Source organism: Tachypleus tridentatus, chromosome 7 (assembly GCF_004210375.1).
Source record: "Tachypleus tridentatus isolate NWPU-2018 chromosome 7, ASM421037v1, whole genome shotgun sequence".
In the NCBI taxonomy this organism is placed as follows: Eukaryota; Metazoa; Arthropoda; class Merostomata; order Xiphosura; family Limulidae; genus Tachypleus; species Tachypleus tridentatus.
Window position 1 is genome coordinate 13,831,567 of NC_134831.1, and position 72,089 is coordinate 13,903,655.

General features: G+C 33.6%; 3 protein-coding genes across 3 annotated transcripts; 2 read left to right on the plus strand and 1 right to left on the minus strand.

Annotated features, from left to right (window-relative positions):
- Positions 1-15,708: 15,708 nt before the first annotated feature.
- On the plus strand, positions 15,709-45,951 carry LOC143255154 (uncharacterized). Its single transcript, XM_076510393.1, has 13 exons — positions 15,709-15,828; positions 16,767-16,985; positions 18,669-18,923; positions 24,040-24,200; positions 27,757-27,885; positions 29,909-30,023; positions 32,284-32,450; positions 36,013-36,123; positions 39,120-39,185; positions 41,168-41,333; positions 42,624-42,754; positions 43,415-43,588; positions 44,795-45,951. Exons 2-13 carry the CDS (start codon positions 16,775-16,777, stop codon positions 45,221-45,223), a joined length of 2,115 nt encoding a protein of 704 aa, XP_076366508.1. The 5' UTR covers positions 15,709-15,828; positions 16,767-16,774; the 3' UTR covers positions 45,224-45,951.
- Positions 45,952-51,055: 5,104 nt separating this feature from the next.
- LOC143255155 (uncharacterized) lies at positions 51,056-57,755 on the plus strand. Its single transcript, XM_076510394.1, has 2 exons — positions 51,056-52,158; positions 52,542-57,755. The coding sequence occupies exons 1-2, from the start codon at positions 52,123-52,125 to the stop codon at positions 52,962-52,964; spliced, it is 459 nt and encodes a 152-aa protein (XP_076366509.1). The 5' UTR covers positions 51,056-52,122; the 3' UTR covers positions 52,965-57,755.
- A 743-nt stretch (positions 57,756-58,498) lies between these two features.
- Positions 58,499-68,648, minus strand: LOC143255157 (dynein axonemal heavy chain 6-like). Its single transcript, XM_076510395.1, has 3 exons — positions 68,412-68,648; positions 60,723-60,850; positions 58,499-59,688 (listed from the first exon to the last, which is right to left on the minus strand). Exons 2-3 carry the CDS (start codon positions 60,729-60,731, stop codon positions 59,470-59,472), a joined length of 228 nt encoding a protein of 75 aa, XP_076366510.1. The 5' UTR covers positions 60,732-60,850; positions 68,412-68,648; the 3' UTR covers positions 58,499-59,469.
- Between the last annotated feature and the right edge of the window lie 3,441 nt (positions 68,649-72,089).

Consider the following 72,089-nt stretch of genomic DNA (forward strand, 5'->3'; position numbering starts at 1 on the left):
TTACATCTGTATCAAAATATTTAGAAACACGCATGTGTCAGTAGCTCGACCTAACTTAATCAACGGTCACGTGCACTTTTCAGGTAAGACTAATTTCGCTTGCGAACTGTCGTAATGTATTAGATATAGGTGATTGTTTCACTTGTACAAAACACAATTGTCATTTCTGTCTGCTCTCGTAATGCTTAGACATGAGAAAAAGGAGGCATGATAACGTTACTAGACGCTGACAGCATTGTATCATAGATATTTCTAACATAATCTTAACCAAACTATTGTTTACTTTACATTGAAAGTTTCTTTCTTTAAATACAGCTTTTACAAAAGCAAGAAAAGTCTGAGATCTTTCTGTTATGATTATCTGTTTTAATTGTTTGTTTCATACAATATATTTCACGGTATCAAAAAGAAACATTATCTTTATTGAAACAATTGTTAAAATATTATAAAAGAGTTAAGAGCAAACTTTCTACATGTATCCAATAACTTAGTTTGTATTTTATGGCTGTGCAGAAAAATTAATTCAAATGTTCAGTAGTTATATTATAATTTTATATTTCATTAACATAACATCAGTGTATATTGAGAGTACGAAAAAACCCACTTATTTCAGCACAATAAAAGATAAACTATTAAGTTTCTACTTATAAAGATTAGAATGCATTCTTTCTACACTTGGCTACCCTCGCTGTTGACGTTATTTTCGGGTTTAATGTTTAGAAATCAATACATTTTAGTAAGGCTTGGAGTTGTTTGTTTTAGCGATTAAATATAACTAGTCCAAGAAGAGAGCCGTGAGAAGTTAAAGTCCGAAGCGCTTTCCTTTAACTTCTTTTTTAAAGAATCGTTGTTTCAACGATTAGAAATATTTAAAAGCAAACTTCATAGTTATTTCAATAGAATAAACAAAAATGGATAAATTTAAAATATATAAACACAGTAAGTCCAATTCCTAATAAGCTATATTATGCTACTCTACAGTAAGGTTAAAAAAAAACCCTATGTTTTTTGACCCATTGAGAATGATAAAAAGAATTCTTCGTGAGTAACAAATAACTATATTCCTGGATTTCAAATATCTAATCGCCGGGTGGACATCAGTAAGTCTACGCACTTACAACGCTAAAATTCGGAGATCGATTCCACAGCAGATAGCCCAAAGTGGTTTTGCTTGACATTTATCAATCAAACAAATATACACGACTTTCTTCTAAAATATATCTATGTATATATAGACTACGTAATAAGTACACGTCCTTTTTATTTTATTCTACTATTGTGTCGCCCCCCCCCCCCAGAGGCTCAGCGGAAAATTTCAAATCTTATAACGCTAGAACGCCCGGCATGGTCAGGAGGTTAAAGCACTGGACTGTCAATCCGTGGGTCGCTAGTTCGAATCCCCGTCACACCAAACATGCTCGCCCTTTCAGCCGTGGGGACGTTATAAAGTTACGGTCAACCCCACTATTCGTTGGTAAAAAAAAGTAGCCCAAGAGTTGGCGGTGGGTGGTGATGATTATCTGCCTTCTCTCTAGTCTTACATTGCTAAATTAGGGACAGTTAGCGCAGGTAGACCTCGTGTAGTTTTACGCGAAATTAAAAAACAAACAAAACAAAAACTAGAAAATCGGGTTTTGATATCCGTGGTGGGCAGAGCACAGATAGCCCATTGTGTAGTTTTTCTCCAAATAACAACCGACAAACTAACTATTCTTTTAATTACCAGGCAATTAAAGCTTTTTTTTTTCTGTACATTAAGCGAACTGATTCAGCGCAATCCATAAGTTAGGACAGACGACATTGTTTGTGTAATTAATAGCACACCAAATACTTGTTTTATCTTTGTAAATACAACTGGAAAATTACACGCACTTTATTGTGTGATTCTCGCAAAGGTGACATTACTGTTGCAGATATTTGCGTGTATGACCAATAGAATCGCTTTTGATTGAAAACGTAATGGTGGCCCTAGAATTAATTGCTGGGTTACTTTCACAGTGACAAAACAACAAATATTTCTTTATTATATCACATGGCACAATAAAAATGGAGTAGGAAGATGTTAAATATTCAGATGGGGTTAGAGGGAGGGGTAACAGTAACTGTATGTAACAAGTTAGTCTTGTCTGTTAAAGTATTTAGCAATGTGAATACTTATTTCACAAAACTAATTTTTGCTAAGCCCAGTTTTCTTTTATATTCAAGTTACATGAAAGTTATGTTTTGTTTCTTGAGCAAAATTGCGTTGTTTCTATGTTATTTGACGCAAAAACAAAAATATTCATCTCCCATCACTTTAGAATGTTTAGACAGAGGAGTCCGTGGCTTATTTAGAATGTGAGGGGGGCGTTCTCTTGTCATCACGTTAAGCTACCAAAAATATTATGAGTGAAAAGTGCTGTTATTCTTTCACGACTGAGTTTGATTTTAAAAACATATACATTGAAGATTTAAAGCAACAACTACTATAAAAAACATATTGAAAACGTAATACACTACCTATGTACATTGAAAGTACATAGGTGCTCATAACATACTTGTTGAATAGTTATGTAGTAATAGCGACACGTGCAAAACAGATTAATTTGCCAATTATGTCTTCATAAAGTCTCATAAAGAGAACTGATTTAAAGTCTGTCTACATATCTAGTTAGAGTGTGTAATAAAGGCTATGAAACTATGCAGTAATAAATGTGGAATAATATCACGGTGTAGAGAAAACCTGGTCGACTATTGTTTATGATAATCTTGGTTTGAAACCATTTTTGTAATTAAAAAACACAACCATAATTTGTGACATACAAAAAGGAAATTCACTCGAGGAATCCATTTGTATAAATTTTTTTAGAAAACTTACTGACAACATACCTATGTAAATGAGTGTTGTTCAAGTTAAAAACATGACATAGGAAGGTCGAAATGTTGTTCTCTCCTTATCAATAAAATTGTTAATACCCATACCAGTCATTCTGAGATACATTTTTATTTCAAGTGGGTTTCTCGTCATCAAGAATGAGTGTTGTTATGAATGTTGTTCTGCAAGATCCGAGAAAAAAATGGATAAATGAGATTAAATAATTAATCGACTCGTCTAAATGAAAACGCTTTCTAGTTATTTTGTGCCACCTATCGAGCAGACGTCCTTCATTAAGTAATAAAGGTCGTGTCAATTAAATTTATAATAATTGTATAAATGTTTAGACTAAGGATTGTGTAAAATATTTATTTCTAAGTTGTTTTTCGGATATTCGCTTGAAGCCATTTGTTCTAACCGTCTCTAATCTTTTACAGACAGACTAAAAAAGGCAGTTAGTGGGCAGCAAAAACTACCAACTCTTGAGCTGTTCTTCTGTGACCGGATAGTGGGATTCGACCGTTACCCTTATAACGCACTGACGATCCAAAAGTGCGGAGTTTGATTATTCGTATTTGGGGGACGGTAACGGGGCGTTAACGATGTGATAATGTTTCAGCTTTACAATCTTTCAGTTTTTGACAACAGTTTTAAAGTACAATTCTGTAAAAAAATTGCGGTGTGTTTCATCTTTCCTGCTGGTAAAAGATACGTTTATAATAACAATTTAGTATTATATAACTGTATCAATGTTTTCGTTTCTTTTAAATAAAATTTTCAGTCACGTTTCTTTATAAAGTGTCAAATGATTAATGTAGAATCACACTGATGTTAAACGAAAACAGATAATCAAAGAATACTTGGCCATTTTTGTCTTTGTTTCTTGAATTTTGCGCAATGCTACACAAGGACTATCTGCACTAGCCGTCCCTAATTTTTGCAGTGTAAGACTACAGGGAAGGTAGCTAGTCATCACTACCCACTCTTTTACCAACGAATTGACCATCACATTATAACGCCCCTACAGCAGAAAGGGCCAGCACGTTTGGTGTGACGGAGATTCGAACTCGCGACCTCAGATTACGGGTCAAGTGCCTTAACCACCTAGCCATGCCGGGCCTGCCTGGTCTTTACTTACGTGGTAATTGTGACATACAAATAAGGTAATAACAAACGTGGTCATTAGTCTCGTGGTAATAGTGGCATGTAGAGGTGTTCATAACAAGCTTGACCATTAGTTACGTGGTAATAATGACATGCGCAGAACAGTTTTATTTATGAACTAGGTCGTCCTAAATTCTGATAAAGAGAACGATACATTTAAACTCTGTCTACGTATGTAGTTAGAGTGTATAGTAAAACCTGTGAAGTAAAAATTGTGGAATACGAATCCAGTAAGGTGCTGTTCTTACACATGTAATTTTAAACATAAACCAGCCATTAAGCGAGAATTATCGCTATGGTAATTTAGATATTCTGAGATAAAATATCTCCTCTAGTAAGCTGCGCACCATGTAGTCGTCACCAAGATTACTACACACAAGTGGAAATCAAGGCTTCCTTTTCAAGTTTGAAAGTCCGCTAGTTTTGTGAACTGTTTCTTTAAATTGTATTTGTGATAAATTTACACATGGCTACAAGCAGGCTATCTGTAGTTAGCCGCCCCTAATTTAAGAGCGAAAGACTAGGAGGAAGGCAGCTCTCTCACCGCCAACTAATAGTAGGATTGACTGTTACATTATAACGTTCCCGCAGCTGAAAGGGAAAGCATGTTTGGTGGGACGAGGATTCGAACCCTCAATTCGCAAATTGCGAGTCAGACACCCTGGCAACCTGGTTTATTTTTTTAATCTCGAACGTTCCTAAATAGACAATGCATTGTGGAGAAAGATAAAGGGTAGTTGATACAGCAGTATTATCTTACTAGAGACTTTGGTGCATTTTAGGGGTGGATATGAAGTTAGTCCACGTTTTGTACATTCAGGTAGCAACACCTGAGGTTATAGAGAGCCGGAGTTAGTCCGCTGTTTGTCAGACTCAATAAATTATTTTCTACAAAATGTTCAGATGTGGGTTGTGTTTCTATATGCTATTGCTTTTCTTCCCAAAATCTCTTGGAAAAACTAGCAGTAAGTTTATTTTCGAAAAGTTTACTTCAAAATTGTTTTTTAAAATGGATTTTTTTATAAAGTTTGAGGACTCTTGGTGGAAATTTAATTTTTCTAAGCTAGTGAAGGTGACCAAAACGAGAGTTTGTAGTTACTTCATACTGGAATTTGGACAAATGTACGAGTAGGTCCAGTACTGTCAATCCTCACTTTTATTTTCTGTAAATAACTGTAATAAACTTAATAGTTACATTTATTCCTGAAAATCGTTAACGGTTTTCCAAGGAACGACGTAACGACCGCGATTGCACATCATTAATGGTAAACATTATTTAAATCCTACATTTGCAGATAGTAGTGTTAGATGTAATTTCATTAAACAGATTTTAAACTGAAAGACATTTGAAATTACTTAAGAAACGCCTCTGTTGTTAAGCACTTCATATTGATACCCACTTTAACACAACAATTGAATTTTCATATGCATTTAGAATTATATATATATGTTTGAAATTATAATTATTTCTTATTAGTGATAATAATAGACTGTGTGTATATATATATATTCTGTAGTAATTTCTAATTTAGTTCGTAATAAATTCCTATAGTGAAAAGTTATGTTGTATACACCTATTTATTTATCTCTATTTCTATGACAGCTGTTACCAATTTTTGTGCTTCGGATCCATGTAAAAATGGTGGAACATGTGAAGAACAGGAAAATAATTTTTACTGTGAATGTCCACCCCATTTTGTAGGAATAACTTGCGAACAAAATCAAGGTAACTGCTAACAACATGTTTTTATGTCACAATATAATTACCTAACATATTAAGTATGATAATATGCACAATTATGTTTTATTTTAAACTTAAAATGATCGTTACGTTGAAACCTTTACTGACAGTTTTGTATCGGAGCATTACGAAAGCTCAAATACGGAAGTTGGGAACCTTGGAGTCTTCTGTTAGGTAATGTTTGCTTTGTGCACTCAAAGGTGCATAATAGATTAATAATAGATAACCTCCATTGTGTTCTCTTCTGGCGATCGAATTTAGAAATTTAGCGTTGTATCGTTTGTTTGTTTTGAATTTTCGAGCAAAGCTACACGAGGGCTATCTGCGCTAGCCGTCCCTAGTTTAGTAGTGTAAGACTAGAGGGAAGGTAGCTAGTCATCACCACCCACCGCCAACTCTTGGGCTACTCTTTTACCAACGAATAATGGGATTGACCGTCACATTTTAACGCCCCCACGACTGAAAGAGCGAGCATGTTTGGTGAGACGGGGATTCGAACCCGCGACTCTCGGATTACGAGTCGAACGCCTTAACCCACCTGGCCATGCCGGGCCTTAGCGTTGTAAGTCCATAAATTTACCGCTGATTCACCAAACTCTGAATTCATTAATTTAAATTAATTAGAAAGCTACACAATGTACTATCTGTGCTCTACCCACCTCGGGTATCAGACCATAGGTAGCATATAAATTGTAAGTTTTTTGCCCTTGCATCTTTTATAATGATATTTTTTACGTTAAACTTGGATTAAGTTTCTATCTGTTGCCGTTATATTATACGATTTTTAGTTCATTCTTGTAAGTCGGACCAAGCGTGACCTAATAGGTAGCGGGCTGAACTGGGAATTCTATTGTTTATATCTATACCAGTTGCCATAAAAAATGTGCTCCACAGTTTTGGGTGAAAGGGTGACGGTCAGATAATTCTACTTCATTAAAGACTTGAGGATGGGTGCTGTTGGCTAGGTTTCTTCACTCTTTTGGTATTGTTTGGCGTCTCATTAGTTGTGTGATCCCTCTGAAATTTCATAACTTTTGGGAAGGGGGTGTAACAGTCAGTTCTAATGCAAAATATTCATGCAATACACTCAGATCGTAAAGACGTGTTCAGATCGGAGGTTTACAGTTTAGAAATCAATGATATTCTTCGTGATTATGACAGCAGGACCATTCAGATAGATATCTTCAACAAGTTGTACCTAAACGCATGGCGTCTTGTAACAGAAGAAAATTCACGAACACAAAGATCAATGGCAAAAACTATCTACGCACCGTAGGATCTTTATCTGGAAAAACGACACAAATTACTTGTACATAAGTTACTTTCACGACATATCTGCTCAACTATCGCATACTTCAAGCAGCTGGATAAAGAAACAGGTATTTAAGTTATTCCATACAACGATGTAACAGTCATGTTTCCAGATGCAGCACCTATTGATATATTTCAGGCTGTTGAAACGGGCCTTGAAAACCTTTATACCTGCATTTAGCTTAATTATAGAAAGCACTCAGACAGGAGTGATGTGCTTTAGACATGACAGCATTTTGCAATGAAAACTAATAATGAAGGCTATTACCAAGTTGCTCAATCGTCTGAACATGACTAAACTTAGCGAATGAACTAAAACAATCAGGTTAGACTCGAAACGTTTCGTTTATTATAACATACTCAACCTCTGTAGTCTATGATTTCAAAATTAGGGATGGTCAATATAAGTAGCCCTTGTGGTGATTTACAAAAATACCAGAAACCAACAGCAGATAGCCTAATATGGCTTTATTCAAAATCAAACAAAACTAGAAACAAATCAAGCTTTTTGTTATAATTTACTTTTTAAGTACAACAAAGCTTTGGTTTCTTACACTACTTTTATGTTATACTGTTTCTTAATTTTTTGCTTCAAGTGTAAGCAGGAAACTAAAAATTATAAAAATTAGGAATCGTTAAAATATCGGTATACCTACTATTTATTGACTATCAAATTACACTGTAAATTTTCTTTTTATAAGCGTTTATAATTGATGTGAACTAATTTATTTTGGGATCTTTGCAAGTAAAAATAAATAAACTGGGATCGAAATAATTCTTTATAGGGGAATAAAAGTACACGAACTTCATAGGAAAAACCTAAACGTATGTGTGAAATAGAAGCCAAATATCTCTTTCTAATAGAGGCCTGCAAAACATTTGTGGTGTAATTAGTATCTACGCTGTAACAGTACTTCTTTAAATACACTATTTCTAGAATTATACGAAAGTTAAGCCTTTATTAAATACGACTTATATTTTTTTTATTTTTAAATGACTACTGAGCTCTAATGTGATTTCTTTGACTGATGGAATTACGAAAAAAGGTAAGAAACTTCTTCAGTTAATGATGATAAAACACATTACGAATGAAGTCAAACATTTTAAAGCTAAATCCGATAATCTCGGCTGATCCATCAGTGACCATTTTTTTACTTTATCCACTACAGATATATGTGGGAGTAACCCTTGTTTCAATGGCGGAACGTGTGAGGTAGTAGAAGATGGCCCATATCCATTTATTTGCGCATGCACCGAGAAATATGCTGGCAGGTTTTGCAATCTTACAAGTAAGTGCAATGTCTCTAACATATTCACGATATTTACTAAAATTGGATAATATAGTTTTTATTCTTCAAAAATAATTTCTGCAAACTTTTATTTATATCTGGGTTTAGAAATAAAAAGAACTCTCGATATCAGAACAGCAAAACGAAGCGTCAAATTACGTGTAATTATTTCCTGTACGTTTAAGAAATATATAAAAAATATGCGACTGTTTTCTAAAGCCTTTCAGTTTAACGGCAAGAAATGACGTTATAACACAGTACTCACACCTTTAATTGAACTAGAATGTACCATAAAACTACTATTTTCTTATTGCATTTAACTACCAATACCATTACAGGGCGAACCCGCTAAGTAAAACAATGATACCGACAGTGGATGTTAAAAGCTGAGTCGTATAAGATTAAAGAAACAAAAGTCATTATTTTTTTTTACTTATAAGAGAAGAAATAAAAAAAAATCTCATTTCGTTTGATTGTTTTGGAATTTCGCACAAAGCTACTCGAGGGCTATCTGTGCTAGCCGTCCCTAATTTAGCAGTGTAAGACTAGAGGGAAGGCAGCTAGTCATCACCATCCACCGCCAACTCTTGGGCTACTCTTTTATCAACGAAAAGTGGGATTGACCGTCACATTATAACGCCCCCACGGCTGGGAGGGCGAGCATGTTTGGCGCGAACCCGCGACCCTCAGATTACGAAGCGCACGCCTTAACGCGCTAGGCCATGCCAGGCCCTCATTTCATTGCAACGCATTTTATGATGAAAGGAAATCGTAAAGTGATGATTTTGGGTCTGTGAGTGTGTCTGGGTTTGAGAATATATTCGAGGTAAAGAATATTGTAAAGCGATGTCTTTGGTTTGAGCGTACGTCTGAAGTGGAAAAGAAAGTATTTTTTATTTTGTAATCTAAAAGCAAAATACTTGCGAAGGAGGAAGATCTATATTCCTGAAAAGAAGATGTTATTCCTTATAATTTTGTCAGATTAGAAGAATTCTGACCAAAACATCGTCGTGATAAGATTTAAATTAACACATACAAAAACGTGTAAACCAAAACATTATCATGATACGGTTTAGACTAACACAAACAATAACGTGTAAACCAAAACATCGTCGTGATAAGGTTTAAATTAACACATACATTAACGTGTAAACCAAAATGTTATCATGATAAGGTTTAAACTAACATATATAATAAGTTTCAAACCAAAACAGTATCTTGTTAAAGTTTAAACTAACATATACAATATATTTTCACGACTATGTTACATTTTTATAACTAATTACAAAACTTAATTCAACTCCTCTGTAACAACATTAACCGCCCTCTTTGATTGTTTTCATAGTTTAAACAAATGACTAGAAACTAAACGAAATCTGACATGAAACTGTTTTATTGTGTTTCCGTATTGTAACAGAAGATAAAATAAATGTATACTTTTTAAAATGAATTTAACATAATTTTTGTTCTTTCTTCACCATGTGGAAGAAGGACAGTACAACGTACCGAATTATGGACAGTTACATATTCATCGAATTTTCAACTAAAGATCACAAGCTTTATAGACGTTCATACCATACTATAACAGAATATTAGGGTTATTATAAAAATAAGTAAGAATAAATGTTCTCTATTGAATCTCTAAGAGAAAATCTCTGCGTGAGCCGTGATGTATCATGTGTGGCAACTGAAATTGAATTACTTTATACAATTTTATACATGTACAAATTTGAAACTTTTCCAAGTTTTTTTTTGTGTTATGAATACCCGTTCCAGCATCAACATTGGTCCATAAATTGTTTAAAGAATATAGCTCTCTACTACAGTTTGTTGTTAGAGACATGTTCCTTTGGTTGCCAACCACAGTACGACACATTTTGTTAATTGTTCTTAAACTATTTCTGAGAGGGCAAGAACTAAATAAACATAAGATATGTCACAGAAAATGTTTCAGAGAATGTTCTATCCTCATCTTCCTAAGATTTTTGAGTAATTACTAATAATGGTTTACAAAAAAACACATAGAGTACAAGTCAGATGTGTGTTTTTGATGTATTTTCATATTTCATATTCAATTCAGATTTATGTGTGGATAATCCTTGTGCAAATAATGGGACGTGTGAGATGAGAGAGGATTGGATATATCCGTTTTTGTGCATTTGTACAGAGAAGTTTGGTGGGAGATTCTGCAATCTTACAAGTAAGTGAAACGTTCTTTTGCTGATAACACGATTTAATGTTTTTTGTTATTGTTTGAAGGAATGGTTATAGGGAAGACAAAGGGTTTACTGAACTACTTTCATGTAAGGTGCCATTAAGCCTTGATTCGTCACGAGAAAGAGGGAAACATTTTTTTTAGTCTTGTTTAGGGCAGAAAAGTTGATGGTTCATTTTTTAAACACAAAACTACACATTAAGCTATCTGCGTAGCTTCTGTGGCAGAATTTATCTCCGTGCTTAATGTAAAATAAGCAAACGCTAAAATAAATAAATAAATTCATTAAGTGTTCTTAATATTGTTTGTGCCAGAAGGAGTCTTAACTTTTTTCTGTCGGAATGCCCTCTTTTGTCGAGACATATTCATAAATAAATGAGATATTCCAAATATGTTGAGAGGAATTCCGAAGGACAAGGTGATTATATTGTTATTATTGTCTGTTTTAGCTGTGGTCGAGCGTATGTTGAATCGTCATTTCATAGTTTGTCTACAAGTGTAGAATACTTCACGAAGCCAAATGTGGTGATTCGATAAAGTATTTAAATTCAGTGGTTTATTGCTGTTACAAGAACCTTTGGAGATATTAAGCTACTCCGAATTAAGTACAGTTTTCCCCATAAGTTTTATAATCTCAGCTGAACACGAACCAGTGATCCAGTCACCTTATTTTAAACGTTGTGGATCTAGAACTATAACATACGCTAACTTACAAGTGAACACAAAATAAAAAAATAGTTTCGCTGAACAGTTTTTTTTTTCATTTCTACGTTAAATTTTATTTCAAATCGGTATGTAAATTATTCAACTGTCGTAATGTTTCGATACTTGATTTATGTGAAAAACATTTCTTTGTTTGTAAAGAAGCTCAAAGCTATACAATGGATTATTTGTGCTTTGCCCCTCACGGGTATCAAAACCCGGTTTATAGCGTTGTAAGGAGGTGGAGCATGTGTAAAATAAAACTGAAACTTAATGACATTATAGTTGAATAAAGGTTCTATTTTTGAATGAACTTTATAACATATTTTATCTTATAATTGATGCCCATGGAAACAAGTCTTACTTTTTTCCGAAACGCTATATATATATATATAAAACAATACCCCCAGTGGCATAACGGTATATCTGCGGACTTACAACCCTAAAAGTCGAGTTTCGATATCCGGGGTGGGCAGAGAACAGGTAGCTCTTCGTGTAGTTTTGTGCTTAATACAAACAAAGCTACATTCCTGTACTTTAGTTTTGTTATTTTTGACATGCTGTACTTCAGTGATTCGATTAGCAATTCTTTCACTTAGTTTATAACATACATTTAGAGTGAAACGGCGCTGATAGGAAATTTCGTTTAAAACAATTGGTGTTTTATTCTAAAAAAGTATATAGATGGAAGAACTATATTAGGTGTTGTAGTTAGGCGTATAATTACGGAATGCATTATTCAGTATAACTGTGATTCAGTTCACTTTTACGTATAATGTACTGATGAAACGTTCCTCGTTGGTTCAGCGGTAAGTCTTCGGATTTACAACGCCAAATACCCCTTTGTGGCTTTACTATAAGGAAAACACACACACGTTGGTGAAACTGGTCGTTTTTATTATGTACCAATAGAATCAGTTTTATTAAAGAAAAATAGCACATTTTTAATTCAAGTCAGGTTAGAAATAAAAAAAACAGTCGTCTTCCCATTGGCTTGACATGACCAAATGGTTTGGGTGCTCGACTCGTAATCTGAGGGTCGCGGGTTCGAATCCCAGTCACACGAAACATGCTTGTCCTTTCATCCGTGGGGGCATTATAATGTGACGGTCAATCCCACTATTCGTTAATAAAAGAGTATCCCAAAAGATGGTGGTTGGTGGTGATGACTAGCTGCCTTCCCTCTTAGTCTTACACTGCTAAATTAGGGACGGCTAGCGCAAGTAGTCCTTGTGTATCTTTGGGTGAAATTCAAAAACAAACAAACACCTTTTCAACTTGAGTACGTGTATTCATCGACATTATGTCATGGTATTTTGCAATAACGTAACTATTCGCTAATGATATATATGTAACTAACTTCCATTCAGTGCTTCTTCTGGTTAGGTACCTAATTGTTTCATAAAGCACTTTTCATTATCACAAACTACAAAGAACAGTGTGTTAGATAAGATAAGTGAAGAATAGTGGGGCGAGAACTGTGTACCATAATTGTTGATAAAGTGTAAAATGTAGTTGTTGAGATTGTTTTCACTACGGATGGGAATTAGTTTATCTCACGTGCTTCACGTGAGGTGGGAGTAGTCAGCATTTGTTGATTTTTAAACACAAAGTTACATTATGGGCTATCAGTACTGTGCCCCCAGCAGTTGTTATGAAACCCGATTTTAGCATGTTAAACATTTAATCAGATTAATATATGCGTATAATCTAATCAGTCAGGTGGAGGTGTTTTAAATTACTATTCAACTTTACATTTGAAATGTAGGTGGTTATGAATTTTTGCTTTCCTGTATTTACCTTCTGTGGTTCGCTGGAATCTATTAATATTGCAAGCGTTATATATAATTACACGAGTTGAGCCACTTAACGTTTCTACACGTGATGATGTTTTAATTAATTTATATGTTTTATGTGTTATTTCGTATTACGTTGTTGAAGAATTAAATTATTTTATTATATATATTTTTATTTTAATAGAACAAATTTCGAATTCAATTCAATGTTTTAAGTTAGGTACGGGTGCTTATCAACCCGTTGAAATGTACAAAACTTTGGAGAAATTCACCTAACAATCAAAACGGGAAGTGTTATTGTTCTAGTTTATTGTGCGTCTTAATCTGTGAGTGCACTTCACATATTAATTTTAGAAATTCAAACATTTAAAACGTATATCAAGCAACATATATTTAATCATAGTTATTGGTTGATTGTATATTTAGGCGCAAAGCTACAAAGTGCACTACTTTTAGTTTTATAAACCTTCAAGCTTAACTCTTGAGTTAACAAAGGTTTGTAATTATTAGTTTTTTCCTTTTCCTTTTACTCAATGTTAATAAAATAAGATGTTATTTGTTTTAAAACACTGATATCTTTGTTTATTTTTCAGTAAAGAACTGTCTTTCGAATCCTTGCAAAAATGGTGGAACGTGTGAAGAAAAAGAAGATGGATTTTACTGTCACTGTCCATCTCATTTTGGAGGAAAAACGTGTTCGTTAAGTTTCGGTAAATGAATATATATATATATATATGATGTAAGGGGGCGTTACTAAAAGAAAATAGGCAGTACATTGGATAATTATCTCTCGAACCATCTCTAATGAATTATCCGTCATTTCTTGAATTAAATTTTCAATACATACATGATTGAAACAATATCTGCATACGGGGTGGTTTGTTTTCAATACATTTTTAACTTCCGAGCAGGTGTTGTTTTGAACTTTCTGGCCATTTGACTGTTACCCCAACATATCTTTTAAAAGCAAAATTATACCAATAGGACTCAAACCTATAGCAAACTCAATTAACAAATATGAAAGAAGTGGGAGATCAAATGAAATAATAAAAACGAATCTCATTTTAATTACAGTGATAATTATGGGTTATTGATTAAGGATATAAGAAAATATTGATTTAGAAGAAAAATGTGAATTAAAAATTAATAGTTTTTTGGCAGTTCTTGAAAAGGCCCGGCATGGCCAAGCGCGTTAAGGCGTTCGACTCGTAATACGAGGGTCGCGGGTTCGAATTTTGAAAGCCTTCCTCCCTTACCTTTTTGCAATGTTTTCAAATAATCCTATATGATTACATCACACATGATGACATTTTGAAAGCCTTCCTTCCTTACCTTCTTGTCATGTTTTCAAATATTCTTATATGATAATATCACACATGATGAGATTTCTTTGCATGCAGATTTAATCGACTGATCAGACGTAGCTAATTTTTTGTTGAAGCGAAGTTGTATTTTGTATTCTTTATTTATTTTAGCTTCATTATTTCTTTCTAAAAGAACTTCAGCGCCAGAAAAAAAGTGAAGTTTATAATATTTCATGTCAAAAGACTCGGTAAGTGATTTTGAAAGATGCCATGACTCAATTTCATTATTAATGTCATAATTCTCCAAAGTGAAAGACACGTGCGTCCCTACAAGCTTGTCTTTGATTGTTTCAGAGATTTTACCAACAACATGTTTGAAATTTCATATTATTGAATTTAGTTACTTAACGCATACTGAAAATGAATGCATAAGCTAATCTAATAATAAGTATATTACATCATAATGTCTAAAATGTCACTATCACGCCATACTCCTGAAGGCCAACCTATTCCCGTCGCATCAAACATGCTTGCTCTTTCAGCCGTGGGGGCGTTATTAAATAACGGTCAATCCCAGTATTCGTTGGTAAAAGAGTAGCCTAAGAATTGGCGATGGTTGATGATGACTAGCTGCCTTTCCTCTAGTCTTACACTGCTAAATTAGGGACGGCTACCGCAGATAGAGCCCCAGTGCAGCTTTGCACGAAATAAAAATAAACAAAGAAACCTAACAACAAAAATGTATCCTATTTGTAAGGACAATTTGGAAATTAATTATTCTGAAATAATGAGAGAAAAAAATCCTAATATAATTTAGAAATCAAATTGTATCAATATATGTATTCATTGACTTTGAGGAACATTCTAAAAATAAGAAAATTTCAGCCCTTGGAATTTAATAAACTAATGATGTCAATTTAATAATCGTTGTTTTTGGAAAATATTCTAAAACATAAAAAAGAAAAATAAGAAACGAGAAAACTACGAGTATATTTAGGCTAAATTTTCTTCAGTCTTTTGAGTTCAAGAAGCTCAATTTTGAATTAAGGAATAGTGTAAGAATCCGATGAAATAATATTTTTTTAATTAATTGCTGCTGTTAGCAGATCAAATAAATTAAAGACCAACCAAGCCTTAATAGCCTGAGTTTTATATGTATCAGATTCAAAATACACAACATTTTTGACAATAAAAATAATTATTTAGGTAGTAATTATAGTTGTATTTATATATATATGTGTGTGTGTGTGTATATCCCGCTAATTATTTCTAAGCGTTCATTGTGTCAGTTCTTAGTGTCGTATATGATGTTACAATTTTTTTTTCAATGTAGAAATATGCGAGTCACACCCTTGTCTGAATGGAGGAACATGCATAGTTGTAGAAGATGGCCCACGTGAATATATGTGTAAATGCAACGACAAGTATAGTGGAAAAATTGTGAAATAAAAAGTAAGTAAACAAAGTTATTCAAGTTTGAATAAATCGTTAGATGTACAATATAAGTTTCATGATATTACGTTATTGTTTTTGTTTGTTTTTCAAAAAAATACTAAATACTACAATGAAGAGTTTTAGTCTGAGACAGTGGCTGTTAATAATAACTGAGTTATATTATGAGCACTAAAGGTTAATGGTTATCGACTCATATGAGAAATTGTTAGGGTTAGCAACTATTGATTCAAAATAAAACTACATAGTGGTTAACAATAATCGACCCACGTGAGAAATAGTTAGGGTTGGCAACTATTCACTTAAATTAGAAATGGTTAGGGCTAACAACTACTGATCCAAATGAGAAATGGTTAGGGTTAACAGCCATTGACTCTTATAAAATGTATTAGAGGATAACAGTCGTTGACTTATTTGAGCACAATACAATGTTTGTGTTACTTTACTGAAGGACACTTTTAGTTTTAGTACTTGCTAATCTAGAAAAGAGAAGTGATCTGCTTATGCAAACTTCTGACCCTGCACCTTACATTTAAGTTTGTGTAACATCATTTGCTAGGCTCGAATTTCGATCACAATTCAGATGCGTAGAAAGTCGACATTCATTATAACATCTGTTTTTGAGGAATGATATTTGATTTAAAATTGTTTTAGCTCACTTTTTTTTTCCCATTGACGTTTGGGGTTAGATAATATAGATTAATAAAAGTTCCGAAGAATATAACCTTGAATATCATCAATGCTTCATTCCCTAACACCTGTAGTTCTCGTTTTCTGAATTATTTGTCTGTAAATGGATTTTTCATTCACCTGTAAATGGATAGATAGTTAAGTATCATTAAAAATGTGATGTAAAATTTACTTCAACATCTACAAATGATGATTGATATATATTTATGAACTGGAAACATAAACCTTACCCAGTTAAAACATTTCAGAGCCACCTATGATCAGTGACAGGTATCATACAGTTGGAGAATTGGTTTTTCCTCTTGTGCCTGATAGAGAAATATCTGAGGCTGAAATTGTCTGTGCCATCGAAGAAAGCTATGATCCTCGGCAAGGGATGTCTGTGCTTCAAGTTACCATAGCTGGAGAACAAGATACCATTGTGGAGAACTTAATTCTTAATCAAACCTTTATGCATAATTCAAGTGGTAGGTTTATCCGCTATCAGTATACTTACCAGCATGTCAAGAAAGGAGTTCGTAATAATGAGAAATTTAGTTAAAATGAATATATAGTAGAGACAACATGATATGTGTATTAGAAACCTTTATTTAAAACATAAAACAAGAACGTTTGACCTCTTTAGGTCTTCATCAGGTTTTTGATTAATCACGTGTCGTGGGAATGATGTATAGGACTGTAGGGGGCGTTGTATATATATTTAATTTATCATATATAGTAGTTAACTGTGTAATACTTAGTATGTTAGTGTATCTCAAATATACAGAATATAACCACAGAAAAGTCTTAACATATTAAGTAGATAAACAAACGTAAACAAACGAAAATTTAAAGAAGTTTCTCTGATACAAGAACTTAATCCTACATTGAACCAACCTCAAAGAATACTTCTATACCTATAGTATTTATTTCCTTAAATTTGTTCACATATGTTATTACATAGTTAACTGCCTTATATAATAAAATTAATGCCCGGCATGGCCAGGTGGGTTAAGGCGTTTGACTCGTAATCCGAGGGTCGGGAATTCGAATCCCCATCGCATCAAACATGCTCGCTTATTCAGCCATGGGAGTATTATAATGTGACGGTCAATCTCACTATTAGTCGGTAAAAGAGTAGCCCAAGAGTTGGCGGTGGGTCGTGATGACTAGCTGCCTTCCCTCTCGTCTTACACTGCTAAATTAGGGACGGCTAGCGCAGATAGCCCTCGTATAGCTTTGCGCGAAATTCAAAAACAAAACAAACAAAATAAAATAAAGATATACAACGTCCCTACAATCCTACACATCATTACTGTCATCTCCACGGCACGTAATTAATAACGGTCACTTTTTTAAAAATCATTCTTAACGTGATAATAACCTAAAGAGGGCAAACGTTCTTAATTGTTTTGTGTTTTTAAATAAAGGTTTCTAATACACACATCATGTTGATAAGCTCGTACGTAAATACGTATGTCTATGTTTTTGTGTTTTATTTAAATCTCTCTTATTTCGTTTATTTTGTACGTGTATCAGTTGTTTAAAAAATTACAACTTAGGATATCAAAGCGTTTCGAAAATGACGAGATTTAGGTTTATAATCACCGAATGCTTATTACGTATGTCATTGTGATTAAAATAAACATGTTGTCTATTCTTATAGCAGTCATGTATATTTGGAAAAATAACAAAATATATATTTTGACGTGTTTTTAAAGAACTAGTTACACTTACATATACCATTTTATAACTAAACAAAAAAAAACACTTTAAAAAGAAATAATTTTCTGCTGAATCAAAAGCCAATCAGTTTTTGCAGTTTTCTTCTTACAGGTAGATGGGACACGTGATATTTAAGTACAAAAGGAAGTTAAAAATTAATTGAATATAGTTATTGAATTTGCTGAAATAGATAATTACAAAAAGTCACATTGGAGTGGAGAACTTACAAACAAAATCACCAAGGTAAGACTTGTCAACAAATTTAATCAAAACTTTTCGAATCTACAAAAATTCTCTATCGTTGATCCATGTACGTTGGAGATGACACAATGAAAATTACTTCTTACGAACTGGAAAGCTAACAAGTTAAAAAATATAAAAATAAGTGATTTTATAAAAAAACATATGTAGAAACGAATTGTGTTTATACCATTTTTATTTTCCAGGGTGTTTTGAAATGACAAATTCAGAATGGCGCGAAGACGGTGTTCCACCTGATTTGGCCATGTACGAAATTATGCTAGGACAAGTAGTATTCCCTGTCAGACAGCTGCTCAGCATAGAAGATCGTTTTCTAGTTGATGGAAATAATCCTACAACCTTTCGTGGTTTACCGGCTATCCGATATAGCTACAGTATTTTTACCATGAATCCAGATAACAACGGGAACATAACAATTGATATTGATGCATTCTGGTCAGGTAAGGTACTCTGAAAACACAGACCCTTTGATTCACGCCCTGCCCTTACTAAACGAAGCGACATATCCATAAAATTATTTTCAATTTTAATCGCTCAGGTGATTTGATAATCCAAGTTTGACTGTGTGGGTATTTGGGTATTGATGTTGTTAAATACCCAGGAAGGTCAGGTACATTTGACCTCTTCCTCCCTCCCGAACGATTATAGCGTCTGTCTTTAGGGTTTTTTTTTTGTTTTTTTTTTAAAGCTTTGGGCCAGAGTAAAAGTATAACATCATACTCAGGTCCATTTCAGGGCTCAGTCCATGCATGGACGAACAAGAAGTTTTTTTTTTTTGCTTCATTTAATTTTTTTTCCATATATATATATTTTTTGTATTTTCATATATATATATATATATTTGTATTTTTCTCCTTTTTCTCGATTGAGAGAATGCTACTACTATTTGTAGTAGCACAAACACACACACAGAAAAGAAAGTAATAATAATTATTATTATTCAATACTTGAATAATAATTCAAAAAAAAAAGATTAAAAAAGAAAATAATAATTATAAAAATAAAAATAAACAAGGACTAAGTGTCTAGTGCATAGTGGCCAGCTTGTGTTACATTTCTTAAATATATGTTAAAAGGGGAGAGGTATTTAGGACCATTTACATCATGTACGTGATATCTGTCGAGATCACACATTAAGTCATTTTTGTGCCAATTCTTATTGAAATATTTTAGAGAATTATGCAAGAGTCTTTCAGCTATTGTATCTATGTTTGCATACTTGTGCATGAATGTGGTTGAGGTGCTACGTGGTACTTTATAATCCAAATGCGTAATAGTTAATTTTGTTTGAATTTTTTGTTGTTGATCAAACTTGTCATGCTGGTCTGATCACCCCTCCCACATTTTTGAGATGTATATTATTCACCCCGTTTCAAATTTTTAATAGCTTTGCCAGTTTGCACAGCAGAAGGTATTGCACCTTGATCACTTTGTGTAGTATTTCACATCATGAAGCAAAAAACATCTGAATGTAATGATAAATATTAATAAATGGACATTCAATAACATTTTAGCTGCCCTTCCAAGTGGCACAGCGGGAGGTCTGCGGATTAAAACTCTAGAATCTTCGTTTCGATACCCGTGATGGGCAGATTATAGATATTCCAACGTGTAAGTTTGCGCCTAACGACAAGAACCAAAAATAAATAAACAAACCAGGTGTTTAAATCACACATATTAGAAATATACGTATGGTATTTTATATACTTATGCACAGTTGAACAACAAACTAAGTATATTTAGTTTGTTTGTTTGTAAGTAAACATAAAGCTACAAAATAAACTACCTGTTCTCTGCCAACCAAAGACATACAGCTGTACCATTGGGGGGCAAATATGATTAAAGTTGAAAAATTCTAATTAAACAAGTATACAGTGTATTGCATGTCGTAGAGGCATAACTTAACAATAAACACTTTTTTAAAACTTCTTATTTATTACTATTGATTTAAGAAAAAACTAGTTATGGCTTTTTCTTAAAGGCTGTAATACTCAAGGAGAACAATTTGTATTAAAATTCTATAGTAAGTTACCAAAACTTGGACAGACATATATCTGTGGGTTGCTCGTTTCGAAGACTAAAAACAAAGTATATTTGATCCAAAAATGCCTTTTATAACACAAATACTTCAAACACAATTGTCCTCGCCCCCAAAATTGGCAGATCTGGCACGGCCTGATGGTTAGGGCACTCGCTTTGCCACCTGCAGGTTTGAATTTCCTTCACTGAAAATGTTCATGCTATCAGTCGTGAATGGGAGGGGGGGGCGTTACAATGTGACGGTCAATCTTACTATTTGTAGGTAAAAGACTAGCCCCAGAGTTGGCTGTGTGTTGTGTTGATTAGCTCCCTTCCCTATAATCTGTTACTGCTAAATTAGAAAATACTTTAAACGAAATTCGAAAAAAAAAAAAATATCGACAGGTACCGCTCAGGAATGTCAGAGATCCACATAAAAATAGCAGATAAATGTACACCAATAGTATAAATAAACAACACTCAAACAAAGTGGTAACAACACTCAAACAAAGTGTAAACAACACTCAAACAAAGTGGTAACAGCACTCAAACAAAGTGGTAACAACACTCAAACTAAGTGTAAACAACACTCAAACAGTGTGGTAACAACAATCAAACGAAGTGGTAACAACACTCAAACAAAGTGTAAACAACACTCAAACTAAGTGTAAACAACACTCCAACTAAGTGGTAACAACACTCAAACAAAGTGGTAACAACACTCTGACTATGTGGTAACAACACTCCAACTAAGTGGTAACAACACTCAAAGAAAGTGGTAACAACACTCTGACTATGTGGTAACAACACTCAAACAAAGTGGTAACAACACTCAAAGTGGTAACAACACTCAAACTAAGTGGTATCAACACTCAAACTAAGTGGTAACAACACTCAAACTCGGTGACCCAGAAACAAAAGCATGTGACATTTGGTGACGTAGAAACAAAAACATGTGACATTTAGTGACGTAGAAATAAAAACATGCGACATTCGGTGACCCAGAAACAAAAACATGTGACATTCGGTGACCCAGAAACAAAAACATGCGACATTCGGTGACGTAAAAACAAAAACATGTGACATTCGGTGACCCAGAAACAAAAACATGTGACATTTGGTGACGTAGAAACAAAAACATGCGACATTCGGTGACCCAGAAACAAAAACATGCGACATTCGGTGACGTAAAAACCAAAACATGTGACATTCGGTGACCCAGAAACAAAAACATGTGACATTTGGTGACGTAGAAACAAAAACATGTGACATTCGGTGACCCAGAAACAAAAACTCAAATAAATGCGCTCAGAAACAACATTAGAAACGACATTAAGCTACTAAAGTCACAAATATGGGATATCTTCTATAGAGAAAGAAACTCAAAAACAGATCGCAAAGATTTCTGGTCCCATAAAGAAAAGGTAAAAAGTTAAAGAAACAGCTATCGCTAGTTACCGTACACTTAAACATAATAATAAACTAGCATAGGAATAAACGGCAAGTACGCGCCCTTAAAGAACAACTCCATGAAACATTCAAAACACCAGATGACTCAAAGATGAACAACCACTTCATTAACATAGCAAATAGTTATATCACGACCAGTCGTAACATATATATATATATATATACACCACACTTCACCAAGGACACTTAACACAATAACACAACAACAGAAACGGAAGACGACTACATAACAAAACAATTTACCAGACCCATCACAGTAATAGAAGTAAAAGAAAACACAAAACTTTTGAAAACCAAAGCACCAGAATAAGACACAATTCAAGACATATTAACTCAAGGAAGGCTCTCTGTGGTTACTACAACATTCATATCTTTATACAAATGCAAGACTGTCTTACAGGTAGTAACATCAGCAACATTTGACTCAAAATTAAAATGGATATCAAACATTAATAGTATAAAAACCATAATTTGGAAAAGATCGAGTTACCTTACGTGTCTGATTGGCAACAAACAAGGAGATTCACCAGAAAACATGTTAAAAATTTACAGAACATACGTTAGACCAATCATAGAATATGCCTATATAACATGGATAAACGTATAAAAAGAACAGATCAACAAACATCAAATAAAAAACTGTATTTTAACGAAGGCATATAGAGACTCACGATCAACAAACTCAACATTTCTACATAACTCTTCAAACAGACAGACTGCTGGATAACTCGCTTCAATATTAGAAACAAAAATTAATAAAAATGAACTGATGAGAGTACATAATACATGATGAACCTCGCCATTCTAAACATCATAAAAAAGAAACTTACAGACTAAACAGTACTACGTTAACAGAATCCTAGACTCAAACGTCGCCCTATTTTTTTTTTTTAAAGTTTTTGTTTGTAAAAATAGGATTATGTGTGAGTTTATATAGTTATACAGCGAAACTGTATTGTGAACACTGCCTAATAGTGGGATCATACGTATGTGACGCTAGTGAAAACATACAAGTTACAACTACTCCATGAATAAGGCATGACACAAAGAGGGTCTGTTAATTTAAACTGCGGACGATGAACAAAATTTAATATACTGTGAGTAATGCAACAGCGCAACAAAGGTCAATACCTAGGATTCTAAGAATACAAACAAAATAAGAATTCCTGAGAGGGACGAAGAGGGCCAATGCTGAACTTGACTTTCTCTGGTACAAAACGTAAACCGAATCCCCATGATTAATTTCGGCAAACTTAGTATATTAGTAGATTTACCTTAAGTCGTCCAGTTAGAAAGGTTTCAAATAATTTTATGGTATAGTTAAACGGATTCACTCGGCGAAAGCAGAGCATGGTCCTTGGTTAGCGTGTCGAACTATAAAGCTAAGGTTCCGCAGGTCGCGTCCCATTACCGCTAAAAAAAATCAAAAAAATCGGACTCTGCACTTTTGGACCGTGAGTACGTTATAAAAGTGACCACCCAAATATCATTACTCGCTCTGACAAAAGTTAGCGATGGCTGTTATTAACTATCTACCTTATCTCTAGTCTTTCGTTTGAAACTTACGGACAGCTAGCGAAGACAACCTTTGGTAACTTTGCGTGAAATCCAACAAATAAAGAGACTCAGTGATAAGTGGTAACACCAAAAAAACAAAATACTTGAAACCTTCTTGACACAGTTCACAAGTTTAGCTTTCAGAATATAAATTACGAACATTATATTTGTCTCTGTAATTCTCACTGTTAACAGTTTTAATTCAATTTCTTTAGCCCAGGAAATAATAATGTAGCTTAAGTTAATGTAATCTTACATCTGGTTGGATTTTACTTGAGTTTGTATTTGAGTTATTAAAGGTACTTCTTAATCAAATAGAAAAAAGAGAAAAAATAAAAGTTAATGCAGCTTTTGAAATAAGTTAGTATATTAATATTACGAAGTTCCCTAACACAATGTTACATTTGCTAATGACACGTGTTTTAATTTTAACAGACCCAAGTGACAGTAATACTAACAACCATTATTTATTTCAGTTCTAAGATGTGTTTTTTATGTTTTGTATGTTAGACGGAAGTATGAATATGTCATCAAAAGAAAGCCAAGTTCCTTTAGGGTTTATCATCAATCGCAAAGTTATTGATTCAGACAACCCTAATGGCAAGGAGATGGTACACCATATAAACCTGTTTGTTTTCCTACATAGCGTTGTAAATAAAAGGATGCATTGGGTAAGGACAAAACAAATGTTTTCAATAATATAATGCAACAGAAAAAAATAAAAAAATAACACAAATGTCCGCTGCTGTTGTCTAAGAATTTTTTTCTCGTCTACGTGTTGTTTATTTTGTTTATTATTCTTATTAAGTTAGAACAATGAGATAAGCTGGGCATGGTCAAGTGGTTAGAGCACTCGACTCTCAGTCTGCAGGATCGCGGGTTCGAATCCCTATTTCCCTCACAAATATGCTTACCCTTTCAGCCGTAGGAACGTTATAATGTTACGGTCAATACCACTAATCGTTATGAAAAGAGTATCTCAGGAGGTGCCTTCTCTTCTTTCACTGCTAAATTAGGGATGGCTAGCGCATATAGCCCTTCTATAGCTTTGCGTAAAATTCTAATTAATTAAACAATGTATGAACTAACCTTTTAACGCCCTTTCGATTACTCGAAACGACTTGAAATATGTTCGTTGTTTTTGACTTGGATTTAAAAAAAATTACATATAATAATTTATAAGTCGAATTGAAAGGGAAAAGAAGACTTATGAAGAACTTAGGTCCAGATTAAAGAGTAAAACGTTGATTTTAATGATAAAGCAAAGAAATACACACACATATATTTAGACGTTTTAATAGGGCAAGCATTCAAACAAGCTTATTTAATCACAAACCAGATAGTCGGACATGTATAATAGGTCTGCCTGCACCCCCCCCCATGATCCTCTGAAACCAATTTTTTTTTAAAGTTTTTAGGATAATTTTGAAGATTAAATATGTTTCCGGTTGCGCTTTCATGGTATAAGGGGGTTTTCGGGCCCTTTTCAAAATGGCCGCCACCGAAAATCGTAAAATAACACAATATATATAAAATGATCATTTATTTGCATCCACTTGGCCTATAATATTTAACTTGTTGTTATTCACTTATGTATAAAGCACAAATTGGACCAAAATATGGAATTTTGAAATTTTGTGACATGGCAGAAATCCAAGATGGCGGCTAAATTTTGGTGCATTTTTGCAAAATCGCTCATAACTTTTGAACCAGTTAACGTATAAAGTTGATTTTGGTGTCTAACCATATGTTTTGCCACATAAGGAATTCAATAGAACCATAATTAGAATGATTCATCCAACCCTAGCCATATTAGCAACATATTAACTGTGCACAATGAGTGCAAAGTGATTCATGCCATTTTCTGAAAAACGCCCTATTATTCCACTCCATACTCAATGCTTCGTACATTTGATTTCCAACATTTTTTCTGAACTAGGTACATAACAAATGGCCTATTCTGCTATTTTATAAGGTAATATCGCTATTTTATATGGTATTAATATCACTGCATACAAAGAAAAACCAAGTAAGTATTAATAAAACTTTAATCAATGTAATCAAACTTTACATTGTTACAAGAATAACCATTTGAACATGGACAAACAAAAAACAATATCATGAAATCACACTGTTTCTTTATACTGGGCTTCACAAGCAAAGAGGTCTTGCCCACGTATGCGTGTTAGAAGTCTGTCATCATTGCGGCTTGTAGCAATATCAATAACAGCTTGACCGCCACCATACTCGAACGTTGACGTGGACTGCTGTTCCCAGTTTCCTGCAATCTTGACTTTGATACGCCCAACTTTGTTGCAGAATATACAGTCTTTCTTGAACAGAATGTGATCTCCTGTGTGAAGGATCTACGAGAAGGATTTGATGTGCCTTGCACAGAGTCTTGACGTACGGTGCTTTCTGATACACTGGTAGGATCGAGCAAGGGAAGCTGGTCCAGATGATTAATGAATTGCTGGTATCAATTTCTGTGATACCCATGGTGATCTTGGAGAATTTCTGGGATGAGGGAACATGCCGACTCTCTCCTTTCTGGTGAATCTTTTGGTAGCAACAATCGCCTGTTCCTTATGTTACAAATTTCATTGTACCTTCTTTGTGGATCTGAAAGGCTGGAAATCAAAGTCAGGTTTCCTGCATTTTTTTATGCCATCAGTATGTATAATACAAACTGGCAGGCGTGATTGTTTTTTAGCTGGATCATCACCAGAGTCAGTGCCACCACCACATGTTTTAGATTTTGCTTTGGGCATGATAATGCAGACAGATGTTAAAGTGTCTCTACAACTACAATATTAAATCACCGACACCGCTAGGAATAGGGAAAGCTCTAAGTCTGTGAGTCTTGTTAACCACCGTCGATTGGTAATTATGCCACCTATAACAAAGAAAGATATTTTAAAATGACATGTTACAATGCATTATTCGTCATGTTTATAGTGTTTTTACTATACATGTATATATTGCAACTTATATATCTTATTTGATTACTATGTTATTTTTATACGTTTTACTGATGTGTAGTATATGTGTGTGCCATATGTGACCAGAAATAAATATTTTTAACAAGTGTTTATTCAGTATAGACTTGTACAAAATATTTCTAAAAATTGCTGAATAAGGTCATTTGTTATGTACCTAGTTCAGAAAAAAATGTTGGAAATCAAATGTACGAAGCATTGAGTATAGAGTGGAATAATAGGGCGTTTTTCAGAAAATGGCATGAATCACTTTGCACTCATTGTGCACAGTTAATATGTTGCTAATATGGCTAGGGTTGGATGAATCATTCTAATTATGGTTCTATTGAATTCCTTATGTGGCAAAACATATGGTTAGACACCAAAATCAACTTTATACGTTAACTGGTTCAAAAGTTATGAGCGATTTTGCGAAAATGCACCAAACTTTGGCCGCCATCTTGGATTTCTGCCATGTCACAAAATTTCAAAATTCCATATTTTGGTCCAATTTGTGCTTTATACATAAGTGAATAACAACAATTTAAATATTATAGGCCAAGTGGATGCAAATAATAATCATTTTATATATATTGTGTAATTTACGATTTTCGGTGGCGGCCATTTTGAAAAGGGCCTGAAAACCCCCTTATACCATGAAAGCGCAATCGGAAACATATTTAATCTTCAAAAGTATCCTAAAAACTTTCAAAAAAAGTTGGTTTCAGAGGATCATGGGAAGGGGTACAGGCAGACCTATTATACATGTCCGACTAAGAAGACAGCTCACTGGTAGAATAAAAACAGTGTCATTTTAAATTGTGTTTAACCAATTCATTCACATCTTAATTCAATTTTCACGAGTGTGCGTATAATTATGTTTAGTGAGTTTCTCACGGGTACTTATATGATCATGTTTAATAGATTTTCATGTGTATGTATATAATAATTTTTGGTATGTATATATCACTTTTATTGGATTTCTCATGTGTATACATATAATTATGTCTTGTGGATTTTTCATGAGTATGTATATGATTATATTTATTTTTTGTTTTTTTCCTAGATATGTATATAATCACTTTTATTGGGTTTCTCACACGTATATAGTCAGGCTTAATGGTTTTCCTGGATATGTATATAATCATGTTTATTGGTTTTCTAATGCGTATGTATATAATCACCCTTTTCTGGGCTTATCTTTGGTATATATACATGGTCATGCTTAGTGTTTATTTTATTATTATAGGCGAGAGAAGGGGAGTACTGCTATGGAAGAAAACCAGTTTTTCCTTTTCCGGAGGTTAAGACGTTAACGGCTTTCAGTTACCATACAGAAATTACCTTACCTGACTTTGAAACTATACTCAATACTGACGTAAGCATGTCAGATTTTTAGAAGATTTGGAGTTGATTAACTAGATATGTGTTTTCTAAGTAAATCATGGCACAAATGCAGACTGTATTGAATATTTTGGCTTTTCATATCTTCATTGTCATAATAACGTATTTAATTTGAAAGTAGAGATGGGTAGCCATGTCAGCTTAACGACAATTACGAAGGCTTATACTGCCAACAGCCTGAGATGGATACCAGCTGTGAGAAGTGCACAGGAACTTATTGTGTAGCTTTGCGCTTAACAACAAAGCAACAAACAAGTCAGCATTATCTTAATTTCTTGGCCTGGCATAGCCTGGTGGCTAAAACACTCGACTCGTAATCCGAGGGTTGCGGGTTCGAATTCCCGTCACACCCCTTTCAGCCGTGGGGCGTTGTGATGTTACGGTCAATCCCACCATTCGTTGGTAAAAGAGTAGCCCAAGAGTTGGCGGTTGGTGGTCATGACTAGCTGCCTTCCCTCTAGTCTTACACTGTAAATTAGGGACAGATAATGCAAATTGCCTTCGTGTAGCTTTGCGTGAAATTCAAAACAAAAACAAACTTAATTTCTTAAAAGCTTGTATAAATATCTACTACTTATTATTTGAAGGCTATAATATAGAAAAATAATCCTCAAACTGGGAATGCATTCTAGGAGTGGTAAAGACAGCAGAAGTTTCACGACACAACAAGAGGGAATCTTTAATAGCTTCGGCACTTTAAATTTTTCTTAGGCAGGAATAGAGTAAATTAATTTATGGGACTTTCTGTTAGCTTAGATCGAGTGTAAAATTGGATTTTTATGACGCATCAGGATCTCTACCAGTCTATCCTCAAATTGAAGTTACTTTAGGCAGGATTAGGGTAAATGAAGCTATGAGATTTTGAACGTGATCAAATACACCAATCCAAAGGACTTGCCCCTTGAATCCCAAACTATAATTAGATCCCGAATTGGTCAAGAGATGATGGAGCTATAAAATAAAAGTTTGTACTTTAAAAAAACAACAAATCACAAAGTACTGAGAACCATTCTATAAGTCGCTATATGGCCCGGCATGGCCAAGCGTGTTAAGGCTTGCGACTCGTAATCTGAGGGTCGCGGGTTCGCATCCCCGTCGCGCCAAACATGCTTGCCCTTTCAGCCGTGGGGGTTATAATGTGACGGTTAATCCCACTATTCGTCGGTAAAAGAGTAGCCGTCGGCGGTGGGTGGTGATGACTAGCTGCCTTCCCTCTAGTCTTACACTGCTAAATTAGGGACGGCTAGCACATATAGCCCTCGAGTAGCTTTGTGCGAAATTCAAAAACAAACAAAACAAATGAGTCGCTATGCCGGGACTAAAACATATGACACCGCTCACTTCTATAACTGTGTTTATAAAGTAAAGGAAACCTTACTGGTTCATTCCCCTTGGCATGTCAAAATTTTCAGATAGCGTTATGTCTTTGATTGGTTCCTTTTAGTGAAAGGAACGCTCTTTTATCTGGTGTTGTAGGTCGTTTATTAAATCCTGTATGAAACTGTTCTAATCCAATAAACAGGCGCGCTTTTCTCAACAATTTGTTAGTTGTACATCACACAAAATTTACTTTGCTGTTTGCTTGTATGTATGTCTGTTTGAACCTGTTACAGTAGCATATTGAGTTTCTTAATTGAATGTGGGGTTTGAAATGCCACAAAAGGAATGTGACTAAAATGTTTGAGAAACACTGATTTGTATTATTGTTTTTAGAAGAAATATGCCCATAAATTTGTGCACTTACTCCTATGATATAGCCATTTAATCTATTTATTTAGTATTTAGGTGTAGTTCTCAAAACATTTTTGTGTATTCTAACAATTTAACGATGTTGTAAGCATTTTCGTATGACGATTTAATTAACTGTAAATTACATCAAAGCTTGCTGGAATTTAACTCCAACGTGTAAAGTGTTGATGAAACATTTTCTGAAAATGATTTGGGCGCAGAAATTCCGATTTGGCGTAAACTCGACTCTCTGAACTTATATTCTGCAGGGTTGGATGGATACGAGGAACCAAATTTTCCGGATAGATTACGATCCAGTAATCCAGTCTCAGCCTCAGTTGAAAACCCGTGACTTTTACAGCGACATCATTACTATTAATCAAGGTATTTGTTCGTTTATTGAGGAATTTAAATGAAGAATTTTTTCTAGTATCCAAATGCTAGAGTTTTTGGTTATTCTATTTTCCTTCGATGCAAATAACACACAATCAGTAGATGTTTCATCCTAGAATAAAAGATAAACGTCTATACAGACCTCTTCGTCTTTTATTTACTTTTTTTAAAATATTTATAAGTTAAATAAATAAATGGCGAATAAAAAATATCTTAAGTTACAATATTTCACATTTGCATGAAATTCATTGAATAGATTACATACAATAATACTACGTGATTATCGCTCTTTTAAAATAATAGTATTCTATCAGAATTAAGAGAGAACGCTTCACTAGACTGCAACATATCCTCACCAAATTGGACTTATGATGCAGAAAGTTGGGATTCGACAGCTGTAATGGATACAACAAGATAGGCTATTATGAGGTTTTGTGCTTAACAACAAACAGAATAAGTTTTTTTTTTTTTTATTTCGCGCAAAGCTGCACGAGGGCTATCTGCGCTAGCCGTCCCTAATTTAGCAGTGTAAAACTAGAGGAAAGGCAGCTAGTTATCACCATCTACTGCGAACTCTTGGACTACCCTTTTACTAACGAATAGTGGATTGATAGTCACATATAACACTCCTACGGCTGAAAGAGCCAGCATATTTGGTGTGACGAGGATTTGAACCTACGACCCTCAGATTACGAGTCGAGTGCCTTATCCATCTAGCCATACCAAGCCAGATAGTAAGAAAACTATATCGATTCTACGTCATTAATATTTAAAACAGGCCAAGCCTAACATGATATAATTAATTTAATTTTATAAAATTATATAGAATAAAAATATTTTTACTTGGAGGTTATTTATTTTTTTAGAACAAAGCCAAATTTGGCTATTCTCTGTGTCAACGTTGGCGAATCTAACCTAGGATTATAGCATTGTAAGTCCTCGGACCTACAGCTGCCCTACCGTTGGACTTCATATAGAGACCTATGTCTCGTGGTTTCACATTCTTATCTTATCTATGTCAGTCACATAGGGCAAGATGTGAGCGTTTTTTAAGTAAGATTTAAATCCACAATAACGAAACCTGTGGATTTATGTTTGTTTTGAATTACTAGCTGAGAAGACTACAGTCGCTACTTCTAGCATTCCCCGTCACACCAACCATACTCGCTCTTTTAGCCGTGGGGGCGTTATAATGTGACGCTAAATCCTACTATTCGTTGTTAAAAGAGTAGCCCAAGAGTTGGCGGTGGGTGATGATGACTAGCTGCCTTTCCTCTTGTCTTACACTGCTAAATTAGGGACGGCTAACGTAGATAGTCCTCATGTAGTTTGCGCGAAATAAAAAACAAACAAACAAACAAAACTTCTAGCATTGAAATCCTGTTGTAATTCAACACACCAGGTGGCATCATTACATTTATTATTTCGGTGACACATATAGATAAATACATAAATAACCATACCATTTCTTCATTATATTCTATTTGTTTGTAATTAAGCATAAAGCTACACAATGAGCTACCTGTGTTCTCTCTATTGCGTGTATCGAAACCATTTTCTAACGTTGGAAGTTCACAGACATACTGCTGTGCCACTGGGGAAGGGGTATCATGCATTTACCTACTACTTATATAGTGTCTATTTTTACCTAGTATATTTGCATGCAGCTTGACTATTTGGGTTGTTTTTTTATGGTACACTGCTGTAAGAGGCAATTTTGGAGTGGTCAGGCAATTATTACATTGTCATTTTTAAGGGGTGGGAGTCCTCGTGGCCCTGACTTCCAAAAAATGTTGTGAGATTGAATATTCAGCCAATTTAACTACAAATACTACATACACATAACGTGAGTATTGAAGTAAAAGAAGCAAGTTTTAATGAATAACTTATAGCTATACATGCCATGAAAAACTAGTCAGGTCACTTCCCACGGTATATACTATAAGTTTATATTCTCTTCATTTATGTTCGAGTTTGAAATGAATATGGCTTGGGTTTTATTATTTACATGTGATATAACGATATTTTTTCCCCCTTACATAGCAGTTACGATGTTATTTAGGTTTGGGTTCTATTTTAACAAACCGATATATCCTCTTACCTTTTATACCATTTACGAAGTTAGTGAAGTTTGGCTCTATTTTGTCAAACTATAATAAGATATTCTGTTCAATTACACATTGTCACTAAGTTAGTTGAGTTTGGGTTATAATGTAATATAAGATATTTCTTGGTGATTTTTTTCTTTTAGGTTCAGGAATTGCCTATCGACGATTACCTGATGAAACATGTAAGATTTTGAAAATTAGAAGCGAAGACTTTGACCCACAATTCATCATTGATCCCCGAAAAAAAACTTCGTATAACCCGACAGAATTCTTTGGAACCAGAAAAACAAATTTTATTGACATAGGCATGGTATGTATTTCAATTCACAGTTTATGATTTAAAGAGCACAGCAATATTAACAATATGTAGCGGAGTAACAGTGTACTATAGACACAAATCCTATATTTATAGGTATAAAGAGCATATAGTAAGAAAGGTGAAAACATTTTTCAAACTCACTTGATGTAATGAAACATAATTAATGTGTTTAAAAATATCTTGAGCTCGAATTTTATGGATTACAAGTAAAAAATACAAGGAAAAACCTTATAAATTGTACACATTGTGTTGTACTTATTACGAAAACCTGTGTATATAAACTTTATTTTTTCTCTAACACAAAGAAATGAAAATTGCATGGTTATATTTTCTTAGTTATTTAACTATTAAATGTAAAAATAGGAAAAATAATTATGGGCCAGCCGGTATATATTGCTATTTTTACGATCCTAAAACACATTATCCTGGTGAGTTGATTCGTGTTAACATTTGGACACAGAACAAAGTTTCGAATATGAAACTGGTTTTATTAGTTGAGTATTCAAGTAGGGAAGCGCATAACGCTAAGAGACATGTATGTTTAAGACACAGCGATTTTTAAGCATAATGAAACATTTAATGCGTATTAAATGTTTTTTCAAATCTGTCTTTTTTTGGTGCAAGTTTCGAATCATTGGTGGTTAATTAGACTGAGTATCTTCTTAGGTCCCGAAGAGGCCTGAGAAGACAACGAGGGGCAGTCAGAAACTTCTGCTTCTCTTCACCCTACTTCACAACCCCATTTGGTAGGGTTGTTGTTGTTTGTTATTAAGAACACAACTAAACAAAGGGCTATCTGTGTTCTGCTAACCACGAGTATCTAAACCCTGTTTCTTGCAGTATAAGTCCATAGACATACCAGTGTGCCAGTTGGTAGGGGCTATAACAAACGTATTGATGTACTTGGAACTGGTATGTTGATAAAGATTAAGTGATTTTTAATGCGACATGTTGCCTCGAGCCGTCCAGATAAGCAGCGAATTATGTTCCAATGTTAACCAGAAGATGATCCAAGAAAGTTGAAATATATTATTCTCTTCTTTATTTTAATAAAAGGTTTAATGCCATACCAGCGAATTATGTTCCAATGTTAACCTGAAGATAACCTAAGAAGGTCGAAACGTTGTCCTCTGTATTATTTGATAAACGTTTTAATGCCCATACTAGCCGTCTTGATATACATTTTAATGTGTCGACCACTTTGCTGCAAAGAAGATTTAGCGCTAAACAAGAGAAGACGAGAACAATAGTACAGAGATGATGCTTGTGGAGATGTTGTAGCTCTGGAGTTGAGGATGTCTTACAGTTCTGAATTCTGTCGATGTTTTGTGTATGATACAAATGCAAACAAAGAGTTTTATATACAAAACAAATATATCCCTAGGGGTTATGGACAACAGGATTACCATGCTACCACGAAATATTGTGGCAAAGTTATTACCTATAGGAAGGTTAGAAGGGGGTGTACTAGTTGATTGGTTGGCATTTTATGACACAAAGCAACTACGCTATCTGCGCCAAACAACCAGTGAAATAATTTAAACAAAGTAAAATGATTAACATTCGTAAAAAGGAATCGAGTTAAAAGGGAAACTAAAGTTACTAGGACCACTGTCACGGTTTAAAAGTACACATCTGTTTTAATAATTTCAGTGCTCCAAGAGTAATTTTGTTCTGTTTCATGGGCAATGCTCAGTCTAAACATGTAGTGTGTACTGAATATTATGCTAACAAGCTGTTATGTCTCACATACAAATGCTTTTATTACTTACCACTGACCAATTTAAGCAGTTCGTTATGGTACTTACATCAGTGTACCGTAAATCAATTGTACACGAACCTCTTCTGTTCTTCTTTGTTTTGTGAAGGTGTTGGATCATTATCCACCGAAACTTGTAGTGTGTGTTTTTAATATTGCAGAAATAGTTGTTCTCGCACATGGAAAATTTGGTGTTGCCATGTTTATTGAAAAAATGCATAAGTGCTGTTAGCTTAATGTATGTACTAATAGAAATTTAACAGCAGTAAATTAAACACATAACCAGGTAGTTAGAGTGCTCGACTCGTAATCTGAGGCGCGGGTTCGAATCCCCGTTATACTCGCTCTTTCAGCCGTGGGTGCGTTATGATGTGACGGTCAATTTGTTTGTTTGGGAATTTCGCACAAAGCTACTCGAGGGCTATCTGTGCTAGCCGTCCCTAATTTAGCAGTGTAAGACTAGAGGGAAGGCAGCTAGTAATCACCACCCACCGCCAACTCTTGGGCTACTCTTTTACCAACGAATAGTGGGATTGACCGTCACATTATACACCCCCACGGCTGGGAGGGCGAGCATGTTTAGCGCGACGCGGGCGCGAACCCGCGACCCTCGGATTACGAGTCGCACGCCTTACGCGCTAGGCCATGCCGGGCCTGTGACGGTCAATCCCACTATTCGTTGGTAAAAGAGTATCTCAAGAGGTGAAGTGTGTAGTGATGACTAGCTACCTTCCCTTAAGTCTTACACTGCTAAGTTAGGGACGGCTAGCGCAGATAGCCCTTGTGTAGTTTTGCGCAAAATGTCAAACAATTAAATACAATGTAACGCATCTGTTTTTCCTTTTAAGATGAGGCACAAAAGCTATGAATAACATTTTATAAATTTTCAGGCACAGGTAAATTAATTCGAAAGTTACTTTACAAAATTTATAAAGAAGCTTTGTGTTTATATTCAAACAGTTCTTCTCCATAGATTGCGAACTACTGGCATTTACGAACGTTACAAGAACAGATCTAATCTATACAGAGTTCACAATAGTTCTTCTCGTGTCAGTTGCAATGCATATATCGATTTATCCTGGACTCAACTCACTCTAGTCCTTCTTGCACAATTTATAATGCACGTCCATACGATCCCATACCTGTTTATACCCTTGTCTCTAAGACATGTGTCCTGCAAGGGTCACTTTCAGACTCTCTTTCTTAACCTGAAGATGACCTAGGAAGGTCGAAACGTTGTTCTCTCCTTATCAGTAAAAGTGTTAATACCCATACCAGCCATTCTGAGATACGTTTTTATTTCAAGTGGGTTTCTCGTCATCAAGGAAGAAGAAATGTATCACGTGTTTTCATAAATTCACTTTGACTAGAAACCAGAGAACTATTTATTTGCTATTGACTAAGAACAGATATCTAGGACTGAAGAACATGTTACAAATAGGGGTTTTCTCTTCTTTTTTTGCATTATCAAAAATGTTTCCCTCACTTTCCATAACAGTCAGATCAGATGTTGACTATTCATTCTATTGTAATGTGCATCTTCTTTCCAGATAAATCATATTCGTACTCTACTCGCTTGTTTGTTTTTGAAATAGTAGTGTTGTATCTCACATTTCATTAAAATAAAAACCCATTTCTTTCCATAACCTAACAACATTTTGTACCTAAAACATAATATTACGAGCGTGAAAAGAGTTTTCAATGTATCTGTGTTGTAAGGGCATTTTATATATTTAAAATGTGGTCTCCAACATACCTTTATTTGTGAGTGTGTTTTTTTCTAACTTACTATAGGTGTGGAAACGAGGTATTCCTTGTAGAAAATTTCAAGGCCTTCGCATCGACTGGCCTCCAGACGTTAACGGCATTACAACACTCTGGGAATGGTGTTTTCTTGACAATTATGTGAGTAATTTAGTTTATGTAGATCATAATATCTAATTTCTAGTATGACACTATCATAGTTAGTTTGATGTTAACTTAGTTTCTGATGTTTATTTTTAACTCTTTGTTGCATATTTTAACATACAGGAAACAAATTATTTCTCTTCCTTGAGCTCAGCGGTATGTCTGCTTGCAACGCTAAAAACCGGGTTTCGATACCCGTGGTGGGCAGAGTACCGATAGCCCATGGTGTAGCTTTGTGCTTAATTCAAAACAACAACAACTCTTCCTCGATACATGTACAAATACTTATGTTCTGTAGTTCAATAGTCATATTTCTGAGTAACAATATAAATAAACCCTAAAATTAACTCTGGGGTGGTAGGTCAGTTTTATTTCACTGTCTTGTAACCTTAATGAATTTAAGTATGCAAATAATGTTATGACATTTTGTTGATCTCGTTATTCGTTGTTAATTTAAGTATGCAAATAATGTTATGACATTTTGTTGATCTCGTTATTCGTTGTTACACAGCGAACCAACTGTAGATTTTTGTTAGAGATTTCTCTCATTTTTCATCAGATGTGAAATTAAAAAGTGAATCTGTGACGTAGAAGCCTAATGCAATCTTTGATTGGTCATACCCTATTCTGTGGACTGTAGTTTCGCTTATTAATTATAAAAAAAGGAACCTTTATCACATGTAAAAAAAAAACACACCAAATTATCATTATTTATATTTAACAACGTTAAATGAGCAACGTTACTATTTGGTAAAGTACCCTTTCACAACTTACCAAAATATAATTCAAAAAAGGCATTTTTTTTTGTTCGACATAGTCTTGTTAAGTAACAAATTCAAATAAAACATTCTTTCGACCGTGTTTGCATGATGTGTGCAATAACAGGGTTACGTTTTTTTTAAACAGTGGGAACACTAATTTAATATTCTTTTGTAATAGTATATGTCGTATTAATTTTGTGCGTGCATGGGTCTCCAGTAATTTTACATATGGACTATTTCTTTTAGGAAATTGTCAGAAAGATAGCATTAATGAACTTGGATATCATTAACATAGGATATACGTTTCAAACTTTTTAACACAACGAAAAGTTCTGACATAGAATTACTATCAATATTATAACGATTTTGGAGAACAGTACGATATACATAATTCTGTAACACACTTAAGATGGTGAATCGAGTTACACTTACTTCATGATTTGTTAATTGTAGGCGCTGCTGAGTATGATTATGCCCACTTCCTGGATTATCTCAGAGCACAAATAAAAATGGCTCTCATATTGACTTACGGAATACAAAATTGCTTAATTCAGATCATGGGAAAACGTTTGTTTGCTTTTTAGTTAACCACAAAGCTAAACAATGGGTTATCTGTGCTTTGTCTACCACGGGTATCGAAACCTGGATTTTAGTGTTGTAACTCCGGAGACATACCGCTATGTCACTAGGGCTGTTTATTTTTTAATTTTGCGCAAAGCTACACTAGGGCTATCTTCGCTAACCGTCCCTAATTTAACAGCGTAAAACCAAAGGGAAGGAAGCTAGTCATCACCATCCACCGTTAACTCTTAAACTACTCTTTTACCAACGAACAGTGGGATTGATCGTAACAATATAACATTCCCACGGCTGAAAAGGCGAGCATGTTTGGTGTGACGGGGATTCGAACCCACGACTATCAGATTGCAAAGCTTTTCTGAAGCTGTTTCGATGTTATTGTGCTTATTTCTTTTTGTATTTTCACGATATTCCAATCTGGCTTTGCTCCAATACAAACAAAGTAAATATAATAAATCTGCTGGTTAACAACTTGACGTTAAAATACGCTAGACTAAAAAATGAATTATTAAGTTAAAAAATAACGCTTTCTCGACGTTTCAAAAATCTTATACAGAAGGGATCAGTAATAACTGTCAACAACTAATCCCAAGATACCAAATTAGGTAAATATAGCAACGTTGGAGTAAATTAGAGCCGATTATCACATTCTTTGTGTATCGAAAGCATTTTCAACAGTTTTCTTAGGCTTTCAATTTAGGTAGTCAGTTTTATCTAAGAATTGTTTCTTTTATTGCATATTTTTTATATGTATTTGTTATGTGCTTCATTAAACTTTGGCTTAAAGAAATTTTGATAAATTATTTTATGAGTACAATAATTTCTTAGTTATCATTAAAAACGTATGGGTTTTGTTGCTTAAAATATTCGCAGTTTTGCTCTATAGTAGAGGTCTGGATTTCGATCCTGTTGATTCGCATTCGAATCTGTGAGATGGCACAAAATATTCATCTCACTTTAAGCTGTGATTTCAGTTTAATATTAACAATCAATTTCTTAGCGTGGATAGTGGGGATATATATTGATGCTGACTGGCTTCTTTCCCTCTAGGAAGTAGTTCACAATTAAAACGTCGATAGGCCCAGCATGGCCAGGTGGTTAAGGCACTCGACTCGTAATCCCAGGGTCGCGAATTCGAACCTCCATCAGCCAAACATGCTCGCCCTTTCAGTCGTAGAGGCGTTATAGTGTTACAGTCAATCCCACAATTTGTTGGTAAAAGAGCAGCCCAAGTTGGCGGTGGATGGTGATGACTGGCTGCCTTCCCTCTGGTCTTCACTACTAAATTAGGGACGGCTAGCACAGATAGCCCTCGTGTAGCTCTGCCATGAATACACAATCTCTGCTTAAAAGGATTGTCTAGTGGAACAGTGGTGTGTCTACTGATTCACACTGGGAGAAAACGGGTTTCGATACCTGTGATGGGCAGAGTTCATGGTGCAGATTTGTGCTTAATTCCAAAAGAAACACTTAAAATAATTTTCAAATAACTGGAAAAATTGCTTGGCGAACGTAGATGAGCAGAAATAATAAGAATCGTGTAACTTCTAGAATGTTTCAACACAGAAGTCACAAAATAAATCAAACGATAAATTGTCTGCAGAGAATCACCTCGAAAATGACAAAAATGTTTCTGATTTTTTTTTTTTTCAGCTGGAATGGAGCAAGAATACTGATGGTTCGTTTCCTGTTGTCAGTCTCGAAATTTACGTGACCGAGGTAGGTTGACAGAAAACAAACTCAATTTTACTTAAAGTAACCACTAGGTGGAGATCTGTAATATTTATCTACCATTAAAACTCTTATAAATAAAAATCATACTGAACTTTGAAATGTTGTAATGAATTAAAAATATTATATTTTAGTAACATATGCTTCTTGGGAGGGAAGAAAACTTAAAAGGTAACTTATGAATAAAAAATAAAAAGCGCCCTCTAAAAATACAAAAGAAACTTGGTTAAAACATGAAAATATAAATGTTGAATGTTTTTTTTTACAATGTCGCTCTTCCACTTTTTTAAACCTTTCGAGTAGTTATTCGGAAATTAATAAATCTTAAAAGCGCGGGTTTATCCTGCTGTAGATCGCTGTATTCTGGAGCCGGGCGCGAACTCTTGTAATATCACAGATATTTCGCACACTGAAATTTCATTGTGAAAATTGCAGTTACGACCTTAGAGTATATAGTAAGTTGTAGGGAGCTAATGCCTTGCTGTTTACTCCATGGTCAGTAGCTCAAAATTTGAGACTCTAGCTTCTTTGGAGCAATTTGTGAGACAAGAGATTGATGTGAAATGCTATTTTTATTTTGAATCCAAAATGGACAAATTAAGAAGAGTGTGAAATAAAAGAACACACGAGATAACGTGATTTTTATTTTTTATTTTATTTTATTTTTCTTTATTTTAAAATTATTTAAATAAACAATTATTTAATAATTTAAACAGGCGATTATTTTTAATACTTTCTCAGGTTTTGGCGTTTGAAACTTTTTTTTGTGACAACTATTCGCTTTTAACAGTTACTTTTTAAAGGAGGTTCATAATGTTAATAATCAGTAACTCTCTGACGAAAAATAATTAAGCATAATGCATGAGAAGTTCCAATACTAGCAACTCCTGCCATTCGAGAAACGTGAAGCTATACAAACTTTCTTATGCAAACAAATTATGCATCCTATTAAAGAACTGGGTTGGGTGTGGCTTATCGGTTAGTGTACGTCGTGTGTAAAAGATCGAGGTTGAACAGGTGATGTGAAATCGTTCCACACTTTCAGCTACAAGAAGGACAACACTTTATCTGTTCTGTTCAACTCGCTATTCTTCTTCTAGTTGAAAATTGAGAACGGCTAAGCCTAAGATATAGGGCATTTAGCCCACTAACGCCTGGACAATTATTGTGACCATAGGTTCTGCTGGCTCGCTATTCTTCTTCCAGTTGAAAATTGAGAACGGCTAAGCCTAAGATATAGGGCATTTAGCCCACTAACGCTTAAAGTGAAAATTTTAGTTATCAGTATCTGTAAAAATAAGGAATAGCAATATAACTGTAGTAATACTAGTTACGTGCATGCGCCTTGAATTTGATGAAAAGATTTTATTAACTGAACTAGATTCGCGGTTCCACGAAAAAATACCAAGCATTTAAGTTTATATATAAAAGGCCAGGCAAGGGTCCAGGTGACGTTTTTCTCCATTTATGTAATACATACATATATGTAATTATTGGTGTGTTTTTATCCATTGCAGATCACTTAATATGCTACAAAAGGAAATTGTAAAATGTTTCTTGAAACCATAAATAATTATTTCGCTTAGGATAAATACAGGTATTTTAAGTGCAGTTTGTAATAACAGTACTTTCAAATTACTTTCTTTTCTCTCAGTTTTTAACAATGACCCTGCCTTTATTATATTAGTTAACATTCGACGTTTTAATACACCCTTGTGTATTAAAGAAAAATATTCAACAATATTCTGAAACATTAATCCTGAACCAAAGAAAAGCCTTCTTCATTATTCCAAAGTATTGATTCTAACCAATTGTACCAAGGCAGACTCGCCATTAAAAGTAAACAATGAACCGTTTCTTAACAGTTCACTAGTTTTTCAAACTTTCTACGCCATTAACCTCACACGTTTCTGAAATACAGTTTTTTCCATTATATACTAATTCTTATTTCATTTTATTGTCATTTTTAGAGTCCGTACAACATTTCTTCAGGGGTCTATTACAAAGGTCTTCGGTTTTGGTATAATTTCTATGACATGAAGAAACAGAGCTCAGTGTACTTAGACAATGTCGCCTTTGACATTTCAAGCTGCTTCTCGGCAAATCATAAGGAATTTCTGGAGTTTCAAGTATCGTGTAAGACGTTTTCTCTTCCTCATTTATTTTCAACGATTCATTCCTTCCGTAAGAACGTGGTGGTGATTAAATTTAAATGTTCCTCCGTCCTGATATGTTTTTTATCACAGTAACGGATTATGTCAGAGTACTATCAGAACATTTCTTTTCTTAAGCCTCCTCCCCACAAAGTAAGTAATCCAAAAGTGTTTTACTTTGATCAGTAATATCACACACATCTTAGTTAAAACTATAATTTGATCTATTTAGCATACTATCATCGTGTTGGAAGTAAGATGTTCAGGAAATACTGTTTTATTCCCAATGCAGATAGAAAACAAAGTCACAATTAAAATAGTATTTTCATGTTTTTGTACAGTTTCTTTCATTACTGTGACGTATAAGGATTTTGTTGTCGTTTTTGGTTCGTTTGTTTAAGAACAAAGCCAGATTGGCTTAGCTGCTGTGTTCACTGCAGAGAAATGAATCTCAGATTTTACTGCTTCCCCCAAGCAAACATTTCGTTTTGTCTTTTAGCTCTCGAACTGTTGGAATTAATTTTGTTCAATGAACATTCTGTTCAGAAGACCACATTTTTATTTAAATATTTTCCAATAAAATAAAATACAATTTTGAACGACAATTATTTTGATTGCTATATATTTGCTTTTGTTAAAAATGTTTTAAATATATATAAATTTAAGTAATTAAGAGGTGAAGGAATTTATTTGGCAGAAAACTAAAATATATGAAAGTATAAATAACATTAAAACAACAAATTATGGAGAAACGTTGGTTTTTCATCTTGTTATTTATTTTTAAATATTCCTTTTTTTGTAAAATAAACGTTTTTAATGGTTTAAATTTGCTAGAGATGATTTTGAGGCTCGGTATGACCAGATGGTTAGGGCGCTCGAATCTTAATCTGAGTGACGGAGGTTAAAACCCTTCGTAACCCCTTACGTGACACAAACCCTGGTCATCCGTAAGGATCTAAAAATTAGAAAAATAGTCTAGAACAACATGCAAAAAAGTTTTACTTGATTTTAAGACACGAAAGAATTAGTTACTTCAATAGAGTCTAAATATTCCGAAACTTAATTTCACATGAGAAGAGAATTGGAAAAAAACAACACACACACAACTATCAATGAATTTTACGTTTGTACTATATCAATTATGAAAGTTTTGCAAATTACTTTTAAGCTTGGAAAAAATTGAACTATATCGTTAAAACATCAAATTTAGTAGAAAAAAAGATGATTATTATTTTTTTCCTTAAATAACACGATGTGTTTTGCTGTGACCTAGACGATTTGCAATATTTTGAAGAATTACAAGATATTATCGTCAATCCAATGTTTCAAGCTGAATGGAAAGAATCGATCACAGCTGCTGCACAACTAAAGACGTCCTCTTTGAGAATTACTCAAGTGAAAAGTGTAAGTTTAATGTTAGTTTTTGTGTCTTAATTCAAGTATTTGAATTTGCAATATCGATATAATCTTAATAATACCATTTTAGCCAGGCCTGGTCGTTAAGGCATTTGACTAGCAATCTGAGGGTTGCGTGATCAAATTCCCGTCACATCAAACATTCCTGCCCTTTCAGCCGTGGGGGCATTATAATATAACTGTTAATTACACTATTCGTTGGTAAAAGAGTAGCTCAAGAGTTGGCAGTGGGTGGTGAAGACCAGCTGCCTTTTCTTTGGTCTTACGCTACTAAATTAGGAATGACTAGTGCAGATAGCCCTCGAGTTGCTTTTCGCGAAATTTAAAAAATAACAACAACAAAAAATATTGTAACCAGGTTGTACATTTTTGCCTAATAATACTTTCAGACCACCAAATACCTTCACCCAATGGTTGCACGGATTGTTGAGGAAAACACCAAATATATTTAAGAAATATTTCATTTGTTCGTAAATAAACCCTACAAATTATGATGTTGTTACAGTAATTTCCTGCTTAAAGAAAAACACAACAACAAAGATTAACTTTTGTATTTCAGTTTTAAGTAATCATACGCGACAGTTGTTACATATATGTATATATTATTCTAAACTCACTTAATGAATTTTAACTTTACGTTTCTCGCAGATGATAGTTGGGCGCGACTTTTTCGTCCAATTCACGGTTTTAGATCGTCATCCTGATCTTCCTGATGGAATACGTAAGAAAGAAATAAGTATGACTGACCTTATAAATAATTTAACACAGGCAGTTGACTTGAAGGAAATTGGAGTAGACTGGCCTCTGGCGGATAGAAACCAGGTTAGTTACTCGACAGTTGTAAATTGTTGTTATGTCGTTAGATTTTTGATAGTTTTAGTGTCATACAGTAGAAGCTACTTAATTTTAATTTGTAACTACATAAATATAATTTTGAAGTATATATGTGTATATATTGTTATACGACGTAATTATTTGTCCTAGTGTTGGTTGACGTTTAATTATTTTCATTGCACATTACAGAGTGGTCTTGCTATTCCCACATCTTCCACCCTTATAAGTTTCTTACAGCTCACTCACATCAGCTGGTAAAAAGAGAAAAAAGTACTAAATTAAAATGCAAAATTATTTATTATGACTTAAATATACATCAGACAACAACTACAATAAATAATAATACCTAATGATTTTTTTGCTCTTTAATTTGTTTTATAATTGATAATGCTCATTCATCTTTATTCTAATGTCATTAACTCGTGGGTGAACCATTCACTCAGTTGAGAATCAACATCTTAGACTGCATCATACGACTTATTGTAAAATTCCATTCCTAACAGACGAAGTAAAAAATACAATTTGTTTATTGTGTGTGCACATTTATAATTGTTTGTGCTATATTCCTCATTTTGAAAATGTAAAAAAGAAGGTTAATCATAATGAAGTTTGAAACTTTTTAAATGTACAAAATAGTTAGAAAACTGTAGTCCAGACCACGATATAGCATCGTTTATTCGATTTGCTCTAGAATTTTTAAAACAAATTTTACTCGAGACAGACAGCAGCCTGGGTTGATTGTTACTGATGAAAGACTCACTACCAGCTCGAATTTGGCTTACGGTAAGCGTAATCGCTTATAAAAAAAACACGACGTATGACTACTTTTTATTATAAGTTTTGACATGAAAATTTACCTCACAAAAAGTGTATTAGATATATAATTTAAAACTAGAAATAACGTAAAACTACAATAAGTTTTTTGCTACCTGAATGTTAAAAATATATAATGTTTTAATGAAATAGTTTGCTGAGGTAATAATCTCTTCAAATCTGGGCGGAATGAAACACCGCAACAGACTAACAAAATATTCCTTAACACCGCCTACTGCTGTTAATATATATTTATTCACGAAGAAAATGATTTTATAATTCTTTATACGTGTGTCGAGTATTTACAGTAGCGACTGTTAAGACCTTAAGTAATAGGTCATGTAAAGTAACTTAATAAAGGATTCTGCACTAATTCTACAGAACAAGGTTTTGAAGCTGAGAAGCGTTCCAAACTCCCTAAAAACTCAGTTCGAAAGAGGTATCACGACTTCAACTACATCAAAACCAACAACTATTTCTTCTATGGTTACTGAAACAACAACAACCAACACCCCCAAGAAACCTTCCTCCCCAAGTTCCTCGAGTATTTCTACAAAGGAAGTTGTGACAACCACAGTGGCTCCTACGAAGACAACTCTCGAAACTACAGTACTGATTACATCAAGTGAGAATCCAGAAACTACCATAGAACTCAAAAAGAAAAAAGGTGGAGAAAAGAAGCTGTATTCTCCAGGAGCAATGGGAGGCGTTGCTATGGCAATGTTAATCATTGGTATTGGGCTGGGTGTAGGAGGAACTTTCGCCAAGTTCAAGATTTTTGATAACCGTGACAACAGTTATAAAAATTGAAACTAACTATTCAAGTTCCGTGTATTTGGTTTGGAGGTCAACGAGAATTTGACAGCGTTTTGCGCTAAAATGATATATACTTCAGTATTTTTGAAGATGTATGTAAATAATTATTGAACTTAATAGGCTAATTTCTTGTTAGGCTTAACGAACAGAATATTTTAAAATACATAGGAATAGGTAGTAATTAAGATTAGGATATTTTGGAAACAGCACATATAAATTTATTTAAACTTTTATTTTTAATGACAGTAACGTTTTATCGTGTTTCTGTTATCCAGTATGGTTAAAAATGAAAAACTTCATTATTCAGAAAGTTTTTTTTCACTTGATTCTTTTGGAAAGAGTTTTTACAAGCATTTGATAAAACTTTTATGCATGCAATAGTGAATAATAGCTCAATTAAATATAATGAAGTGATAATTTTGTTTTAAAACAATTGGAACGAAACACTTGAGGTCAGTTTAATACCCTAAAAACTGTGTTTCTGGCTATGGATCTTATTCAGATATAATGAAGAACATTGAAACATATCTCCACTTAATGTGAAACGTTACAAGTTCCAGACCACATATTTCATTACGTTTTCTTTATTGTTATCCAATTGGAACACGAATATTATTTTAGAGAATTAGTGTACAAACTGAAGCTTTCTGTTTTGGTATTTTAACATTTAATATACAAGCCAAAGTTGTTCATGGCTGATAATAAAATATTATTCATCGCTACGCTCATGTTTTATATTTCTTGTTACTTTCACTTAATTTGTCGAATGTTAAACAACTATTTGATGTACTCGACATATAAGAAATACAGTGTTTGTAAATATAGTTCAACAATTCCGAGTTAATTTTCGTTAGTTTTAAATTAAAGTTTTTCATTTGTACATCCTACTGAGATATGACTTAATGGCTGGCTTTCTGGGCTGCGTAATCGTAGGTCCAAGGTTTACTTTTGAATACGCTTTGCACCTTTAGTGGTGAAGATGTTATAGCTGTGACAGTAAATCTTGCAATCAAAGTCAGGTTACTGTTTACCTTGACCGAAATGAATTAATTTACTCGTTTATGTATACTTGTTTTTAAAAGACAGTGGCCTGGACTTCAGTTTACATATAAATATATATATTCAGTTTACCATTAAGCAAACAGATGATCACTGGTGGTGACGAGCGATATGTCTGCAAACTTACAATGCTAGAAACTGGGTTTCGACACCTGCAGAGGACAGAGCACAGATACCTCGTTATGTAGCTTTGTGCTTAATTATAAACAAGTTTGTTTTTTGAATTTCGCGCAAAGCTACTCGAGGGCTATCTGCGCTAGCCATTCCTAATTTAGCAATGTAAGACTAGAGGGAAGTCAACTAGTCATCACCATCCACCACCAACTCTTTTACCAACGAATAGTGAGATTGACTGTCACATTATAACGCCTCTACGACTGAAAGGGCGAGCATGTTTGGTGTGATGCCGGTTCAAACCCGCGACCCTCGGATTACAAGTCGAGTGCCTTAACCACCTGGCCATGCTGGGCCTATCGACGTTTAAATTATGAACTACTTCATTGAGGGAAAAAAGCCAGTCAGCATCAATATATATCTAATACAATTGAATTTGTCCTGTAGCAACCTCTGCATAGATTACGAACTACTTTGAATAACGTATAAATGAGAAGGAAAACCCCAATTCATACCAATTTGAATAAATATCTATGCAACTAACTCCTTGAGATGGGTCAGAGAAAGTGGAAACAAATGCAGGACCAAAGTACTACATTCTAATTCTTTGTAAGTCAGACATGTCATCCATCCATGTCTTGCACTGAGCGGGTCTGGAGAACTACTGAGCTTAGTCAAATCGATCCAACGAATAACACCACGAAAGTTTCTTTTTTAATTTAGCTCTTCATTGTTAAAGTTCTGTGAGTAGATATGGTTTACTAAAAACAATTGAATATTTGTTGTCTACGTGAACGATTTATGGAAAATCTTGGGTTGAATACTGATGGAACTACATGTATACTATACAAGATCATGGCAGCTTTCTTGTTTCTTATCCTGTGTATTTCGTCCTTGTTCTTACGTTACTCTTCTGATCATATGTGAATGTACTTATCTACTTCTATTTAAATACATGTATACCACTTCATCTCTAGCGTGAGTTCTCCTCATACATTTAATCCAATGGTCATGGTAACAAAAAGGAAAAGAATAAAGAAAGATATTAGGTTGAGGAATAATTCGTGAGCGTTTTTAAATAATTTCATTCAAGCATAACATGCAAGACTATACAATACTTCAATGCATGAACACATTACACCTAAAACATTTATTATGATACTTTATTTCATGTAATACCTAGGTATATAGTATGCATTGTTGTAAACGAAATTGCAAGAAATTAAATGCGAAAAGCAGATGGTGTCGAAAATGCTCGATTTTGTCCACTTGACATTCCATTTAATGAGCTGAAAATGAAAGCAAAAATTAAAGACACGAAAATCAAACGCACCATCTATTAGAGCAAAAAATTATCTACCAAATGACATGAAATAATTTGCGAAAGCGTTTCATTTATGAATATATTTTTTTAACTTGAAAAAAGGCTCACGAATTATTCCTCAACCCAATATTAAAGCATGAAGGGATGGAATGATACATGGGTAGAAAATGAAATCATGTGATTAAAGCAAAATGCATTTGCAATGTTATCTTTACTAAGGGTCCCCCAGTGACTCAGCGGTATGTCTGTGGACTTACTACGCTAAAAACCGGGTTTCAATACCCGTGGTGGGCAGAGCACAGATAGTCCATTGTGTAGCTTTATGCTTAATTCAAAACAACATCTTTACTAAGGACACCGAAAACCATTTGGCGGGTTTATTTTCAATTTGTCACGTATGCGTGCAACGTGTGTACGAAGCAATTTTCGAATGGAAAATATCTGTTACCCACGACACAGTAATTTACTGTTGCAAATGGTAACGAGTGAAGGAAATGTTTAACATTATTTCATCAATTTGGTGCTCTCAGTGTTAACAATATTTTCGCCCGTAACCCCAATAATAACTCTCAAATTTGGAACAGCTGAGGAAATTTAGGTAGTTCTGAATTCAAATCTAAGCTAGCAATGCAAAATAATCTTTATAATAAAACAGATATATTATACATACTATTAATAAAACTGACATTAAGGAAAGAACAAAATTACATCTTACGAACGAAACACTGGCGGCTCTCTTCATACACTATAATATATTTCATGTTTCTTGAAGAATCTGACATCAGTATAAGTGCACAAACTTTACACTATCAATCCCTGCTAGTATATTCTGACCAGTTAAGAACCCATTTCAGCAGTGTAACTTTATAGTAACCTATCAGGTGAGTTACGAATCTAAGACACATTTTATTGTTTAACTACAGAATCCATACAGAACAGGAAGATGATCTCTGTTTACTTACCATTATGAATACTTAAGAACAGAGAAGAAGCGAAATCCCTAATGACCAGGAAGGATTTAAAAAGTTTGGCGTTCCGGTCCATATTTTTCCCTAATTTTACACTGGTTAAATGTGGCTTAAATAACCATTTGAACTCGTCATATCAAAATAAAGGATTACTTGTGGACTGCTTAAAGTAATTATTTCAAAACCACACAACAACTGCAAAGACTAATATTGTTTCCAAATTTACTGTTCGCATAAAATACAGAAACAATAGGGGCGTGCGGAGATTTGTCCTCATTGGGTAGCAAAGGCATAAGAGGTGAATTATAAATTTAAAAAACATGTACAGGACGGCCAATAAAGATAATATTAAATATGATTAATGACTACAACTAATTAATTTTAAGTACTTCCAATTAAGTATACAAACAAGACATATTGAGCTACTTACTTTATTTATATTCTAATTCCATTCCTCTTTTCCTTACGATTGAATAAATTTATTACATCTTTATAGAAATTATCAGTCTATTTCTTCAACTAGCTTTTCCTCAATCGCGATTTAGGCTAAACTTGCGAGTCTTTCTTGTCGTTGTGCATTTCTGGTGTAGCTGTGCATTCTTTTTAAATGAGAGAAAGAAAGCTGAACTTAAGCATTGGTGGCTTGAAGAGTCGAGGTTAATCTCACAACTTTGTAAGTTGTTGCAGGAATAAATCTAACTTGGCATTTCGCAAACAATAAAGTAATTTATTCACTGGTTTTCTTTTTAACAGAACGTCAGCGTATAAACCCGAAAGTTCACTTTGTGCATTTGCTCATTTATTTTGCCTATTTTGTTGGAATTCAATCCGCAATTTTCAAAATCCAGCTAGGCCTAGAATTGAAATATATGACCGGAAGAATTTTCTTGTCTTTTAATTGGCTTATGCATATTATGTAAGTAATCAAATAATTGAATTTTGTGTCTCAAATTCACTGTTAAGTAATAAACATGGCCAGCAGAAAAGCTTTTGCAAATTTCGACAAGCAGTCAACCAAGATGTCCTGCCATATTGATTTACATTGAATTTTCGAACATACTGCTTTGTTCTTCCAGTCAGGCTTAGAACTGGCATCGGTCTACCATTTCTAATGATGCTTTTGTTTTTATCCCCGTCACACCAAACATGCTCGCCCTTTCAGCCGTGGGGGCGTTATATTCATTGGTAAAACGAGTAGGCCAAGAGTTGGCGGTGGGTGGTGACGAACAGCTGCATTCTCTCTAGTCTTACACTGCTAAATTAGGGAAAGCTAGCACAGATGGACCTCGTGTTGCTTTGCGCGAAATTCAAACCAAACAAACAAGCTTTCTTAATCAATGAAATTATTTGTACCAAACTTGTTCATTAATAAGCTTCCAATAATACAATTACAATTTTTCTTATTCTATTTTGAATCCATATTTAAATATGAATGGTGACACTTCACGCACACAAAAAATTGTACTTACAAAAATAACAGTATCATTTAATACAATCCCAAAGCACCTGCACACATCACGTGACATCAGAAAGGTAATCAACAGCCATGAACGCAAGGCGCAGGTCATGAAAAAAACAAGTTTCCAAATAACGCAAGAAAATTAAACTATTTTTATTATATTTGATTCGTTTATTGTACATTTCATTTACACAATAATATTAACGCAACGCTAATTTATTTATAAATTATTTATTTCGCTTAAATCTTTTGGTGATTTAAATAATTTAATATACAGACTATAAATTGTCAATAAGTTCCAATTTTGAGTGTATTTTGAAGTACGATTAACTGGTAATTGCTTCCTTCGTACCATAGAAGCAGACAATGTAACATTCAAGATATTTTTTTTAAATACAAGAACGAGTTTGAAATTTTTTCTTCAGAAAATTATTGTGTCACAAAAATGTTTTTTAGACATAAGTCTTTTCTAGTAATAAAGAACTAAAATCAATCCAAAAAAGGAAGCATTTTGCGAGTTGTAGCCCAGATTCTTCCTAAGAGTGCTTTAGCTCGTACAATGTGATTACTGATTATGAATCAATTGCAACTTCATAACGTCACATTTAGCTGATTCTTAAAAATTAATTTTTTAAACATATATTGTGGAAGCACTACTTTCCTTGCTTCCATGGACCGCACACTTTTGAGTAATAATATCTTAAATTGATATTTTAAATTAATTGGAAAAAATTTAAAATCAGTATTTATTCAAACGTTTTGCATTTAACCTCACTTATTGTTAAGCAGAGATAACTACTGCATAACTAATGTTGAAACCTGGTGGTTAGGACACTCAACTAAATTAATCTGTAAGACTTTTTCATTAATTATATTCTTGTTCTACCAAACGTGGGGCGAACGTATACCCGATTCAATTTTATTACTCAGCAGGATCTCTACCACTATATCTTAAAAATGAATTTTTTTTAGGCAAGACTAGAGTAAATTAATCTGAGAGACTTTGTGGGTGATAAAATATATTAACCAAAAAGTTTTTGCCTCCTAAGTTCAAAACTATAATTAGATCTCAAATCAGTCAAAAGATGGAGCTGTGAGCGAAAAGTCTGTACTTGAAAAAAAGGCAAAGCCATTCGATGAATTGCTACGCCATGTCTAAAAATGCAAGAGCACTGTAGAAAGTCAAGCGTACACACAACTCAGCTGGTTTAACATCATATTCATTCTTTGAATTTCGAGCACAAAGGACATAAGAATTGTTCTATTTTCTAGCAAAAAAATACAAACAAAAACTCTCCTGCATGGAAATATGGTTAAATGCCAATTAGTGAATTAATGTACCATGTGAAATGGAGAAAGAGAAATATGAGTGATTTAACTGAACAACTTCCTACACCAAAAAGTGAGAACTACGAAAAATCTAGAAGCACATGCATTAACTAAAGGGGAAGAGCTAATGCATGGTACAATCTTGACCTACATAGGCATAGATGCACCCCTTCCACGCATTTCCCAGAAAACCAAAATCTGAAAGTATCAAAGGCTGATACACAAACTTGAGTTTGAAAAGCATGGTCAGAATTTTTTCTAAGCAGATTATTGCACCTTTGAAGATCTAGAAGGTTAAGTATTAAAATCTCCTACAATAGGTATTACATAAGCATAGTGCTGCAGCTGCTTCCAATTTATGCAAATAATGGTATAGTATTCAGTTGAAGAACTGTAAAACAAAGTTCTATTATGTGCTCTACCAGAATGCCCGTGCTAATAGGAAATGTAATTCAGTGGCTGTGTAATATGTACTCACTTATATTTAGGTACCATACAGGCAGACCAAGAACAGTAACCAATAATGATAATTAAGTTACCATATTAACATTTTACACACTTGGACAGCAATCTGAACACAGTTATTGACTGCTTGCCATCATTTTCTAATACTGTTGGAATATTTACTCTATCTCCATTTATGACTATACCTGAATATTTTAGTGGAGTGATTTTGGTAAGTTTTGTTTAAATGTGTTTCAATTGTTATTTTATATACTTTCACAATTACATATTTGGTGTATGATGCAAATCAGTGAAAGTTGATTCACAGGATGTGACCTTCAATGATCAAAGTAACCCATAGTACCTCATCCCATATTCCTAACAATTATTTTACTATACTTCTTTCCTTGACTACTGAATCACTTGGTGTGAGAAATTTATTTTGTTCTCAGTATATTATTTTTCTGCAGAAGTAATATTATGGGTGAAAAAAATTCTTAATATATTCTAATTATAAGATAGTATAATAGTGGTTTTTCTAGTGATATTGAATTTTTATATAAAAAACATACTTGTGTAGTTGACTTATGTAGATATCATGTATTGCTTCTGAAGGACAGGACCATGGTGTTCGTATCCCTCCCAGGCACTTTAAAAATCCAATTGGAAAGAGAAGAGAAACCCTGTACAAGTACTACTACTAGTAAACCCAGTTCTAGTTCTCCAGATATTGAATCAACAACCAAGAAACCCTCCTCCTCAAGTTCCCCAAGCATTTCTACAAAGGAAGTTGTTACAACCATGGTGGTTCCTAAGAAAACTACAACTCTTGAAACAACAGTACTGATTACATCAACTGAGAACCCAAAAACCACCACAGAACACAGAGAGAAGAATGACATACAAAAGGTACATTCTCCAGGGACAATGGGAGGGGTTGCCGTAGCAATGTTATTAATTGGCATTGGGCTTGGTGTCGGAGGAACATTCACTAAGTTCATATTTTCTAGCAAAGGCAGCAGAAATTCATATAGCTAACAAAGTTATGATAAAAGAAATTTTACTGTAGGGTAAAAACTGTACCTAATTAGACTTATTTTTCTATCACTGAAAATTGTATACATTGTATGAAAAATTAAGGCTTATATATAGTAATAATAACAGTTGTTCTTTGTCTGAGTTGTAAAGAAGATATGCTGATTTTTATATATTTTAAAAGATGAAATATCACTCAACTGACGGGAAATGTTTAAACTTAATTTAAACAATGTAAGTTTAATAGCAATTACATATTTTAAAATCTTGAGATTTTAAAATTATAACAAAGCTTGTTCATACACAAAATTTGCATTGTTTTTCATCTACCAACAAATAAAGATTTTGAGGTGATTCCACCCTTGAACACCCTACATCTCATTGACCATGAGAAAAGCATGCTTGTTTGAGAAATAATCTATCAACTTTCATACTTTGACCTTAAATCCATTTAGAATACTCAAATACTCTTTAGAATACTCTTAGGCATCAATCTGCCAACACAGTTTGAAATTGACTCAATAGGCTAGGAGTAATAAACCAACAGTATTTACAAAATAGAAATGGGATTAAGTTCAATTTTGACTCCCTTAGGACTTTCCTCATATTTCATAGTGTTTAAATACAAATGTTGGTTGAGATTAGCCCAACAGCTTAGAGTAGTTAGGGTGCAAACAAAAACACATTTCATCTTTATATGTACATATATATATTTAACCTTTTGAAAATTAAATTTTATATAAAGCTTGAGAGGTACTTATTTAATTAAAAAAACAACAACTATGTTGTTGACATTTCAATAACAGAAAAAAGAATACAACTAACTGGAACCTGTAAAAACTTATAAAACTCTGAATGCTACAAGATTCAACATTATTTGATGGCATACCATTATCCATAACCAGGATTGGAAGTTGAAAGTAACAGGGAGGGTACATATATCCTCACTTCTCGAATTTGGCATTTTATGCAATCCCAATTATTATGCATCTTGATTAAGAATTCCAAACATTATCATCGTATTATGAGTGTGCAAACCCCACTTCAAGCACTGGCTATGACAATTTTAGAAAGAAGTTTTTCTTCATAATATTCTTCTATGTGGGCTGGAAAATAGAAGCCAAGAAATTTGAATCACCTATTTAATTCTTGTATGAAGCCTCAACTTATGTTTATATTATACAGCATAGGCTCAATACTAATGCTGTGTGTATATAACAACATTTAATATGTGACATAACATTAAAAGATCACAAGGGACCTTCTGGTTCATCTGGGCCATCCTATCCATTAACATAGAAAAACTCAAAGTTAGCCTTTATCATTCAAAAATATATCAAGTTTTCCCATAAACTCAATTTCCATCTGCCATAAATGATGTTAACATGTTCCAAAGGTCAATCACCCAGTTGGAAAAATAAAGCTGTCTTAACCAAATATGACACATACCCTGCCAAAATTTATACTTCTGACCCCTAGTCCTACCATTTTCCCCCCATTAAATACGAAAAAAATATAAAGCATTAACACTATCAATTCTTTTAGCAATCTTAAACACCTCAACCTGAACCCTTATTTTTTTCCTTTTGTTTTGACAAAAATAAACTATACATATCTTAAATATACAGTTTTAAAAGTCTTGCTATACCCCTGATAATAACACACATGGTTACTTTCCTCAAACTGCATTTTATACAGCACAAGATCAATCATTATCTTGTATTCATATCAAGTCCAAATTAAGACCAAAGTAAGTCCATGGGCAATTCCAGTTTTGTTGTTTCCATTTTTTATTCAATATATATATATATATAAGCTATATATTTTAATTAACATTTTATTAATTAAAATAATCTTCTGTCAAATATAATGCTTGAAAACACTACAGTTTTAAACTTAACAAAATAATCTTTGTGGGTCCTTTCACATTCTAGACTCCTATGCAGCAATATGTTATGCATTTTGGTTAATCCAGACCTGATTTGCAGAATAAGTTTGCTTACTTTTTCTATAAGCTAAAAAACAAACAAACCCTGAACAATCTGTTATAAATTTTTGTTTCTTATACAGTAATTAAGATTTTAAAAAATATTTTGTCTTACTTAAGAGCTTTTTTGTGTTTTTCTGCTGAAGTATTATGTAAGTGAATATGACATAATTACTTAAGAAATGCTATTTTTACAATGAGCCAGTTCAAGTACTTACAAAATGTTTATGGAAATTCTTTCTTATATGGACAGAAAATATTTTTATATAAAGACCACTGTCAGGTATCATTTGTTAAAAAAACAACTAAAATGTTCAAGTGTACTTGAGATTATGTTGAAAAATATTAGTTTTTGTTGTACCTATATTAATTTGATGATTACCTTTGATCAGAGCTATTTTAAAAAAAAAGTTTCAGAGCTACACAAACCATTTTTAACACACATAACCATATGTAATATTATTTTTATTAGAGTGGATCTTTTTAAAAATTTGTGTTCCTGGAGATAACTATACAACTTTGGTTGGATGTTATATTTACGTAAAAAGTGAGTAGCAAAACATTACGACAGAACTTGTAGCAGACATGCTGTAGCTTATGGCTTTATAATATCAAAACAGTGTTTTACCTGCAACCAGAATACTATTAAAAGTTCTTTCTGTTGCTTTATATTTGAAAAAAAAACAGCTTCTAATTTTCAAATAACTTTATAATTTCTTTTGTTTCAACAAAACTAAGTCGGAAAGATTAATATAATTAATTCAGTTTTTACTGGACACACTTTATAGAACGTTTATAGGTAATGTAGAGAGCGAATGAACAATAAATGTTAAATACTTTAAAAATGTGAAAAAACAACAACAAACGTATTAATGTATCTTAGAACGGCTGGTATGAGTACCAACACTTTTATTAATAAGCAGAAAACAATGTTTCAACCTTCCTAGGTTATCCTGAACATGACCTAGGAAGGTCGAAACATCGTTCTGAGATACATTTTTATTTCAAGTGGGTTTCTCGTCATCAAGGCACAAACAAATGTATTAATAAAAACTTAGCCACCTGTCCATAATTATTCAAACAAGGGAAAATACAATATTTTTTTTCTCCGTGAATTCGTAAAACTTAATATAAAAGCAATAAAACTTCAGTTACTCAACAACATCAGTCAGTCAAACCTACAAATTTCCCCTGGTATTCTGTGCTGAATGCACACAGCATCTATATACGACAGCAGTCAGTGTTAGTACACTGGTTGAGAAAGAAGGTAATTTACACCTGTAACCTACTTGCATGTATATTAATAACAAGTTAAACATATGCTAATCTGCCAGTATTATATTTTTCTATAATTATTCTATTGCAGAAAGTGTTTATATATATGATCTCATCATTTTTATATTATACTCACAGTGACCAGTTAAGGTTTAGCTGTACCATTCAATGAAGATGGATTTTGAACAGCAAAAACAAATTACTTTCTATAAAAAAGAATTATAATTGTGGATAAATAAAACAAAACCTAATATTAAGTAAATTTTAGCCTTTTGGTGATGAAGGTAACAAAATATAGAGAGAAATAATAACACACTGGAGGTTAGTAGAGATGAACCACAGTGTTTTAGGAAACACAAACAGTATGTTTTCATTACAGAAAAAAAAGATCCTGAAGAAGGTTTAATTATTTCCATCAAAATATGTAAAGCTTTAATGTTTTTAATTTATATTTTTAAATTTCACAAGTAAGTTATGTTAATTAAAGAGCATTGATGTTGCATTCCATTAATTTTATTTAAAATTACATAAATCGTTTTGTTAAATTACAAGTTATCATGAACCAATACTGGGATACAAACAGTATATAATGCCATTTACCTGCTTTTGATGAAACTTTGTATCAAACTTATAACAATTTGAAAAAAAAAAACTTATTTTGAAACTCACTCTTTTACTAATTCTAATTTTTAAAATGTTAATGAAGGGATGTTAGACTGAGCAACTTGGAAATACACATAAAAAAAACAACTATATACAGGCCTGATTGTAAATAGTTTGTTAATCTATATTTCTTTGGATCGAAATTGATAAAAATTATTAAATATCAGACCCAACAAATATAGTATCTTGTGTATATATACATATGCATAAATTTATATCTATTCTTTATTTGTAATAAAACTAAACAATGAGAGAGCTGCAGAGGAACATTCTTGTTATGAAGGAGTATGATATAATGTATTTTGTAAACTATAATGAGTATATGATCACCATAAGGACTTCTTATATTTGATTACCCACCTATTTTGCAACTGTGAGATAATAATAGAAATAAAAAATGGCTAAAACAGCTTTTGAAAAGACAGCACCAATGATTCTGGGAGGAAATCAATATGCAGGATTTTCTTTTACATTAAGTCTCTAAGACTTCCAGGGCAAGTCTGTGTGTGTGTATTTTCTTATAGCAAAGCCACACTGGGCTATCTGCTGAGTCCATTGAGGGAATCGAACCCCTGATTTTAGTGTTGTAAATCTGAAGACTTACTGCTGTACCAGCAGGGAACAAGTCTGTGTGACCAAGGAGCAAGGTTTATAAATGTGTTAACATTTTACTATTTTACACTTACGATATTTACTATTTTGTAACATTAAACTACATTTATTTAATGAAACATCTACATATATGTTTGAAATATAATTGTTAGTAAATTTAAAGTAATCATTTTAGTTACTAAGACAATATTATCTAGCTGTTACAGATGATGTTGAACTAAAATGTTTTGATTAAATGTGGATTTTTTTATTAGCAGTTACGTACAGTGTGTTACTTTTTTATACCGTCGTAATGTGTCGTATTATTTGACAGTTTATTTTTCCTGTAATGCTTGCTACACACTACATTCACTGAGACTAATGGTAATTATGCCTCACCCCTTAATAAATATACACTGTGATGATTTATTTTTATTCTGAGTTTTTTTTTTTTAAGTTTAAAACAATAGTCAGGTCTTAACTGACATGGTGGGATTTAATGAATACCAACATGTTTGGAGGTATGAAAGACTGATAATTAAAACATAAATAAACCACGATGTAAGTACCTCTTTTTACTCTTACTCTTTATGGAGCTTGGGTCAAATTGGACCAGATTCTTCAATATCAAGTGCAAATCACCATTGCTATTTTCATATCTTAATATGGCAATTAATTAAAACGTAAGCATCAAAGTGCTGACGTGCATATGAGGGGTTACAATGAAGGAAGATACTAGCCATCCAAACACTTGATGAATTTCATTCATTAGGTCCCAAGGAATAGTTTTTCCAGGGTTCACTCTCTCTCTAGTGACAAATTCCTCAAATAAACACAAGTTCAAAAATGTATTTTTCTAGTTTATATTTTAATGGTGAACTGCTAATGTCTCACAAAAATTTGACTGTCAATCCATAAGTTCAGCTCTTTGAATTAAAATGTGAATTATTCTGGTTCCTTATGAGGTTTCTTGGTCTAACCTTAGAAACAGATTAAACTCTTTACTTTTTCTCCCTAAGCAAGTCTTACATCATCATAAATACTTTACAGTTGTTACTGTGCAATAAAAAATTAAACATTGGTTGACTAAATGAGACTGTTAACAGATTTATGTTAGCTAACAGTAAAAGAAAATAAAGAAGAAGTTTCAGCTTTTATAAATTCGTATAGTTTGGTTTTAGTTATTTCATCATTTTCTATATTGTGAAACTTCAAAATCTGATCACAAAACACTGCTTCTGCAAATCATTAAAATACTTCCCCATGGTTTGGAATTAATTTTTTTTATTTCAGATCAGAAAATTTAATTTTATCTGTACAGTTAGTTTCTCAATATTCATTAACATACATCCTTTGATACTTCAATTTACAGATTACAGAAGTCACCACTTCCAGGTATAAATTATAAAAACACAGTGGAAGCAGACAAACATTTATCAGTAAACTAGGAACTACAAACCGATTTTCTACAGCATCAAAGTTACCTCTTTCATGCTAAGTAAAAAAAATTTTGGTCAAGTTAAATTTACATCTGAAAATATAGTTTATTTTAAATAAATTATAAGTTATTTCATTCATATGCATCAATTACAATAAGCATAATAATGTCCAACAATAAGGATATGCCCATCATATTAACTTAATATAAGCTCACCAGATATCTTATAACAGAAGAAAATGTCTATCTTTCAAATATATATCATTTAACATTTTTCATGGGCAAGACTCTTGAGAGATGCACAGAAATGAAAACTGAAATATGTTTTTATTTTTCTTTATAAACTACACTAAATATATGTTACAAAGTGAAAAAATATCAAGTATAACACACTTTTGAGTTAAATTTGTTGAAAATAAAGTTAAAATTATGATCTGAATTTAAAGTTTAAAATATGATATGCATTACACACCTGAAAGAGTGAACAATTGCCAAGTATTTTTAAATACAAATATAGAAAAGGAACTTGTAGTTTTTACCCTATTATTCAAATTTTAAACATGCTTCAGATCCACCACTAACCTATCTACAAAATTCATTTCCATAGAAAACCTAAGAAACATGTCCATGAGGTCAGAACCAGGACTGAGAATGTAAACCAAAGGCGTGACTTCATTAATATCTCTATAGAGTATATGAAAGTCAGTGGTGTGGCTCTCCACAAATTGGCAGCCAAGGTTAGAAATGACAAACTCAATTACAGCAAACAACACCTTTGAAAACAATACACATCATTAGTTTATAATAAAAGTAATTTTTGACAATGCGTAAAATACTAAGCCTTATTTTGTATTTCTCCAATGTTAAAAAAACGCATTCTTAGCTCTGATATAAAATATTTTACAAAAGTTTTTTATTAGCTCAAATATTTTTTAAAATATTTAATTAATTTTAAGTCCTACTGTCACTTTCACTTTAATTAATTTTTTCTGTTTTATTTTTTAACATTAGTTACCAAAGCCATTAAATTATCGTAACAACTCTGAAAGAGAACTTAACTGTTCTAATAAATCTGTGAATACAAATCTCATTAACTGATTCGTAACTTTATTTAGCAGACTCGTATACAAAACACTTTTGTTCCCAGTAACTATTAAGAATCATAAAACACTCTGTACTAAAATGGGATTAAAAACAAATTTTTCAAGTATTATCTTTATCTTGCAGAATAAACTGCTTATTTCAAACATTCCTTTCATAATACTTAAATAAGAGTGCATTTATTCACCAGATCCTGATTAAAAATACTGTAGGACATATTAAGTGAATGTATGCTCAAGTTCACCACCTATTTTCATATGTTTGTTTTAGCAGTTGGTTCAGTAAACCCAGGTATGTGTGTGACCATGTTACAACTAGGGTATGAAAAATCAGATTTATTAAATATAATATGATTCACAAAATTCGGACTACCATCAGCCAATACAGTGCTGAAGTTGTTCTCTTTCATTTTGTTTAAAAAGAGAGAGCCTTGAGGCAACCACGTTGTGTTGAAGGTTTCGGGATGATAAGTTTCAAATGTGGAACTGTAACATTCACAGAGTATGAAAATAACCTGTTTGTAAAGCTTTGGCCAGTCTTAAACATAAGTTTTAGCCAAGAACTCCTTTTCAAGGTCTAAATAGAGTAGACTATTTGAAGTCTTCATATGTTATATGCACTATTAATATATTATCCATTTCTCTAAAATGTACTAAACCAATAAAAACAACACATTTAAGTACACTGCATAAAAAAGCATATTTACTTTCTCCATTCCAGTGCTATCACGTAAAAACGAATTCCACTCATTGCTATTAAGAACTCCTTCTTGATGTAGAATTTGAGTTGCCAGGATAAATGAAAAAAAACAATCTGTTCTTTTCAAACAATCCTCTACAAAAGAGAAAAGAAATGTGTATCACATCTACGTAAATTACAACATGCAATATGCAGACAAATATCTTTAGTGAATAAAAATATCTTTGAGCAAACGGTTTTGCTATTTAATCAGAACTGGTCGATTCTGTAATAGAAACAAAATTTGGAATTACCTATCCTCTTATTTGAAAATAGGCCTGTAATGATCTAGTGGTTATGCTATTCAACCCATAATCTGAAAGTCAAATTCCAACACTGAATACACTTGCCCTATCAATCATGGGTGGCATTAAAATGTGAAGGTCAATCCCACTTTTCCTTAATAAAGAGTACTCCAAAAGTTGGCATTGGATTGTGATAATCAGATGTCTTCCATTTAGTTTATCAATTCTGAGTTAGAGATGGGTTAGTACAGAGAGCCCTTGAGTAACTTTGCATGAAATTCAAGAAAGTAAACATTTAAAAATATGGATTACCTGGTAACCAAGATGATACCATATCATATTAACATTAGGTCACAGCTGTAGCTATGATGGGTGGTCCACAGCTAGTCAACATCACCCATCAACAACTCTTGAGCTACTCTTTTACAATGAATAGTGTGACTGACCATCACAATACATTACAACTAAAAAGATGAGCATATCTTGTGTTGGGGATGCAAATCTATGACCAACAGATAACAAAGCAAGCACCTTAACCACCTGACCATGCCAGACAAAATCTATTTTCAACTTAACAGATATATCCCATATATATTACTGACAACAGCCTTTTACAAGAAAAAGATCTAGATTCCTTGCTAAACGTACCTATGATACCATGGTTTAAATCTGTGGTGACACATTAATGCATTAACAAATACACATTATCTTTCTGTATGTGATTAAACCTCTGCACTTTGAGTACTTGAGATACTAATGAAGCACAAAACTATCTGTTAATCTAATGTTTAGGGTTATAAGTCTTTAGACTTACCACTGAGTCACTGTAAGGGTCAATTATTTAAGTCTAATTTATTTTCCACATCTTAATCATATAAAATACATCATAATGTCATGAGCTTAATACAAGAAACAATATACTACTAAATTGAAGTATGTGTCTTGATCACTTTGCATAAATGTCTGTCCAAATATTAAACTATCATTTCAAGCAAGTAGATATTATATAAACTGTAATTGGGGTTGGATGGTAAAAGTATTATATTTGTATCTGTATGTATGTATATATGTCCTCTTGTATAACTTTAAAAATAATAAGGTAGGTAGGTAGGTATTCAATGTTTATTGGCACAAAGCTACAAGGCTATCTGTGTCAAACAAGATGTGGTACAGTATAGGTATAGGGCAATTAAGGTAAAAAGTAAATTTAGGCATTAGGAACTGCTAGGAAGACTGAAGCATAAAGTAAATCCTTGCTGACAGTCACCTGAAGTTGGCTTTTCCAGTCCTGGGTTCAGTTCAAAAGAAAAATAAAAACTAAAATGTGTAAAATTAAGATTTGCCAGGAAGACTGAAGAAACAAGATCGAAATAGCAGTCAGTCATCTGAAGTTGGCCTTTTCAGTCCTGGGTTCAAACCAAAATACAAATTCAAATGTGTAAAAGAAATCATGCTAAAACACAATATAGTCCAATAAAAACCTTAAATTAAGTGTAAATGACCAATGGCTATTAAAAATGTAAAAACATGAGTGAGATGGGCAGTATCACCTATAACATGGGCCAAAGTCAAGGGCAAACCTACCTTACAAATATCTTTAACATGGTGTCATCGTTCTAGATTGTAACAACAGCATGATAATAAAATGTGGATGATTGTGATCTGAATGCCTCATATTGAGCAGCAGTTCCAGATAAAAAGAAGTGGTGGGTTAAAAAACTGTGACCAATGTGTAGCCTTGCCAAAACAACCTCCTCTCTTCGATCCTTACAAAAGCAAGAGGGCCAAAGACCTAGAGAAGGTTTGATTTGAAAAAAAAAATATTGTTATTGTGTTGCTCATTCCAGGTTGCCTGCCATCTGGTGTACAGTCCAGATTTGATAACTGGACCATAGTGCATGTATGGAATGGGTACTGGGATGATAAAACCAGAATAGACAGACTTTGCTGCTCTGTTGGCCAGGTCATTCCCACAAATACCAACATAACCTGGTATCCAAACAAATTGGATGGAGACAGATGAGAGAGAAAGATGGGCCAGTTTGTTTTCGATATTGATGAGAAGAGGGTGGTGACTATTATGGAATTATTCCAGGGCCAATAGACAGCTGAGTGAGTCTGTATATATTGTACAATTTGTATATTGCATTATTTCAATATGATTTAGGGCAAGAGAGATGGCACACAATTCAGCAGTGAAAACAGAAACCATAGGGGGGAGTCTGTGTGTCACAATCGAACTGTCACAAACCATGGCTGAGCCCACTGAGTCACCCGATTTGGAACCATCTGAATATATAGGATCATATGAAAGATGTTCAGCAAAGAAAGAGCGATATTTCCAATCTGGTGTATCTGCTTTCCTCAGATCACTCAAAGATAGGTTACAATTGGGAACAGTAATTTGCTATGGTGGAATAAGCTGATTTGAAGAAACTGCTATGTTATTCAAGGATAAATCGAAAATCTTCTAATTGTGCCTGGATATGGAGACTAAACGGAACAATGGCAGATTTTCTGTTATTAAAAGGTGTGGTCCATTGTGGTTGGAAAACACAACTCCAGGTAGAATGCTGTGGTAAGGATCGAAGTTTGGAAGCATACATCAGAGACAGTTGCAAATGGCGAATATATAGAGGGGATTCATGAGATTCCACATGCAGACTTTCCATGGGAGAAGTATGAAAAATTCCAATGCAAAGCCGAAGCCCCTGGTGATGGACAGGATCCAACATTTTTAGTGCTGAAGTTCTGGAAGAACCATAAACCACAGACCCATAGTCAAGTTTGGATCAGATAAGGGCACGATAAATTTTGAGCATGGTGTATCGATCTGCTTCCCAAGAAGTAGAAGAGAGGACACGGAGAACGTTCAGTGCTTTTAGACATTTGATACAAAGTTGCTTGATGTGTGATATCAAATTTAATTTACAATCAAATATGAGACCTAAGAACTTTGCCTCAGGGACAACAGGAAGTACAACATCATCAAGATGGAGTTCTGGGTCTGGGTGGATTCTCTGTTTGTGGCAGAAATGTATACAAACAATTTTAGAGAGTGAAAGTTTAAAACCATTTGCCATGGTCCACTTCAGTATTTTATTGATTGCAGTTTGTAGCTGCCATTCAATAAACCTTATGTTTGATGACTGACATGAGATGTGAAAGTCATTAACAAAAAAACCGTTTGCAACTGTAGGGGATAGCTGTTCACTGATGGCATCAATCTTTATAATGAAAAGTGTGGCACTCAGAATAAAGCCCTGAGGGGCTCCAAGTCCCTGTGGGAAAAATGAGAAAGTGTTGAGCCCACACAGACTTGGAATTGATGCTACGTGAAGAATTGCTGGATGAAAAGGGGTAAGTTTCCACGCAATCCATACAAGTGAAGGTCTCGTAAGATGCCATATCTCCATGTTGTATCGTAAGCTTTTTCTAAATAAAAAAAACAGTAACAAGATGTTGTTGCCTTAAAAAGGCTTCTCTAATTGATGTTTCAAGGCAAATTAAGTCATAGAGCATTGTCTTTGGAACCCACACTGAGTAGCTAAGAGGAAATTGTTTGATTCAAGAAACTAAATGAGGCAGGAATTGATTATCCTCTCTAAGATCTTACTGTGACAACTTGTCAAAGCAATGGGACAGTAACTTGTGAAGGAATCGTTGGATCCTTCCCAAGTTTCAGAATAGGGAGTATGATGGCTTGTCGCCAAGCATCTGGATAGACATTTTCCTGCCATATCCAATTAAAAACAGCTAGGAGATTAGTAAGAAAGTTCTGGGAGAGGTGACGTAATATCTCATAATGAATATTATCAGGTCCGACTGATGTATTGCTAGACCGATGAATAGCAAGTTTGAGTTCCATCAATGTAAGAGGGCGATTGTAGTCATAGGAATCATCAATTGAAAAGAAAAGAGGAAGATGCTCTGCCTGTGTTTTAGTGGCTAAGAAGGAAGGGGATAAGTTTGAAGAGCTAGATACACGAGAAAAGAAGTCCCCAAGAGTATTGGCAATGCTCTTTGCATCTGCAACTTCGTGGCCATCAGATATTAAGATAGAGAGGGGGCAGAAGTATATATTCCACTCACCCTCCAGATCTTATCCCATATAACTTTTGTGCTGGTGGTTGAAAAAATGCTGGAGATGCATTTAATCCAAGATTCCTTCTGGCTTTGACATCTAACTTGCCGAGTGTGTGCACAGGCTTGCTGAAATGCAATGTGGTTTGAGAGCATGGGGTATCTTCGAAATGTATCCCAAGCACACTTCTGAGTTTTCCATGTTATAGAACAGGCAGAATTCCACCAAGGCCGGGGATGCTGCAGGGAACATGTCGAGGTTTTAGGGATGCATCGAGTAGCAGCTTGTATAATACTGTTGGTTACTGCTGCTATACAATCATCTGTGGATGATTTACATAAGATGGCAGGACCAAGTTCCGAGAGAGTAGTGAAAGAAGGCCAGTTGGCCTGGACCAACTTCCACCAAGGTACATGGGTCGGGTTGTACTGATCATGGCAAATCTCTCATAAGATGATGGGAAAATGATCACTACCTCGTGGATTAATGTCAACCTCCCAGGAAAAGTGAGTGAGTAGTGAAGGGGAACAGACAGAAAGATCTATAGCTGTAAATGACTGACAAAGTGCATGAAAATATGTGTAAGAGCCAGTATTGAATAGAGCCAGGTTGTGGTTATGCTCTATAGTGTGCCCTCTCATATCAATACAGGAGCCACCCCAGAGGAGATTATGCCCATTGAAATCTCCCAAGATTAAAAAGGGGGTAGGAAGTTGCTCATGAGGGTATCGAGGTCTGATTGATTATAATGCATTTAAGGTGTAAGGTATAGAGAGCAAATAGTGATGGTACAACCCAAGGAGACACGGATGGCTACAGCCTCCAAGGGTATGGTCAATGACAGGGACTGTGTGGGAACATGCTGATCAACCAGCAATGCAACTCCCCCATGTCCCCGTTCTACACACAGCCTGTCATTCCGATATAATGAATAGCGGTGGATAGTAACTGTATTTGTAGGCTCTAGAAATGTTTCCTGCAAAGAAAGGCATATGGGATGATAAAAGTCAATCAGATCTTTGATGTCAACCACATTTGATTGGATACCTCGACAGTTCCGTTGGGCCATGTGTAATGATTTCAGAGGAGAAGACAGTAGAGAGTCCTTCTGCTTATGACTGCATTTTTTTTCTTTATTGGATGTGAGTCTGTCGCCCTCTATGGATCCTGCTCTAGCTCGAATGGTTGGGTCTGAATTTATCGGTACATGTACTAATGATTGAGGGTATGAACGAGTTGTTTGTTTAATTTTTGGGGTATCAAGAGAGGGAGACCCCATGGAAACATCTTGACTTAAAGAAGGTGAAGTTTAGCAATGACTGGAAGGTGTGGTCAGGGCACTGCAGCAACGCCACGGTTTCATGAGCACTATACCTGAACACCAGTGTCAGACACAATGTCCACAACACCCATTGTGGACGTCCTATGCTGGTACTCAATTGACCCTGACCCAAATGGACTAGCCTATTGATCCTGGGGGGACCACCCCAAGACCACCCATTTACAGGAATTCAAGGCCAAAGTGGTGTGTTGGAGTTGGACCCCTCAACCACCAGGATTATTTCTTCCCCTTCATGGGTTACCATGCACGTCAAACACGCAGGTGGGTATTTAGATCCAAGAGGAGGTGAACTGTAAGAACAGAACCTTCTCTGAGAGGTCCCCTCACCACGTACAGGAATCCACATCGAGGGGTTAAAAATAAAAAAACTTGTTTATGTGAAAGTTTCAGGAGAGACAGGGTGTCCCCATAAGATGCCTTCCAAAAATCTAGTCTGAATCACTTTGAAACATTTTTATAATGGAGATATAAGTCTTTTCCTCAGTTTCTTGATAATAAAAGTGGAAAAGTGATTGGATTAGGAACACATTTCAGGTATACATTGAAACCAAAAATTCAAAAATTTACAGTAGGGTAAGGATGTGCAATCTCTCTGATTGTTCTTGGTTTGAAAAATAAATTAATTTTGTATTTCTGTGCTATTTCTAAAAGCTCATATTTTTTTTAATCTACTAGCTGTTCTTCTAATAACAAAACAACTCATGGAGGATCAGCTTTTTGGAAAATATTTCCAGCTATTTCGTACCAAAGCAGCAAAAAAATTAACATCTTAGACTGCAAAAAACTTCTCTGTTTGATCAAATTCTGTTAGCTAAAAATTTGGTGACAATTTGTTCTATACAGATACAGAAAAATTAATATAAATATTCTACAGAAACATGATTAATCATTAAAGAAAGTTAGTATTAATTGTCTTACAAATGTTCATGCAATTTCCACAGCTGGATTGTAAGGAATGGGAAAACACATCATAAGAAACATGCACTTAGCAACTAACCAACAGTTATTCATAAAGAATGTTTATGTGTATATATAATAATCACAAAGATAAAGTTAATTCTATGGATTTAAAAAAACACTGTGGAATAAACCTAGAAACACTGATGTGAATATTCAGGTCCTTTTGCTTCTCTGTATTTTCTATACAGTGACTAAAAAGTTAAACAGCAGAAAAGATTTAGCTGTTAGAATATTTCAATGTTTAAATAAAAAAATCACAATAATAATAAGTTGTAAGGAATAACACTAAAATTAATACATATATTCTCTTCTGTTAACTCGCAATTTAACTTACTTTGAATCATAAAACCTTACTACAAGGATTGTTTCCCCTGAAGATGCTCGGGTTACCTGTGTTCTTAAATTTTAATTTATTTAGTTTCGATTCTAGCATTTCCCTAGTTTCATGAACACATGAACGTTAATATTTATATAAATACCATTACATCACTGTGAAGAAGCTTGAATGCTGCTAAATCCATCACATCATTATCTATAAAACAAAGTATTCATAGTATCCAATAATAAATGTTATTATTTATTCATACAATACATAGAAGAAACTTTATTGAATATTTTATATTTGAAATGATTTAAAGTTCTAGATGAAGTCATATATCATATTGCCCCTAATTAATGCTCCTGGACATTTCAAGGTGCAAAGGGGGCGGTGCTAATTATAATACTTGTGCAGTTCCACATTATATTTTTCACATAGTACTTGTTGATTTTAATGCTAATTAGTATGTATGTGTGTGTGATTTATATGTTGGATTGCTACTACTGTCGCACAAGGTAAGCTTTATAAAAAATACCAGGGTAGCAGTAATTAGAAAGGAGGTGTTAATTAGGGGCAATAAAGTATACATATTCATGACTATTGTTTGCTGTTTTTATCTATTCAAGTTATCTTTCAATGAGAACTAAAACTAAAAGAATTCTACTAAATTATATTTGGTTCAAAGTTGTGTAACTACATTTACTCACCTGACTAAAATATTTCAGTGAATACTGATACGTAGGATCAACTTAAGCCATACTATCCACAGCAAAGTACATCACTAAGCCTCTAGCTACAACTGCCCAATACTTTTCTCTAGCCTGATATCTTTTCTTCTGCAAGCTGAGCCTCCAAAAGTCCAGTTGTAATTGTAGCTGAGGTCACCTGACAAAATAAAACCAATTTAAAATATTCCATGTTTAATTCATTCTGCTTATTTGTATAATTTTACATTTGTTTGTAATATATTATCAATGAAAATAATATTTTTACAACAGTATGCATCCACTACTTGTACAAACTGTGTTCTAAGCTGTTACATTTTGATGCAATTGTTTTCAGTAATCTGATAAATTCTTAACTTGGTATGATAATAATAAGTTACAATTTCAAGGTGACAATGGTGTTCCACAAATTTGTAGAAGCAACTAAAAGAAAAACTAAAATGGATGTTACTGCATATTGTGATGCAATTACAGTACAAGTTTTGAAGGCTCTTTTAGAAACAAATTCCCTGAGGTGCAAGTGTTCCACAGTAATATTGTCAATTTTACTAGATTAATCAAATACAAAGAGTTATTGTATGATGTACACCATGTATTTTTATACAAAGGGTTAATTTGATTCTAAATACATGGTAACAAACCACATCCTTGGGTGTCCAACACAATATTGTTTGTTTGAAAACTGCAACTGTTCTTTACAGAGCTAACAAGAAATATAAAAAAATTAAGAGATGCTGTTTCTTTTCAAATATTACATGCTATTAGTATATACTCAATAAAATTTATCTAGAGAAGGTGGTTATATGGAAGAAAACCCATAAGAAATATAATTAATAGACTAGAGCAAACAAATATAGAAAGAGTATTACATTAGCAAAATTTCATGTTTGATAAGATGTAAATCTATCATTTTCATATCTTGATTCCATATGCTTTTATTTCATGTGTATAGAGTTCATGTGACCAGATTTCATATGTTTAGTCTATGTCTACATGTGTCTATACTCTGTGTCTAAATTTTAGATCTAGACTCATGTGTATATTCTTTGTGTCTACTTTCTATGAGCCTAAACTAGACATGTCTACAATCTATAAGTCTGGATTTTACATGACTTTATCCTACATATCTAGACTAAACATGTGTGTATTCTGTTTGTCTATATTCTATGAGCATCAACTAGGTATATCTACATTCTATAAGTGTCTAGATTTTGAGTACATTCATTCTATAGATCTAAATTCTACAGGTAGAGTGTCTGTATTTCATGAGTTTAGAGTTTATGTTTGGATTCTGTGTGTCTAAAATGTATGGGTCTAGACTATACATGCAAAAATTTTGTGTCTAGATTCCACATCTTGATTCTATGTCTCTAGATTTTATGGACCTACACTTTATATGTATTCATTCCATAAGTCTATACACTATATGTTTACCTTCTATAGGTCTAAACTTAATATGTCTTCATTTTATATCTTTAGATTCCACAGACTTATATTTCACATCTATTCATTCCATGAGTCTACATCCCATATGCTTACCTTCTTTGGGTCTAGAAACCATGCATCTAAATTTCATGTGTTTAGACTCCATACACACACACACAAACTATATCTATCTAGACTCCGTGTGACTCTACTTCAAACCCAAAGCCCAAACTCAATATATTTTTATGTAAAAACATGTTTGATACTCTTACCCACCTTCCAGAATGAGAAAACAAGCCCAAACAATCACAAAAAAATAGGGCATGGTACACTAAATGAGAATGAATAGCCTTAAGCATATTCAACAGCCCAATAGATTAAATTCAATTAAATGCATTACAGAGAAAGTTATTTTGTATGCTCCCCCAAAAAAAACAGTTTAAAATTATCAATGGAGAGCTGAGTGATAAAAAAATTATACTTATTATATTCACTAAGTGCAAACTTCTTTAAATATTTTGTAAAGGTGCACTTGTTGTTTACAGAATGCAATTACTTTGCTCTTCAACAAGGATAAAAACAATTAAACAGTATACATGCACTTAAAAGAATAAATCATTTCTGATTCATTTAAAATGCCAGTCAGTCAGTTCTTTGCCATCAAGAATAATTCTATCTGACGTAAAGAGCAATTGCAGAATTTTGTCTTCTAAACTTTTCAGTTGATCTTTGTCTTCTGCAATACCTCTGATGAGTTGAGATCTTTGGTCTTCAAGATCTGGTCTTTCTGGATATACAACATCACTGGAGTTAACAGAACAGAATGTTAGTGCATAGTCAAGTAATATTTTTCCAGATACCACATCCAAGCGCTGCGAATGAAATTAATAAGAAGTAAATGTTACAAAAATAGTACACTACTATAGTTTTGGAATTTTAAGGTGTTAAAAAGAACATACGAGTAATTTCTAGTAGATAGATTCCTTAGCTCAGTTTGTAAAGCATTACTTTCTTGATTCAAGTGATTTGATGTTGATCCTATTCATAGGTGGTACAAAAACAGAATTAATAACAGGAAACTGTTGCCTAACTACATAGTATTATAATCTTGGGATAAGTTTCAAGACTGAGCCTTGTTTATGAAAGTGGAAGAAAATTATACAGTCTTCATTTTTAACATAGATATAATCATTCTTACATAAACTGTAAAGACTGTACACAGACTGAAGAATTGTCTACAAAAACTGATATTATGTGTTTCACTGAATTATTAAATTTCAAAGTAATAATTAATTTAGAAAGTGTACTGTGGTTTAATATTTTGAAATTATAATACACATATATGCTGTTATGGCATGCATATTTGCTATACTTAATATGTACAGCATAAGAGGCAGATTAGTTTTGAGGCAATTGAGGCTGAAGCCTTAGGCCTCGTTCTTGGGGGGAGACCCAATTCAGCTCAGAAAAAAAAACAAAATCAGTATATAGGGAGTGTAATATTAAAATTTTAAATTTCAAACAATAATACATTCAATATAAGCATTACTTTTTATTTTAATTTCTAACTGTAAATATATTTTGTGTTCAGGTTCTTCTATTTATGTTTATCAATTAGCCTAAGTGCTATACATGTAAATCACATAAATGTGTTATGTACTAGACATGTATTTTCAATACAAGTTCTTAGAAGAGGACCCTCAAAATATAATTAGTCTCAGATTACAAGTATATTTAATCCACCCCTGTATATCATAAAAATATAATAATTTAATTTTTTTAAAAAGTGTTACTGTTATTAACATTTAAGTTAATAATACCTTCAAGTAAATTTTATAACATTTATAAATCATAATGTAATGAAACAAATACTTACACAACAGCCCTAATTAAAACAGTATCATTAACATTAACCACCTGAATACAAGACATTCTTTTTGTTTGAACTTCTTACCTTAATAGCTGGTCTTCAAGTACAAAACAAGTGACAGTAAAATTAATAATGGTAACTTTATAAAAACTTCAAGAAGGTAGTGAGGGTTAGCAAGTCTGGTGGTCATGTATAGGTAAAAGTTTTTATCACAGTCAATGTCACTGTCCCCAAGCCGAATCAAAGTATGACCTCCCTATCAAATACCACATTCTTAAAGACTCTGTGTTATAAGTAGCATAAAAACATTATGAAATAAATGCGAGTCTGTAATATTATAAACCTAAATTCATAATAATGAATAG

Bases quoted from the DNA above. Each gene is read 5' to 3' on its own strand.
- LOC143255154 (XM_076510393.1), top strand. From the start codon at position 16,775: ATGATCAGTGACAGGTATCATACAGTTGGAGAATTGGTTTTTCCTCTT. The intron at 24,201-27,756 runs GTAAGGACAAAA...TTATTATTATAG, and splicing joins TAAATAAAAGGATGCATTGG to GCGAGAGAAGGGGAGTACTG. The intron at 39,186-41,167 runs GTAGGTTGACAG...TGTCATTTTTAG, and splicing joins TCGAAATTTACGTGACCGAG to AGTCCGTACAACATTTCTTC.
- LOC143255155 (XM_076510394.1), top strand. From the start codon at position 52,123: ATGACTATACCTGAATATTTTAGTGGAGTGATTTTG. The intron at 52,159-52,541 runs GTAAGTTTTGTT...TTGCTTCTGAAG, and splicing joins ATTTTAGTGGAGTGATTTTG to GACAGGACCATGGTGTTCGT.